Source organism: Durio zibethinus, chromosome 19, assembly GCF_047325235.1.
Source record: "Durio zibethinus cultivar Kanyao isolate XHJ-2024 chromosome 19, ASM4732523v1, whole genome shotgun sequence".
NCBI lineage: Eukaryota > Viridiplantae > Streptophyta > Magnoliopsida > Malvales > Malvaceae > Durio > Durio zibethinus.
In genome coordinates this window covers 21,510,640-21,582,728 of record NC_143180.1, presented here as the reverse complement: position 1 = coordinate 21,582,728, position 72,089 = coordinate 21,510,640, and the positions used below count along the sequence as shown (strand labels likewise).

The 72,089-nt window shown below is 30.8% G+C and overlaps 1 protein-coding gene and 4 pseudogenes across 1 annotated transcript; 4 read left to right on the top strand and 1 right to left on the bottom strand.

The window, feature by feature from the left end:
• Window positions 1-12,030: 12,030 nt before the first annotated feature.
• LOC111309382 (uncharacterized) lies at window positions 12,031-15,802 on the top strand. Its single transcript, XM_089748792.1, has 2 exons — window positions 12,031-14,896; window positions 15,399-15,802. The coding sequence occupies exons 1-2, from the start codon at window positions 12,031-12,033 to the stop codon at window positions 15,800-15,802; spliced, it is 3,270 nt and encodes a 1,089-aa protein (XP_089604918.1).
• Window positions 15,803-28,231: 12,429 nt separating this feature from the next.
• LOC111309634 (DNA-directed RNA polymerase V subunit 7 pseudogene) lies at window positions 28,232-28,751 on the bottom strand (annotated as a pseudogene).
• A 1,053-nt stretch (window positions 28,752-29,804) lies between these two features.
• On the top strand, window positions 29,805-30,994 carry LOC111309383 (actin-related protein 4 pseudogene; annotated as a pseudogene).
• A 9,531-nt stretch (window positions 30,995-40,525) lies between these two features.
• LOC111309384 (actin-related protein 4-like) lies at window positions 40,526-46,126 on the top strand (annotated as a pseudogene).
• Window positions 46,127-65,827: 19,701 nt separating this feature from the next.
• LOC111309386 (MDIS1-interacting receptor like kinase 2 pseudogene) lies at window positions 65,828-67,555 on the top strand (annotated as a pseudogene).
• Window positions 67,556-72,089: the final 4,534 nt, after the last annotated feature.

The window sequence follows — 72,089 nt, the reverse complement described above, 5'->3', positions numbered from 1 at the left end:
GACATTGGTATCTAATGACCTACAGATTTTACTTAAAAATGCAAAAGACCAACGTCTCTCACCACTAGAAAACCAAGTTGCAAAGGATGTGGTCTTTACTGCAAAGGTAGCATTTGCATGCTTGAATGACAATCACCAACTTCGCCCAACCACATAATAGGTTGCTCAAGCCCTTACCAGTCAATAGTTTCCATTTCCCAATCTTTTCACGATCATCAAATTGGGAGAACTGTTGGTCATGGAGTTTGTGGCTAATTAGGTGCTAACAATTTGGATAATAATTCTTGGTATGAGTATAATTTGCTTTCTCAATCTCCTTCTTTCGGTCCTTTGTATTCAAATATTTAAGCAATCTAACATATATGTAGTTAAATATTTGATTCACTAATGGTGACACTTAATTAATAAATAAAAATAAAATTATGTAAATCCTTAAAAATATATTACTTCTTATATATATACAAGGTTGATGGGTTAAATAAAAAAAAATCACTTAAATATAGTACAGCGAGAATTTAATCAAAAATTAACATAAAAAAAATAGATGCACTTATTATTAGCCAAATGATCATGTTCGAAAGTTTTGTTTTCTTGTAATTATATATTAAAATTGTGTAATAATCCTAAATAAAAGTATTGTGTAAATTAACACTAACATTGAACCTACAATATTTAAAATATTGAAAATTTAGCCTGAGCGTGTGAAATGTTGAAATTTCCTTAAGTTTTTATGTAAAATAAGGTTTAATTAAATAAAAAAATAATATTCTATGATTTCATATAGATAAACATAAGATGACCGAATCTATACAAGCATGAAAAACGTCAGAACTTGAAATGATGTTAAGCAAGAAGACATGATTTGGATAATTCAAAGGAATATATATTTTGTTAATTATTTAAGTATGAATTACATTGGCTAGCACGGATGGTCAGGTATTTATTCAGCCCCTTTCCAGTTAATTTCCACAAAGACTAATAAACTAACGTGTTTCATGACAATAATAAATTAGTAAATATGTTACACGCACGAGTCAACTCAAGACCCCAAGTCATGAATGTGGTGAAAACATGTCGGCATTGATTGGGTTGTGATCCAATCATGAATGACGTGAAACACTCCTTGAAAGACTTCTCAAGTCTTCCTCCAATTGACATTGGAGTCAATTTTAGATATTTCTACTTTTTCTTCTCTTTTCCTTACGTTTTTTTTCTTTATTGCGGAGAAAGGCAGCTAACTAGGTGGGGCAGGTAGGGTGTGAGTGCTACATATTTTACTCTTATTCTAGTTTTAAATGAGTGCTATGCTCACGACGAATAAATCATTTATAATTTTCATGAAATTTATATAATAATATTTAAAAATTAAATGTATTTTATTAGGATTTAATTCTTCAATAAGTATTTTAAATGAACAATTAGTCAGTGAAAAAAAAAAATAATATTTGATTTTTATTTTTTTGATAAATGAGAAAACTTAAAATATATAATCTTGTATTAACTAGTATATCTCATCGAATTTATTTTCCAAAGTAAGTAAATGAACTTTGAACATATAAGTGTCCTTAATAAAGATACAAAAACTCCCTTCAAACCTTCAAAATTGATGCAATTGCCATATATTTGCTAATAGAGATCAAGTTGCCATAAAAAGTTGTCACCGCTAACTTTGCAATCCAAATAATTTTATAGTGTGACGTGATTTCCACCGTTCAATGGAGTTTTGAGTTCCTAGTCCTCAATGGTCCCTTTATTTTTTTTTTTTTCTCTTTCAAGTTAATCGCTTCATTTTTTTTTTCTCTTTCTTTTTTTTTTTAAACTTAAAATTAGAAAATAATTTTGTAAATTTAATACAAAAATAAATTTTATTATATAATAAATTAATAAATAACTTTTAATTAATTACTAATGAAATCATTATTTGACATAAATAATATAATAATAATTTAATAATTTTTTAAATATTAAATAATTTAAACTTTTTATTACATATAATTTTAATCTAATATTTTTAATAATTATTTTTTCACTATAATTCATTTCATCATCATCATCGTCATCAGTTTTGTATTCAAATACATTCTGCTATTGATTTTAATTTTTTTTTTTACAATAATCCATTTTATATCTACCACTATTTTTTAATTTTATTAAAATTAATTTTAACGTTCAACCAAATAGATCTTACAAGACCGCGTAAATCATGAATAACGTGAAAGACTTCCTAAAAGATTTATGAAGTCTTCCGCCAATTAACGTTGGCGTCAATTGAGATGTTTCTAATCTTTTTTTTGCCCTTTCATTTCTTTATTGTGGTGGAAAAAAAGAAATACAGTTGATTGGGACCCACGTCTTGTCTTATACGCATCATGACCATTCACCACCTATAATTCATCGGGACATTTCTAGCAACAATGTTCTCTTAGATTTGGACTATGAAACTCATGTATCAGATTTTGGCACAACCAAGCTTTTAAAATCCGACACTTTCAATTGGATCTCACTTGCTGACATTTTTGGTACATAAATCCAGATATTTATTGATCTTTTTAAAAATGCTTTAAATACGTAATCTTTGAATTAAAAGTGTTAGTTTTGCGTGCAAATTGATGCGTTAAAACAAAGTTAAAGTAATATCATGTTTGTAACTTTTCAAAATCTAAGTATCAAATTAAGAATTTTATTATAATTTAAGTATCAAATGTGTAATTAATTTTTAAAATTTAACACTTAATTTTTTAATATTCAATATATAAAAATGATGAACTAAATGTAAAAGTTTATTTAAATATTTGAATTTCAATTTTCAAGCAACCATCTAAATATTCGCAATTTCTTTTCAACATGTATTTTATAATCTTCTCAATAATCTTACATAATAGTGTATTGATTAGATATATTTGTTGCTTAATAAAACATATTGATTAGATATATTTCTTTAAGTAAAGTTCGCTTATAAAATGAAAGTATATGAGAAATATGATATATATAGTTTTGGGATTCTAACAATGGAAGTTCTTATGGGAAAACTTACTAGTGATCTTCTATCATATTTATCATCATTGGTGTTGGCATCAACATCGGCATTGGTACCTAATGACAAACAAATTTTACTTAAAGATGCGATAGAACAAACGTCTCCCACCACCAGAAAACCAAGTTACAAAGGATGTAATCTTTATTAGAAAGGTAACATTTGCATGCTTGAATGACAATCTCCAACTTCAACCAACCATGCAACAGGTTGCTCAAGCCCTTACTAGTTAATAGTTTCTATTTCCCAATCTTTTCATGATCATCAAATTGGGAGATCTGTTGGTCTTGGAGTTTGTGGCTAATTAGGTGCTAACAATTTGGATAATAATTCTTGGTACGAGTATAATTTGCTTTCTCATTCTCCTTTTTTCTCTCCTTTGTATTCAAATGTTTGAGCAATCTAATATATATGTAGTTAAATATTTGATTCACTAATGGTAACAATTCATTAATAAATAAAATTAAAATTAGTTAAATCTTTAAAAATAAATTACTTTTTATATATACAAGGTTGATGGGTTAAATAAAACCAAATCACTTAAATATAGTAGATGGAGAATTTAATCAGAAATTAACATAAAAAGAAAGAGAGATTAGGGAATTTTATTTGAGTTTTAGTTTCAGTCTTGTTGGATAGTAACATTGTTATTTGGAAACTTTTGGTTAAAAGGCTTCTTTACCATTTATATCAAACATTTTTTGTTTATTTTCTTTTCTTTTTTCTGAATTGGAGGTAGGTCAGTGATTTTAATGTGACTTTTTGGCAGAAAAATAGATGCACTTATTGTTAGCTAAATGATCATGTTCAAAAGTTTTGTTTTCTTGAAATTATATATTAAAATTGTGTAATAATCCTAAATAAAGGGATTGTGTAAATTAACACTAACATTGAACCTACTATATTTAAAATATTGAAAATTTAGCTTGAGCGCGTGAAATATCGAAATTTCTTTAAGTTTTCATGTAAAATAAGATTTAATTAAATAAAAAATAATATTTTATGATTTAATAAAAATAATATTCTATGATTTCATTTAGATAAATATAAGATGACAGAACCTATACAAGCATGAAAAACATCAGAACTTGAAATGATGTTAAGCAAGAAGACATGATTTGGATAATTCAAAGGAATATATATTTTGTTAATTATTTAAGTATAAATTACATTGGCTAGCACGGATGGTCAGGTATTTATTCAGCCCCTTTCCAGTTAATTTCCACAAAGACTAATAAACTAACGTGTTCACGGCAATAATAAATTAGTAAATGTGTTACACGCACGAGTCAACTCAAGACCGCAAGTCATGAATGTGGTGAAAACATATCGGCATTGATTGAGTGCATAGTAGGATATGATCAAATCATTGCAAACCCACGTAAATTGTGAAAAAAGTGAAACACTCCTTGAAAGACTTCTCAAGTCTTCCTCCAATTGACATTGGCGTCAATTTTAGATGTTTCTACTTTTTCTTCTCTTTTCCTTTCTTACGTTAGTTTTCTTTATTACGGAGAAAGGCAGTTAACTAGGTGGGGCAGGTAAATGAGTGCTATGCTCACGATGAATAAATCAATTATAATTTTCATGACATTTATATAATAATATTTAAAAATTAAATGTATTTTATTAGGATTTAATTCTTCAATAAGTATTTTAAATGAACAATTAGTCAATGAAAAATAAAAAAATTAATATTTCCTTTTTATATGTCATCGAATTTATTTGCCAAAGTAAGTAAATAAACTTTGAACTTTGCAATCCAAATAATTTCATAGTGTGACGTGATTTCCACCGTTCAATGGAGTTTTGAGTTCTAGTCCTCAATTGTCCCTTTGTTTGTTTTTTTTTTTTTTTTCTCTTTCAAGTTAATCGCTTAATTTTTTTTTCTCTTTCTTTTTTTTTTTTACTTAAAATTAGAAAATAATTTTGTAAATTTAATACAAAAATAAATTTTATTATATAATAAATTAATAAATAAATTTTAATTATTTACTAATGAAATCATTATTTGACATAAAATAATTTAATAATTTTTTAAATATTAAATAATTTAAACTTTTTATTGCATATAGTTTTAATCTAATGTTTTTGATAATAATTTTTTACTATAATTCATATCATCATCATTATTTTTGTATTCAAACACATTCTATTATTGATTTTAATTTTTTTATTACAATAATCTATTTTATATATATCAATATTTTAATTTTATTAAAATTAATTTTAACGTTCAACCAAATAGATCCAAAGTGATTGCAAGACCGCGTAAATCATGAATAACGTGTAAGACTTCCTAAAAGACTTTTTAAGTCTTCCTCCAATTGATGTTGGCGTCAATTGAGATGTTTCTAATCTTTCTTTTTTTTTTGTCTTTTCATTTCTTTATTGTGGTGGAAACAAAGAAACACAGTTGACTGGGGGCAGTTAGTGTACTTGAAAAAAATTTAATAATTACGGTTTTTTACTATTAGATTACGAATTTTTAAAAAAAGTTATAGTTTTTTTATATTAGACTGTGATTTTTTTCAAAAATCAAGGTTTTTAGGTGTATTAAACTACAAATTTATCTATATAGACTATGATTTTTAAAAAAATCGAAGTCCTTTTATATATTATATTATAATTTTTTGAAAATTGTAATCTTTTTAATATTAAACTAAATTTTTCATACTAAACTATTATATATAAACTATATTTTTATCTATCTGTCACATTTTTATTTATTTAGTTTCTAGTTTTATGTATGAATTAAATTTATTGAATTATTTAAAAATAAGAATAAAATTAATTAAATAATAAAAATAATAAAAAATAATTATTTTAAAAATAAAATAATTATTTTAAATAATTAAAATTTGTTTAATATATTTTAATTTTAAAAATTAAAAAAAATTTTAAAAAATATATAAAAGTTATCATTAATTACTATATTTCATTAAAAAATTTCAAATGAAGTTAAAATATACACTCAATAGAAATAAAAACTTAAATAAACTAAATTACTATGAGCGTGGATGTCCATCTTTATTACATGAATTGATTTTTATTTATATCTCTTTTATGCAGAATATTGTACATATATATTAATTTGCATCACCAATTATAATTCCTGAATCCGTTATGCATGGCAGTGGGCTTAATTCAGTTTCAAGTTTTATTTGCACTAATCCTTCTTAAAATTTTATTTTCCTTTCTTTATGGAAGGGAAATTAGCGGGGTCACATACTTTGGCAAAACAAATTTATTTGGATTCATGCATATTGTATATTTGGTTATCAAAGTGCATTTAAAAGGGTATGCAAAGCAAGAAAAAATATTTATCAAAATATTTTATTAAGTTGATTGATGTATTATTTCTTCTCCAAAAATAAAATTTGAATCTATTTTCTTAAAAAAGGAAAAACAAAGAAATTTAACTATGAACATATTTAGGTGTCAAAAAAGGTTTGTGGTTAAAATATTTTTGGGTATCGATTTAGTATGTAATTTATTTGATATTGAAGCCCTATTTTGATATTACTAATAATCTTACATTCTTGATACTCGAAAATATTGTATAACCAAATGTAATAATTAAATAATCAAAAATAAAAATATGATTAATAATTTTCTTTCTTCTTAATCAAACGTCTTTATAAAAAATATGATTATAATGCAAATTTTCTGAAAGTTGGAAAGTTTGCATTTCTTAAGGGAATGATATATATTAATTCATATAGTGAATGATAAAACATTATGTTATACCTTGTGGGTGGAGTTTTTAATAAATAACCATTTATATTAAAATTAGCATCTAAGTTCCCTATGTATATGTGTGTGTATGTATTCCTTTGTTTTAGTTTAAAATTAGCATTTTAAACTTTATTTTATAAAAAATTCAAACTTTGCAATTTTAAATTATGGGAAGATATCAACTTGCACAAAAAAATTTTAAAACTTTTTTTAATTATTAATTTTAACAGATCTAAAGGATAAGATTAAATCATTTTAACATTTTAATTTTACATTGGTATAAGTTAATTCCTGTCCTTAATTCTTACTTACTGTTCAAAGACATTGACATTATAATACTTCTCTATTAATTAAATTGATTACAATTACTTAAATGTACACAAATAATGATCCTTCATATGAAAATGAAATAAATTTTTAATTTAAGAAATAAAAATAATTAACTAATTGCCGTGTATAGCAATTTCCCAAACCCTATTAGAGATATACTCCTAATTGGAGTTCAATTTGCAATGTAAATACAAAGTGAGGGAGGTGACGCAAAAACAAATTAATTAGATTTTAATCAATATATATATATATATATATATGTATAAACCAATTTTTTTACTGCTAAATCCAAAGCCTTCATCAAAACCCTTATAAGTCTCCAACTTACCTATTTTTTTCATTTGCCAACAAATTTCACATTTTCAAAATAAAACAACAAATACCTAGAAAATTTTAGTATAAATACCTATTTAAAAATATATTAATTTTATTTAAAAATTTTTTAAAATTTGTACATTAATATATTTATTAAATTAAAATTTATTCTACAGAATGATAGTAGAATTAGAGTGTCGATAAGTATTCCACTAAAATATATTTATTAAATTAAAAAATTAATTTTAAAATTAAATAAATTTGTGCCAACTCCCTTATCTCATTTTTAATTTTTAAAAATTTCATTATCAATTTATAAAATTATACCATCGTTTTTTAATTTTAAAATTTTCATTATCAATATATAAATTTATAGCTGATGCATGAAATGATAATCCTTAATTTATTACTTTCTTGCATTTTTGTCTACTATAGGAAGAAAAAATATTAGCCTTTTTTTTTCACATGCATGGTTTATGCGGTATTGCACTGTAGGTGACATATAAATAAAGTTTATTAAGTAAAATTTGTAAAGTTTTTTATTAAAAATAATTTAATAATAAAGTTAATAAAAAATCAAAATCAATAGATTGATAAAGTTCAAAGAGAAAATTAATAATATATATAATAATTATTGAAAATGATATTTATAATTCAAATTTGATTAATATTTATTTAATAATAGAAATTATGTTAAAATTTCTAGTAACAATACCTATTTAAAAAATCTATCAATTTTATTTTAAATTTTTCAAATTTTGCTCAATAATATATAATAAAATCTTTTAATTTATGCCATTTTGATTCCATCAAAGATACAATTCAATTAAAAATTGACAACTCACTTTTGGCTCATATTTCTTTTAAAGATCGGGCTATGTGCAATTCCTTGGGGTCTTGAAACCTTGAATTAAATGTATTGTGGTTAAGTAGTTTTGTTTAAACTATTGTAATGTTTAAAGTAATTGATGTTGTTTTTTGAAGTAGACTCGATCTACTGCTTTTTTGGATGAATAAAGACTTCCGACGTCTTCCTGCAATTGACATTGGCGCCGATTGAAATGTTTCAATGTTTTTGCTTTTTCTTTTCTTTTCCTTTCTTACGTTTTTTTACATATTTTTAATGTTTTCACTTTTCTCCCCTTATATTTTTAATCCTTTGGCTTTATCAACATCACTTTTCTTTTGTACTAAAAAATCTATGATGAAGAGAGATTTTTTATTCAAAGTCAGAACAGATTACACGTACATCAAAGATAACTTATATTAAATTTACATTGAATAGTGTTAGAATTAGTTACCTAGAATTTTGGTAGCTTTAAACTCAATAAATATATAATGGTAAGGTTGCACTTTGTTTTGACTTTCTATTAACAACAACTACTTATGTGTATTTCTACATTTGTTGAAATTGATAATAATCCTATATGCCATAAAATCAATTATAAATCATATTATTGTTATAATTTATAAAATTGTAACCAATATTATTATAAAATTATAATTCATACAATTTATACTATATATTTTTGTATCTAGTTGGTATTTTTGTTTTTATTGATACCACATAACGTAATAATTTATTTTACTATAAAAAAACTCTTTATTTAAGGTTGATTATTTTTAAATCAGATGCCTTCTAAAAAAATTATTTATTTTATGCTTTTATTTAAATATTCAATTTTAAATTGATTTTAATCTCGTTGATATAGTATCCAATCTAATAGTTGTTTTTAATCTCACCAAAATTAATCTTATCATCCATTCAAGTGAATCCTAAATGATTTTTAGTACACTAGAGATGTCAATCCTATCCAAATTTAATAAAAATTTAAGTTTTTATTTGAATGAAAATAAAAAAATATTAAATTTTAGAGATGAAAAGGAAGATGTGTATGATTTTAAAACTTTACTTGCAAAATTTCATTTAATGAATTTTAGTCTTTCCTATTTAGTGTTGATTGACTCTTGTGTATCCTCTCACCTATAATTTAATTAGCGCCATGAACATGTTAGAAATGAAAGGTCAAAATGAGAGGCCAAAAGAATTAGATAAGACTCCATATTGAATAAAAGATAGGTTTGAACCAAATTAAATGAATAAAAATTTATATAATTATATATTTAAGAATTGTTATTTATAAATTAATTTGACTGTTGGTTTATGGTCTATAAGGTTGGTACCGTCATTTAATAATTAAATATTTATATATATGTAGATGATAGAGCTTTTTAAACATTTATTAATTTTTATAAATATATTATTATAAAATACATGTCAATTTTTTAATTTTGTTTATAAAATTTATAAAATTTATGTTAGATAATTTTTAATTCATTAATTTGTCTATGTACTTAATTTTTTTAATTATGACCTAATGATATGTATTAATCTCAGAAACTCATTTATCGAGTTTAAAATTTTCAATGATGTATCATATAATTTTCATTCAAAAAAATTATCATGAAAATTTTATAACCCATACTTTTTATTAAAATAAGCATGAATTAAATTAGAATATTCATTTATTACAAAAAAAATAGAGAAATACCAATAATCAATATTTATGAGAGAATTTAAAATTTAATTCACTTAATTAAAATATTAGTATTTAAAATTTTTTTATGTTGTAATTCTTTTATAAAAAAAATCCAATGAAATTAATTTAAACATAAAAGACACGTCAGTATTGAAGTTGCATTTTTGCAATGAATGTTTCATAAAAAGTGAAATGGTATAAAATGGAAAGCTAGAGTTGACAACACCACTCAAGCTTTGCTCTGTTCTTTGTGGGTTGGAGACAGCCATTGCAATTGGGTTGGAATTACCTGCGATAAGGCTACAAGCATCACCAATCTAAGCCTTCTAGATTATGGGTCCGCACACAAAATAATGAAATAAAAATTTTATTAAATATAAAAAAATTATTAAATAAAAAAGAAAAAAATAATAAAAAGAGATGAATGCCATGTAGCACCCTAAAGAAAGGCCATACATTATCAAAATTTATTGTTTAGATACTTATTTAAGTTAATCATTTAAAAGTTATTTAAAACTTAAAAATGTATATTATTGGTTAATTTATAATTTTTTGAAAATTTTTTGATGCTTTTAAAAGACAATTTTATAAAATTGATCAATAATTGTTTATATATTCATCTAAATAGTTTAAATTAATCATTTAAAATTGTAGCGATTTGACAATATTTATCACACAAACATAACAAGTAGCGAAAATTAAACATAGAAAACTGAATCCAAAATCGAATCTATTTGTTGTGAACATCATAATTGGTGTGCATATATTTCCAAACATGAGTTTAGTTCATCCCAAGTTATGAATTATCAAAAATCTAAGAACTTACGACACGTTTGGTTTGTAAAATGAAATAAAGGAAGAATGAAATTTGTATTTTGTGAGAATAAAATGTAAAAGGAATAGAATATAATATATATTATGAAATTTGATAATTATAATAGAACAAAGGAGGAATTAGTATTAATATATTTGATTAGTTCAAAAAATATGATAGAATAAGTTCAAAGAATATGATTAGTTCATAGAGTATGTTTTTATGTAAATCATTGTAGAATTTTAACTCTTCTAGATAATATTGAATCTATAAAATGACTCAAATTTTGAACTCTTTAAATTTTAAAATTTAAACTTGAAATAATCTAATTTAATCACCAATTTTTATTGACTTGCCAATTTATCAGTCAAATTTGATATTTTTTTATATAGATATTTCTTATTGTCAAATAAATATTAATCAAAATTGAATGATAAATAATATTTTTTTATTTTTTTTACATTTTTATAAATGATATCCTTTGACCTATAATTCATTGTGCACCATGAACATGTTAAAAATGAGAAGCCAAAAGATTTGGATAAGATTCAATATTGAATAAAAGATCAACCTGAACCAAATTAAATGAATAAAAATTTATACATTTAAAATTATTATCTTATATATTGATTTCACTATTAATTTATAATTTGCATAGCTATCGCATCTTCATTTAATAATTTAATTATTATTTAATACAATTTGATGATAAAAATTTTAAATTTAACAAATAAAATTAAATGATTTGTATGCATATATTTGTATAATAATTAATCAATTCATTAATTTTTATAGATATTTTCTTAAAAAACGTATGTCAATTTTTTTAATTTTATTTATAAAATTAAAAATTTTTATATAAAATATTTAATTCTTTAATTTCTTTACATAATTTTTTATTTATGATCTAATTGTTTATAGTAATCTTATAAACTCATTTATAGAATTTAAAATTTGATTGATGTATAAGATATAATTTTCATTTAAAATAATTATCATGATTTTTTTTTAACATTTGATTAATAATAAGTGCAAATTAAAGCTAAAATTGTCCTTTAAACGTAGAAGACCAATAGTCATCATCTAACAAAATTAATTTAAACGTAAAAGACCCGTTGGTCATAAAATTATATTTTCCCACTTGATGTTGATGTTTCGTAGTGACAAAAATGCTCTTGTATTTTGCATAAATACCTGACCATGCTAGCCAATGTAATTTAGAACAATTAACAAAAGATTCTTTTTGAGCTATCCAAATCATGTCATCTTTCTTAATACCATTCAAAGTCATGTTCTTCCTCATACTTGTCCTGCTTCACTCTTCCTCTGTTTTTGCTTCTTCATCCTCCATTGCTGCACTTACAAGAGGAAAAGAAGCGGAAGCTCTTCTAAAATGGAAAGCTAGCCTTGACAACAACACCCGAACTTTGCTCTCTTCTTTGTGGGTTGGAGACAGCCATTGCAGTTGGGTTGGAATTACCTGCGACAAGGCTGAAAGCATCACCAATCTAAGCCTTCCAGATTATGGGTTGAAAGGTACACTTCATAGTCTTAAGTTCCTTTTCTTCCCTAACCTGATGAGGCTTAACCTTTGCAACAACTCACTGTATGGGCCCATTCCCTCACACATTGGGAACCTTTCCAAGCTCACCTTCCTTGACTTGTCATACAATAACCTTTCGGGGAATATTCCATCCGAAATTTGCTTATTGAAAGGTCTTGAGTTGATTTCCTTAGCAAGTAATGAGATCAGTGGTTCTATCCCCGCTTCCATAGGAAACTTGACCTACTTATCTGTTCTCCACCTCTATAGAAATATGTTTTTTGGATCGATACCTCAAGAAATAGGGATGCTTAAATCTCTCACTGACTTTGAGTTGAGTCATAATAATTTCTCTGGTTCAATCCCTGCTTTCATAAGAAACTTGACCAATTTATCCATTCTCTACCTTCACCATAATATGTTTTCTGGGTCCATACCTCAAGAGATAGGGATGCTTAAATCTCTCACTTACTTTGAGTTGGGTCGAAATAATTTCTCTGGTTCAATCCCTGCTTCAATAGGAAACTTGACTAGCTTATCCACTCTTCACCTCTATAAAAATATGTTTTGTGGGTCGATACCTCAAGAGATAGGGATGCTTAAATCTCTCACTTACTTTGAGTTGAGTCAAAATAATTTCTTTGGTTCAATCCCTCCTTCAATAGGAAACTTGACTAGCTTATCCATTCTTCACCTCTATCAAAATATGTTTTCTGGGTCGATACCTCAAGAGATAGGGATGCTTAAATCTCTTACAGAATTTGTATTGAGTCAAAATAATTTCTCTGGTTCAATACCGGCTTCCATAGGAAACATGTTGAAGCTTACGAAAATATTTCTTAGCTATAATAATTTATCAGGGCCAATTCCTTCAACGCTCGGCAATCTTACTCCTTTGGAAGCATTACAATTAGCACATAACCATCTCAGTGGTCCATTACCCAAAAATTTATGCAGGGGTGGACAACTCGCATATCTTTCGGTTATCAATAACAATTTGACGGGTCATATCCAACCAACTTTGAAAAATTGCAAAAGTTTATACAGAGTTAGGCTTGAAGGAAACAAATTTACAGGAAATATATCAGAAGCTTTTGCTGTGTATCCGAATTTGAATTATATTTCATTAAGCAACAACAGATTTTATGGTGAGCTTTCTCCGAAGTGGGGGCAATGTCATAATCTAACAAGCCTACAAATCTCCAATAACAACATTTCTGGAAAGATCCCACTAGAGTTGCAACATGCAACTCAGTTACAGGAACTCGAACTCTCTTCAAATCATCTTGTTGGTGAGATTCCCAAGGAATTAGGAGCATTGACATTGATGTTTCGTCTTCTGCTAAGTGGTAACCAACTTTCAGGCAAAATTCCACCAGAGATTGGAGTTCTTTCAAATCTACAACATCTTAACTTGGCATCAAACAATTTCAGTGGACCGATTCCTAATCAACTTGGAGACTGCTTAAAGTTATTGGACCTGAATTTGAGCAAGAATAAACTTGGAGAAAGCATTCCATTTTCAGTAAGCTATTTAAATGGTCTTGAAAATCTAGATTTAAGTCAGAATTTACTTACTGGGGAGATACCACAACAGCTTGCAAAATTACATTCCTTAGAAATGTTGGACCTTTCGCACAATATGCTGAATGGTTCCATCCCAAATTCTTTTAATGATTTGAAAAGCTTGACTGTTGTGAATATATCTTACAATCAATTAGAAGGCCTTATTCCTAATATTAAGGCATTTCATGAGGCTTCATTTGAGGCGTTAAGAAACAATAAAGGCCTATGTGGTAATGCCACAGGACTAATGCCTTGTGCTGTCGCTGCTTCTAGCAACGGTCATAGAAAAAGCTCCAAAGTCATCATTTTCATTGTGATTCCATTCTTTGGTCTTCTTTTTCTCTGTATCATGGTTGGAAGTATCCTTATTCTTTGCCAAAAGAACAGAACCAGAAAATCTGAGTCAATAGAGCCACAACTTGGAGAATTTTTCACATTGTGGGGATGTAATGGAAGAATACTCTACGAGAACATTATTGAAGCCACTGAAGATTTCAGCTCCAACAATTACATTGGTTCAGGAGGCTATGGAACTGTTTATAAAGCTGCGCTACCCATTGGTGAGGTGGTTGCTGTGAAGAAACTTCACCAATCTGAAGATAGCATGACTTCGAACAACTTGAAAGCCTTTGAAAGCGAGATTCATGCTTTATCAGAAATAAGGCATCGTAACATTGTGAAGCTGTATGGCTTTTGTTCACATCCAAAGAACTCATTTTTGGTTTATGAGTTTGTAGAAAGGGGAAGTTTGAGAAAGGTGTTAAGCAACAAGGATGAGGCAATGGAGTTGGATTGGGAGAAGAGGATAAATGTTGTAAAAGGAGTGGCCAATGCCTTGTCTTATATGCATCATGACCATTCACCACCAATAATTCATCGAGACATTTCCAGCAACAATGTTCTTCTGGATTTGGACTATGAGGCTCATGTTTCAGATTTCGGCACAGCTAGGCTTTTAAAGCCCGACTCTTCCAATTGGACTTCACTTGTTGGTACTTTCGGGTACATAGCTCCAGGTATTTATTAATATCTCTTTTTTTAAGATGCTTTAAATATGTCATCATTCAATTAAAAGTGTTAGTTTTGTGTGCAAATTGATGTGTTAAAACAAAGTGCAAGTAGTATTAAGATTGTAACTTTTCAAATTTAAGTATCAAAAAATTTTACTCTAATTCAAGTATCAAATGTGTAATTAATCTTTGAAGTTTAACACTTAAGATTGTAACTTTTCAAATTTAAGTATCAAAGAATTTTACTCTAATTCAAGTATCAAATGTGTAATTTATCTTTGAAGTTTAACACTTAATTTTTCAATATTTAATATATCAAACTGATGAACTAAATATAAAATCTTATTTAAACCTTTGAATTTCAATTTTCATGTAATCTTCTAAACATTCGCAATTTCTTTTCAACATTATTTTATAATCTTCTCAATATTCTTATATAATAGTGTATTTGATTAGATATATTTATTGCTTAATAGAGCACATTGATTAGAAATATTTCTTTAAGCAGAGTTGGCTTATACAATGAAAGTAGATGAGAGATGTGATGTTTACAGTTTTGGGGTACTAACAATGGAAATACTTATGGGGAGGTATCCTGGTGATTTGATTTCATGTTTGCCATCATCGTCATCAGCACCGGCATCAACTTCGACATCGATACCAAATGACAACCAACTGATTTTATTTAAAGATGTGATAGACCAACGCCTCTCACCACCGGTGAGGCAAGTTGCAAAGGATGTTGTCTCTACTACAAAGCTAGCATTTACATGCTTGAATGACAGACCCCAACTTCGGCCAACCATGCAACAAGTTGCTCAAGCTCTTACCCGTCAATCACTTCCTTTGCCCAATCCTTTCTCAATCATAAAATTAGGAGAATTATGGGATCATGAAGTCTGCAGTGGCTAATATTAAGGTGCTAACAATTTGAATAATAATTCTAAGTGCGTGTGTTTGCTTTCAATCTATTGCTTTCTCTCTTCTTTGTATTGAAATGTTTAAGCACTCTAGTAATAAAGCTTTTATAGTGAATCGGTTCTGATATAAATTAACTGTGTTTAAGCCTGTGATATAGAACAACTGTGTTTAAGCACTCAATTTGTATGTTTAAGATTTCCTATTTTTGAAATGCAACTAATGGCCAGACTTAGAATTTTGACTTTCAATATCAGGTGTAATAGTCTACTGTAGTATCGATTTGCTATAGTACTTTTGCTTTGGAATGTTACAGCAATTATAATATCACTTTTTTATTTGTTTGAACAAACAAAGAATACAATTGGTGTGCACACCAAATTACAATAAACACAACTTCACAAGATAACCTTTTGATTTTATTATTTACTGGCCATTTATTCTTATACACACTCATACACATTATTTCTCACAATTTCATCCTTCCAAACTTTCATCATTCACTATCTTTTAAATCATTCAAAATTTAATTATAATTGTATTGAGTATACTTAAAACGGAATTGAGTGACGATTTTGAAGAATATACCTTTAACTTGTACTTTTTTTTACTAAAATGCTAAAAATGTTGTTCTCAAATTTCTCAGATAAACTTTTATCTATTTTTTTATCCAATTGAAAACATAAAACATTATTCTTATTTAATTAAGTCTTGTTTTGCATGAAAACCACTAAAATTCATTATTTTTACCATATCAACAGTAATAATTATCTTTGTTAAATCAAATTTTGCATTGCAAAACATAAAAATTTAAGTTGAACTGTTGTTTACATAATATGTAATGAATGGCTCATATAATAGGTCATGTTAGCATCTAAAGAGCTTTTTTATTTTCATTATATGCTATGTAGATGTTGGCATCATAAAAAGAAATACGGCATATATGTTGATTTGGCAAGAAATAATATTATTTTTTGTAATTTTCATCGAAGAAAAAGAGCTTAATGAAACAAAATTATACTCAAATTGAATTAGACAAAAATAAATTTTTTAAGGACTTAATTAGATATAATTGAAGGATGGAGACTTATATGAAAATTTCATGTGGCTGACAAGTCATTGATGACATTGAATTTCAACCCTGTTGTTAGTCTTCTATTCAAATTTTGAAAAAAATAAAATTTGGTGATATGATAAGATAGTCTTTTACTCATGAAGAAAAGGGGAAGACTTGAGGATTTGAGTTCCAAGAAACAATGTACCGTTTGTTTGGAGGAGTTCTTGGTTGGAGACGAAGTTGCCTCGATGCCTTGCAGGCATATTTTCCATGATGATTGCATTGTTAATGTCATAACATATAGATCCAAAAATCTATAGCTAGACTTAACAAATGGAGTCACCACCAATCTTTTTTAACTAGGTGTGATTGGCTACCTAAGGAATCTATCATTTTAAGAAACTCCTAAGCTTGACTAAGGGTCCCTAAAAGAATAGGTTTGGCTCCACAAACCAGAATAGGGTTTGGGAGTTCGGTTACATATAAAGAAGGTTATAGCACCCCTCATGCCCATCCGAAGGATGGTGCCATATTATTTTAAATTTATCCTAGGGTCTTAATTATAATGGCTTCAAATTTATATGTTGAAGTATTGAAAACAATTCATAAGATTCTTCCATTAATCTGATAGAATTCTTAAAAATATTTTCTCACTTCAAGAGTATTCAAGAATCCCATTTATTTTCTTAAAAAGGCACTGTCGTTGGAAAAAAAAGTCTAATCATTTTTATTATTTTTTTTATTAAAAATATATCTAATTATTCCACCATTTGGGCCTATTTAGAAACTTTTTTTATTTATCTTTCTTTTTTGGATTTCTAAATTTCCCACCATTTGGGTCAATTCAGAAATATTTTCTGTTTCAGAATTTCTAAATTTTTCACCATTTGGGCCTTAGAAATTCTTTTTTTTTTTTGGAAAGAAAATAATATGAAAATTATTTTTCTTGAAATTTCATTTAAATTCTTCCACTATTTGAGACAAATTTAAAGAAATTTCTCACCTAGAGATTCTTAGGAATTTACCATTTGAAATTTCTAAGAATCTCATACTTGAATAATTGTCAAATTTTTTCAACCAAATTTTTTTTGTTTTTTTTGTTTGAAAATAAATATTAATTGTTGTTATTGAAACTTTATCTAAATTATTCCATCATTTAGGACAACTTTATAGAAAAATTCTCTCATAGGAATTTTATAGAAATTTATCATTTGAAATTTCTAAAAATTTCATCATTAGATAATTAATATTTATTCTCAAAAAATTATTTTATTATTTTATATTTTTGTTATTTTGTTATTTTTATTTTTCTAAAATTTAATCATGTAAAAATATTTTTAAAAAATTAAATAAAATAGAAATAAAAAAATATCTAAAACAAGAAACGACACGGCTTTAGTAGTTGCGGCACGACTCGGCTTCAAGGAGGAACAGTGGCTAGAAAAGGCATGGCTTGTGGCTTGGCTCGGCTCAAGCAAAGGACAGTGAAGCAGGTCACCAACAGGTCAACGTTATGGGTTGGGTCACCTGATTGCAAAACGCGCTGAACCCGGCTTAATAAAACACCCAAAATGACATCATTTTGAGATGGTATAAAAGCCCAAGTTCCAACCTTTTTCCTTCATATTTCTACTTCCCCCCTCTCTCTCTTCCCCTTTCTTTTCTCTCATTCTCTCTCTAGAAACCCCTAAGAATATCAATTGAATTCATCAAATTTTGAAAAATCTTACTAAAATCTGGGTTATTCATCGAAAGTTCACTGAAAAGTTCACCGGTTTCTAGAAAGCAGCTGTCAAAAATTGGGAAACTTGCCAGAATCTAGGAATGTGGTTGAAAAATCATCAGAAAATTCAATCGACACTAAAAAATTCACCAAAAAACTGGAAATTTTCTAGAAAAATTCCAGAAAAAGAAAACCTATTTTTTCTAAAAAATTTTCCCTAACAATCTTCAACATTTTCTAACTACTTTTCTGTCTTTCTACATATGTCTTGTTTCTATGTCTTTTTGGATTCTAATCAGTGGGTATTTATAAGCTTAATCAAAAGAATTTCTAATTAATCCTGACTCCTTATTTGATAAGGTTTTAGTATTATCAGAAAATAAAAAATCAATCTTTAGACAGACTGAATCCAACTCAACCCTACCAACCCCCAATTCATGGCAAAATTATTTTTTATTATTATTTTTAAACCTTTTTTTTATTTTAATCGTTATCTAACAAAAATTGATAAATAAAATAGATAAATAATAAAAAAAATATAAAATTATGAAAAGTAAAATAATAAAATGAATAACATAAATGAATGATAAATAAACTATTAAACTCTCAGGCTTGATCATTGACCCCATTGGACTAGGCCTAATTGATTTGGGCCTGGACTAAAATGGGTGTCTACAGCTGCCCTTCTTTACACATTTCCTGTGCAATAGAAATTGTGCAAAGATGTAGACAATCTACATATGATCAACCCCACACATTCTCTCACTTTTTTTCCCAAACACTCATTTTTTGTTTCTTTGTTTTTTTAGACTCTCAAATTGGCTAAATGACATAAGACTCCCTTAAGCAAAGGCTCACAACTTTTGGAAAAATAAATAAAGCTCCTTTAATCAGAGGCTCAATGACTTTGAAAAATAAATATTGCTCCTCTAAACAGAGGCTCAACGAATTTGAAAAATAAAAGGCTCCTTTAAATAGAGACTTAACGACTTTGAAAAGTAAAAGGCTCCTCTAAATAGAGGCTCAACAACTTTGGAAAAATAAATAATGTTCATCTACACATAGGCACAACAACTTTGGAAAAATAAAAACTCCTCTAAACAGAGGCTCAACAACTTTGAAAAATAAAGGCTCCTCTAAATAGAGGCACAACAACTTTGAAAAATAAAGGCTTTTCTAAATAGAGGCTCAACAACTTTGAAAAATAAATAATGCTCCTCTAAACAGAGGCATAATGACTTTGAAAAATAAAAGCTCCTCCAAATAGAGGCATAACAACTTTGAAAAAAATAAAAGCTCCTTAACCATCATGTCCAGAGGAGTCATAAATCAAGTCTGATGAAATTTGTAATGGAAACTCAAAAATTCACAATTTGAGTTCAAAATTCAAAGGTTTAGATTTGCAAAAACCTTTTAGCTTTGTAAGAATTAACTGAAATTTGATACTTAAAATTTCAATTTCATAAGAATTTAATTCACAAAATTTCATATATACAAGAATTCAAATTTGCAAGATTTCAAGATCCACATTTGTGAGATCTTCATCCAAAGTTTTAATTCAAGGATTTGCATGTAAATTTCAAGGCACACATCTAACATTTAAAGATTTCCATTCGAATTTTAGAGATTCACATCTAAAAGTTCAAAGTTTCTCGTTCAGTAAATCTTAGAGTTTCACATTTCAAAGATTCTAATTTGAAATTCAAAAATTCTCATTAGAGAACTCAAAAATTCTCTTCAAAAGATTCATAATTTCTTTTTCAGGTGACTCAAAATTTTGCAAGTAATGAATGTCATGATCAATGATGCAAATGCTTTCTTAATTATACAAATGCGACAATCTAGATTCTCACAATGCCATATTCTCAATCATGATTCAAATATTTACTGCATAATGCAAATGCATAGCCAAACCAAAGTTTCAAATATTCTCCAAACAACAATGCAAATATAATGCATGTAATACAGATATCCATGTCATAAAATTCTAATTAATTATGGTAATATGGTTCTCAAAACTCTATCATCTCACATTTTTCTTTTTCAACTTCTCAACACCGACCATTTAGAACAAGTTCTATCAATTGATACTTGACCACAATTCACAAGCTTTTCAACACTAGCAATTTCAAAACAAATTTTATCTATTGATCGATCTATTTTCACCATAATTCACAAGCTTTTCAACACTAGCCATTTTAGAATAAATTCTATCCTCTAATCCACATTATGTTCATCACTTGATCACCATTCATAAGCTTTTTCCATATCATTTTTATCATATGACCACATCTCACAACTTATGTCAACCAATCCATCACCATACATGTGTCAGCGCTTCATCATTTTTTACCCCCTATCATTTTGGATTTCGTTTCAAAGGAATGCAAGAATCTTTTATGCACATTATCATTCACTCATTATCATTTCCAATCATAACAAATATAATGCAATCAAGCATTTTCTCAATTTATTTTGAGGATGCGATAATAAGAGAGCACGAGGTGAATTAAGAGAAAGGTAATCAATAAAGAGTGAGTCTAGTACAAAAACAAATGGACAAAGGAATGAATTCAAAGCGTGTCCTTAGGAATGGTATTGAAAAAATGGAGTAAAAATATCCAAATGATGAATACTCAAACAATTTTTAACATTAATTTAGAATTTTTTTTTCAAAAACTCATTCCATTGACTTTTGAGATCATTTTAAGCTCATTAAACTTTGCCCTAGCTTCAAGAGATCTTCATATGTCTTTGATCTTCCATCCATGTGAACTATCTATCGAACTCTCAGCTCACAGATTTTTCTACCCAAATTACCCTTTTGAGTTTTCAATTTGAGTCTTTATTTTCTCTCTTTTTCATTTTTCATTTTTTTTCTTTTTTTCATCTTCATATATCTTTGATCTTCCATCTATATGAACTATCTATCTAACTCTCAAGTCAAAAATTTCTCTATCCAAATTGCCCTTTTAGGTTTTCAATTTGAGTATTTCTTTTCTTTTTTTTCATTTTTTTTCATTTTTTTCATTTTTTTCTTTTCATTTTTTTTCCTTTCCCCTGTCTTATTTTTTCCATCCAATAGTGATATCTTCCACACATCAATCTCTAAAACAATGTAGCATGATTCCGCTATTTCATCATGAGCATGCCTTAGCCCAACATATGATCATTTAATTCAAGCATTCACATTTGATCCAAATGGACTTTTAAAGGTTGTAATTAGGCCATGGTGAGGGTTCATGAAAGAAATGGATAAAAAAGGCTCAAACATATGTTTGAAGGGTTCAAAACTAATGAATCATTTCTCATCATTTGATACAACTTGTCATATTACCCTATTTCACATTATTTCACTACTTTTTCCTTTTTCATTTACCTTATTCCTGACAAAAAGATTCTCATTACTTTGCCCTAAATCATGTGTGGCATTTATTTTTTATTTTTTTTTCTTTTTTCTATCTTTGCGACCTTTTGTGATCTTTTGTCTTTTTTTTAAAAAAAATTACCCCCCAGTGTGAAATATGATCTCTAGTTGGGGTTTTTTAGAAAACAAAAATCATAGTAGGCTCAAGTGAAGATTTTTATTGACATCCTGCCTCCTTGATTCATTACAGCTTTCCAAGTCTTTTCAAATCACACTTGTTCTTGATCTTTACTTAAAGCATTAACATTGTGATTGGGCAATGGATTGCCACTAACATTAGGTGTTGTTCCCCCTCTTTGATCAAAGTTTATCATTCCATCCTTGATCAATGGTTGCACCTTATACTTCAGAGTAATGTAATTTTAAGTGAAATAACCAGCAATTCCATAATGGTAGTCATAATGAGCTGTAGAATCATATCACTTAGGATAAGTTAGCTTGAGTGGCTCCAGATGACTAAGGGCAATCAAGTGGTTATTGTAGAGCTCTCAGTATAATTTTGTATAAGCCATAGAGATTGGGTCAAATACAGGTTTTTCTCGAGTAGTTCGTTGCTTTCGTGAACCACTTGTTAGGTTAGCATGATGAATTTAGGGTCTTATAGGAGGTTGAATGTTAAGGTTGTGTGTGGGAGCTTAGAGGTTGAAAACAGGCTAGCATGTTAATGGATAAGATGGCAATGAGGCTGGCTAATATGGGTAGGATGAGGTATTACTCACAGTAGGATAATATAGAGAGTAACCTTGTGGATAGGATTGATATCTCCTGAACTATCTGTCAAAGCTCACAGCTTAAATTTTAATCTCTTTCTTCTTTGGTGCCTTCCTGGTTTCCCTTCCTTTCAACTTGGATTTTTAATGGCATTCTTAATGATTTCTCCTGAAATCACCATGTCGACAATATTCTTTATTGCATTCTCTATCATTTTTTCATAATAGGGAGATTTCAAAATATTGGCGAACAACACTGTGGTTTTTTTCTCAGTCAGAGAATGTTGTACCTGAGTAGCTATGTCCTTTCACCTCAGTTGTATTCTTTAAATGACTCATTTGCCTTTTTTTTCATATTTTACAAAGATAAGTGATCAGGGGCTAAGTTTATGATATGCTGGTATGACTGATGAAGTCATGGGCCATATCACTCTAAGAGCGAATACAGGTCCTATCCAACTGGACATACCAACTAGTAGCAGAGCTTGTAAGGCTATCTTGAAATACATGCATTAAGAGTTTTTTCATTGTGAGCATGAGTAGTCATCTTTCGATAGTATATAGTAATGTGGGTCTTTGGACACTTTGTACCATCATATTTTTCAAACTTTGAAACCTTGAACTTCAGAGGAATAATCACATCAAGAACTAAACAAAGCCAAGCAGCATCCACTGAACCACAAAAACCAATTCTTTTTATGGCTTGCAACCTTTCCTCTAATAAGTTCATCTTCTGTTCAGCTTTTGAAGCTTCTAAAATCTCATTCTCCTTTAGCCTTAGCTTCTCTTTCTTTTATAGATCATCCAAATTAAGGACTGGTATTAGTTTCATGACCTTCTTAGTAAAGATAGGATTTACATAACTCTGATACTATCCTAAATTTAAAGTTGAAGGTATTTCAAAGTTTGTATACCCTACTGGATATGTGAACTGTTGTGGTGGTAAATCTTATGTGGATCAAGCTTACTGTGGCCCAAAACCAGAAAGGTACAAAGGGTCATCCACCTCTTGTGATGGATGGTCCTACTGACTAGTATTTCCTTCTATTTTTTTTTATTTAACTTGTTCAAGGTATCCAGAATCTTACTCAACTTGCCTTCTAGCTTCTCCTGAGCTTTTTTTATCTTCTCAAGATGATTAAAATTTTCTTGTTCCATTTGTTTGGCTCGAGCTCTTCTATTATATTGGTGAGTTGGTTATGTGGGATTCTTGGTTAGTGGAGCTATCCTTGAACCTTGAGTACGATAATTATGTCATTAGAAATGTTATGCTCTATGTTTGGTATGTTAATGCATGAATGAAATGTACATTTTCATTCATGAAATGTACATTTTCATTCATGAAATGTACATTTTCATTCATGAAATGTACATTTTCATTCATGAAATGTACATTTTCATTCATGAAATGTACATTTTCATTCATGAAATGTACATTTTCATTCATGAAATATACATTTTCATGAATTAATATGAGAATGATGCAGATGCACAATGCTACATATGACTATGACATAATAATGCAAATGCACAAAGTCAAACAAAATGGTTAGATAAGAAAAATATCACACAAATTGTTCCTTCTTGTGTCCTATCTTTGAGTTACATCTATTGACAAGCAGAAAGGGCTCTATCCTTAAAGCAGGGCTCTATCCTTAAAACTGGCCTCTTAAGTGAAAACTATATACAGGGTTAAGTGATTTTGACCACTAAAGGTTTCCAAATTGTTCCTTACATCATTGTCCATCACAGACTAGTAAGACAGTCCAATCTTCACCCAACATAGGCTACCAACAGAAATGATTCAATTTGAGTGAGAGTATTTCACTAGCCATTACAGAGATTATCATCTCACAAGAGCGTAGGTACTTTACTCCCTCCTAAGAGGGATAGAGCCCAGGTATAGAGCTCTTGTAATGCAAATGCATGTGATAGTGTGTGTGAAGGAACATATAGGTTTCATGCCCTATAAATCAAATAAAACACAAAAAAGGAAAAATGTTAGTAAACAAATAATTACAATTTAAAACCATTAAATCAAAAGATAGGATAAAATTAAAATGTTATGGCCTAACTCTCTATGGCATCCCCAATAAAGTCACCAAACTGTCATAACATATAGATCCAAAAATCTATAGCTAGACTTAACAAATGGAGTTGCTACCAATCTTTTTTAACTAGGTGTGATTAGCCACCTAAGAAATCTATCCTCTTAAGGAACTCCTAAGCTTGACTAATGGTACCAAAAGAATAAGTTCGGGTTTATAAACCAGAATAGGGTTTGAGAGTTCAGTTGAATATGGGGAAGGTTATAGCACCCTCACTTGCCCATCCGAAGGATGGTACCATATTATTTTAAATTTATCCTAGGGTCTTAATTCTAATGGTTTCAAATTTTTATGTTGAAATATTGAAAACAATTTATAAGATTCTTCCATTAATCTGATAGAATTCTTAAAAATATTTTCTCACCTCAAGAGTATTCAAGAATCCCATTTGTTTTCTTGAATAGGTCCCGTTGCTGGAAAAGAAAGTCTAATCATTTTTATTGTTTTTGTATTAAAAATATATCTAATTATTCCACCATTTGGTCAAATTAGAAATATTTTCTTTTTCGAATTTCTAAATTTTCCACCATTTAGGCCTATTTAGAAATTTTTTTATTTATCTTTTTCTTTTGGATTTCTAAATTTCCCTTTGAGTCAATTTAGAAATATTTTCTCTTTCAAAATTTCAAAATTTTTCATCATTTAGGCCTATTTAGAAATTCTTTTTTTTCTTTTTCTTTTTTTGAAAGAAAATAATATAACAATTATTTTTTTTTTAAATTTCATTTAAATTCTTCCACCATTTGGGACAAATTTAAAGAAAATTTTCACCTAGAGATTCTTAGGAATTTACCTTTCGAAATTTCTAAGAATCTCATCCTTGGATAATTGTCAAATTTTTTCAACCAATTTTTTTTTTTTGCTTTTTTTTTTGAAAATAAATATTAATTATTGTTATTGAAACTTTATCTAAATTATTCCACCATTTAGGACAAATTTAGAGAAAATTTCCCTCCTAGGAATTTTATAAAAATTTATCATTTAAAATTTCTAAAAATTCCATCATTGGATAATTAATATTTATTGTCAAAAAATTATTTTATTATTTTATATTTTTGTTATTTTTGTTATTTTATTTTTTTAAAATTTAATCATGTAAAAATACTTAAAAATAAATAAAATAGAAATAAAAAAAAACCCAAAATAGGAAGCAGCTCAACTCCATTGACTACGGTGTTGCTCGGCTTCAGGGAGGAATGGTGGCTGGAAAAGACGCAGCTTGTGGCTTGGTTCGGCTTGAGCCAAGGATAGTGAAGCAGGTCACTAGCGGGTCAACGTTACGGGCCAGGTCACTCGATTGCAAAATGCATGGATCTTGGCTAAATAAAATGCCCAAAATCGCATCGTTTTGAGATGGTATAAAACTCCAAGTTCCAGCCTTTTTCCTTCAGATTTCTACTTCCCCCTCTCTTTCTTCCCTTTTCTTTTCTCTCCCTCTCTCTAGAACCCCCTAAGAACACCAGTTGAATTTCATCAGATTATGAAAAATCTTGCTGAAATCTGGGTTATTCACCAGAAGTTCATCGCAAAGTTCATCGATTTTTGGAAAGCAGTTGCCGAAAACTAGGAAGCTTGCCAAAATCTAGGAATGTGGTTTGAAAATCATCAAAAAATTCAACTGGCACCAGAAAATTCACTGAAAAATTCAATCGGCGCCTGAAAATTTACTGAAAAACTAGAAAATTTTTAGAAAAATTCCAAAAAAAAACCTATTTTTTCTAAAAAATTTCCCCTAACAATCTTTAACACTTTCTAATTGCTTTTCTGTCTTTCTGCATATGTGTGTTTTTGTGTGTCTTTCTGGATTCTGATCAGTTGGTATTTATAAGCTTAATCAAAAGAATTTATGATTAATCCTGACTCCTTATTCGATAAGGTTTCAATATTATTAGAAAATAAGAAATCAATCTTTAGATAGATTGAATCCAACTCCAACCCTACCAACTCTCAATTCACGAAAAATTTTTTTATTATTATTATTTTTAGACCTTTTTTCATTTTAATCATTATCTAACAAAATTTGATAAATAAAATAGATAAACAATAAAAAAAGATAAAATTCAGAAAATAAAATAATAAAATAAATAACATAAATGAATGGTAAATAAACCATTAAACTCTTGGGCTCGATCATTGAGCCCATTGGACCAGGCCCAATTGATTTGAGCCTAGACCAAAATGGGTGTCTACAATTAGGAGGATTTTTAGAAATTTTGCAAACTTCTTTACATTGTTTAAATGAGGAGATAATACAATAAACAATCTTAATTTGATAGAATTGTAAAAAATCTTATGGCAATCGATGGATGAATACATTTTACTCAAATTTCTTGGAGTATTGCAAATTATCTCTACATTAATTAATCACACATCAAAATGGACATTTTTTGAAATATTGAATTTAGTTGTACAAATAATTTTTTGAAAACATTTATAGATATGGTGGCGGTAAGTTTTTGTGTCATTTTACTTCATATTGAATTATTAGAGTAAAATAAATTTTGGATGGTTGTGGGTACAAATCATTCGGATGATACTCAAATTATTTGAAATTAAGACTGCCGGATTGGAATGATTTTGAGTTTAAATTTTTATATTTTAAAACCAAATCAATTTATTTTAAATAATAATTTCGAATCAATTGTTTGAGCTATTTGAGTTCGAATAATTTCAAATTCATATTAATTCAAGTTTAAATAATTTAAAGTTTGAGTTGAACAAATTTATATTGTTAATTTTTTTCTAATCAAATTAGATTGGATCAAGTCCATATCTAGATAGATTTAAGGTTATATATTATTATAACTATTGTTATTATAAGATGAAAATATTAATGTTCTTTAGAATTATTAAAATTTTATTTATTGATTACTATCCAAATAGAATTAACTAAATATAGAAAGAAGTTGATTGAGAAACAAAGTATGATCTTAGAAGCAAAAGAACTAAAGCATGAGAAATAAAATGGATTCTGTAAACAGTTAACTAAAGCATAGCAATTACTTCCATTAATTCTTCTCTATTCCAAAAGTAGAAATGTGAAACCAATTTGATTTTGATTCTAAATAAATAAACATATTTACCTTCACTACTTTATGTTCACTGCTCCATCCATTGAAACAAAAGCCCTTCTAAAATGGAAAGCGAGACTTGACTAGGGGTGAGCAATTGTTCAGTTGATTGATTCAATTCAATTTAAAAAACCCAAAAACCGACTTAACCAAACCAAGATATACAAAGCTAACATCATAAGTAAGCTCTAGAATTCAACAACTTTGTCCAATCGAATTTACAACAACTAGAATAGTTCAACATCCAACACTCTTACTGTCAACTACTTCCTACGAAAGCAGTAACAAGTACATCCGAATCATACAAAGATGAAACAAAAGTTATATTCAGGAAACTGGTCCTAAGTAGTCACCTACCAAACTTACGAATGCTTGAAATTCCCTTTCTGCTTCCATCCACTTTGTTCCGATCACAATAAATCGGATGACATCATCCTTATCAATCTTCGAGTGCTTGTCATTCATGAAGATAGCATTCTCTCCTGGCACATAATGGTAGTCGGGCATTTTTATGTGAGATAGATAAATGTTTTGGATTGGTCCACACTTCAATAAAACTCCATGTTTTAGTACCTTGTGTACAACTCCTTCCAAAATCTCTCCTCTGAACATCCTGAAGGTGATTCCACCGAAGACAACAGGGAAAAGCACTTCCCCTGTGTTCTAACTCTGCCCTCCCCAATGCAGTTGTTACAGCCATGAAATATCCAAGATCCTTGGTGGCCTTCTTCCGAGCAAATTCGTCGAAAAGGCGGACCACTATAGCCTTTTGGAGCATCAAGCCTTTGGCATCCAAGCTGTCAGCAGGAATTATGATATTCCATGGCAACTGCACCTTGAGAAACATTTTGCAGCTGCAATCAAAAGGGAAATGTAGAAAAAAAGAAGGTAATTTGCAATGAAACCAATGTCCTTAAAGTAAGAAGAAACAGTATATCAATCTTGAAGAACTCAAAATCAACTTAGTCCTATCCCAATATCAAGTATGCTAAAGCCAAATTTCATCAATCCAAATAGAAAAGATTGAAAAAGATTAGGTTTTAACTAAATGAAAATTTACCAGATTGTAATGAAATATAACCCTACAATGCCCTTTTCGCACGATCATTAATGCTCAATTCCACGATTATGGATAGCAGCAAATCCAGAATCAAACAACAACAACAACAAACTAAATTTTTAATCTCATAACTCTGAGTCAACTGCATGAAAGGTAAACAATAAAAAAGGAATATTATGGCATTTCCTTCAAGAACAGTAAAGAAAACTCAATAAGTTGAAATAACCAGTCATTTCAAAAATGATAAAAGAAAGAAAATCCCCTTCAAAAACTTTTCTAGGATCTTATTCAGTACAAACCAGTCAAACAAAATTACATTGAAAATCGTATCTTTTAAACTACCAATGAATACTAGTTTAAACCAACCAAAATTAAAAGAACAAAAGTTTCATTCACTAATCATGCTACGCAAGTATATTGTAGACACTTCAATCTGTCCAGAGGTCTACATTTGATTTTTGCAAATAAAAAATAAAAAATGAAAAACTGAAAAAAAAAACAAAAAAATGGGCAATTGAGTTTGATTGGGATTATGTGTTTGAATTTGAGCTGAAATTGAAGGTTCAAAGGAATTGGAATTTCTGTTCGGATTAGGGTTCTCTGATCCTATAAATATCCACACAAAGCAAAAATCAAAAAGGAGGGGGAAAGGAAAAAAAAGAAAACTTTCTTCCCCGCTTCCCACTTCGTCGTGCCTCTCTGCCCCAAGCCGCCGACAACCACCTCTCCTCTTGCCTAGCGACCACATCTGGCATTGGTGCTGCCGCACTTCTCACTTTCTTTTTCTCCGTGCGTCTCTATTCCCTCCGATGTCGCTTTGTTTCACTATGAGTTGCAGCCATGTACGGAGGGGATAAGAATCGGCTATAGTGAAAGACCTAGGGTCTCACACTTGCAAAGCTGGTTATGCCGGTGAAGATGCTTCCAAAGCCGTGTTTCCTTCTGTTGTGGGGTCCATTGATCAGATGGATGCTGCCAATGTTGACAACGAAAACAACGATTTTGAGACTAACAACAATAATGTTGATTCCAACAAACCCAAAGGACAAGCAGATTGTATGTAGGCTCTCAAGCCTTGGGTTTTCGACACGATCATATGAAAGTGTTGTCTCCCCTAAAGGATGGGGTTGTTGTTGATTGGGATATTTTTGACAGCATATGGGATCATGCTTTCAAGGAGTATTACTCATTGATCCTAAAGAACATCCAATGCTACTTGCGGAGCCATCTTTCAACACTCAACAGCAGAGGGATAGGACAGCGGAACTCATGTTCGAAAAGTATGACGTTCCTGCTTTATTTTTGGCCAAGAATACGGTTCTTACATCTTTTGCATCAGGACGTGCTACCTCTGTCGTTGTTGATAGTGGTGGAGGATCAACTACAGTTGTCCCAGTACATGATGGTTATGTTTTTTAAAAAGCAGTGTCTTCTTCTCCTATTGGTGGAGAATTTCTTACCGATTGGTTGATAAAAAGCTTGAAAAGCAAAGGTATTGTTATAAAACTGAGGTAGTCCTTTAAGAGAAAGGAAATACAACCAGGGGTGTTCCAGACTCTAGATATTGATTTTCCTCATACAACAGAATCCTACAAGCTCGACTCCCAGAGAGTTATAGCAAGTGATATCAAGGAATGTGTGTGTCAACCTCCTACTACTCCATATGATGAAAGTGCATATTCAAATGTCCCAATGACGCCGTACGAGCTTCTTGATGGCCAGACAATTGAAATGGTGCTGATAGATTCAAAATCCTTGATGTTCTGTTTAACTCGCCTTTGGCTCAGACAATTCCTGGAACGAACAATTTTGCTGATATTTCTCCGTCTGCTCGTGGTTTGCCACAAGTGGTCATAGAAAGCATTAATAGATGCGATGTGGACATTTGGAAAGAATTGTTTGGCAGTATACTGCTTGCTGGTAGCACATCATCAGTGCAACAGTTGAAAGAACGTCTTGAGAAGGACTTGCTGGAGATTCCAACGATTTTTTTGTCTTTGTCTCAAGTCAAGCCACGCCGAGCCCCTTGAGCCGAGCTTTTTTTTGTATTTTTTTATTGTTATTTAATATTTTATTTATGTGTTTATTTTTTTGATATTTTTGCATGATTAAATTTAAGAAAAAAAATATATTTTGAGAATAAATATTAATTATCCAATGATGAAATTTATAGAAATTTCAAATGGTAAATTTCTATAAAATTCTTATGTGAGAAGTTCTATCTAAATTTATCCCAAATTGTGAAATAATTTACATAAAGTTTAAATAACAATAATTAATATTTATTTTCAAACCAAAAAAATAAAAATAAAAATTTGGGTTGAAAATATTTGATAATTATCTAAAGATGAGATTCTTAGAAATTTCAAATGGTAAAATTTTAAAAAACTTTAGGTGAGAAATTTTCTTTAAATTTATCTCAAATTGTGGAATAATTTAAATGAAATTTCAATAAAAATAATTGTCATATTATTTTTTAAAAAAAAAAGAAATAAAAAGAGTTTCTAAATAGGCCCAAATGGTGAAAAATTTAGAAATCCTAAAAAAGAAAACATTTCTAAATTGACCAAAATGGTAAAAAATTTAGAAATAATAATAATAATAATAATAATAATAATAATAATAATAATAATAATAATAATAATAATAAAGAGGATTTCTAAATAGGCCCAAATGGTGAAACAATTAGATATATTGTTGACAATAAAAAAAATAATAATTAAAAAAATCTTTCTGATGACAGAGCCTCTTTAAGAAATCAAATAGGATTCTTGAATACTCTTGATGTGAGAAAATATTTTTAAGAATTCTACTAGATTGATGGAAGAATCTTATAAATTATTTCCAATATTTCAACATAAAAATTTGAAACCATTAGAACCGAGACACTAGGATGAATTTAAAATAATATGGTACCATCTTTCGGATGGGCATGTGGGGGTACTATAATCTTCCCTACATGCAACCAAACTCCCGAACACTGTTTTGGTTTGTAGACCCAAACCTATTCTTCTAGGGACCTTTAGTCGAGCTTAGGAGCTCCTTAAAAGGATAGATTCCTTAGGTGTTCAATCACACCTAGATAAAAAAGATTGGTGGCAATTCATTCCATCTGTTAAATCTAGCTATAGATTTACGAAACTATATGTTATGACAGTTTGGCAACTTTGCTGGGGATGCTATAGAGAGTTAAGCCATAAGCTTTTAAATTTATCCTATCCTTCAATCTAATGGTTTTACATTGTAATTATTTGTCTACTAACATTTTTCCTTTTTTGTATTGTATTTTATTTTTGGGGCGTTAACCTATATGTTCCTTCACACACACTATCACATGCATTTGCATTACATGAGCTCTATACCCGAGCTCCATCCTTCTTAGGAGGGAGTAAAGTACTTACGCTCTCATGAGATGATAATCTCCGTAATGGCTAGTGAAATATTCCTACTCAAATTGAATCCTTTCTATTTGTAGCCTGTGATGGGTGAGGATTGGAATATCTTATAGTCTGTGATGGACGATGAAGTAAGGAATAATTTGAGAACTTTTAGTTGTCAAAATCTTCTGACCCTGCATATAGTTTACCCTTAGGAGGCCAACCTTAGGATAGAGCCCTTCCTATCTATTAATAGATGTAACCTAAAATTAGGACACAAGAAGGAACAACTTGTATATTGCTTATCTAACCATTTCATTTGTTTGATTTTGTACATTACATCATTTCTATATCATTTCATTCTAAGCATCATTAGCATTATCATATCATTTCATTCTTTGCATCATTTTCATGCTCATGTTTTAACATTATCATTGGCATCATTCTCATATAGGAAATATTTGCTACATATCAATTATTGATAAATCAGATCTCACACTTACATCCATGAAAAGCCAAATATAACCAAAGTCTACATTAGCCCATTATGAGTTTGCTTATCAATTGAAAATCAAGTTAGAAGAAGGTTAAAGAAAACAAAAAAATTGCTTGCCTGAGGGTTTTATCTCATCATTGCCCGAAAGGGTTTATATTGATCTTCAACAAAATGATCTAGTCGACCTAAACAGTGTTTGGGGATTCATGAGTAGAATAAGGTAAGAGGCATTTGAGAACAGATATGGAGACATAGCTTTACTGCTCTAAGTGGATGTGGATAATAATATGATTAGAGCCATCCTTTAGTTTTGGGATCCTTCTTATAGATGTTTCATCTTCAATTAAGTAGACATGGTGCCCACAATTGAAAAATATACGGTCCTTCTTCGCTTCGATTTGTCAAACCCAAATAAGATTTACTGATCAAATAAGGTGGGCTATCATAAAAAGCTAGTGCAAATGCTTGGACTTAGCTTGCCTCAAGTTGATGCATGTGTCAAGACAAAAGGTGAAAGTAAGGTTATCCCATTGAGTTTTTTGCGATATTTCATCTAGAGGCATATAGATGATGACTAGGGGTTAGAGGCTATGGCTATAGCTTTATACGGATTGGTAATCTTCCTAAAAGTCATCAGGTATGTTGATGTCATAGTGATAGACTTTGTTGATCAGTTAGCATACCAAGTTAATGCAGCACCAACTATTTTGGCAGAAACTAGTTGTTCTTTGAATTTTTGTCATCGAAATGGCATAGGTCGATTTAATGTGTGCATACAAGTACTTTACGTATGGATGAAGAGTCACATTGAATATGAAGAAAGTTAGTTTCACAAACCATACTTGTGTTCTAGTATCCCAATCTAGGAGTTTTGTTGCAACACATGGCCTCAAGTAAAGTCAAAAGAAGAATGGGTTTCTTGCTTTTAAGGCCTTGATAGTCAAGGGATAATCTGGAGAGCTCTTTGGATATGTCATGATATAGTGTTATACAGTTGTGGGGATCAACCATGGGTGTTTCTATTAGGCCTAAGGGGTGCTATTACTTATGCCCTAACTTTGGTGAGAAGATAATCCGGATGTGAATAATTTATTCCAAAAAACCTATGGACTTAACTAGTGGGAGTTCTCATTCACTGATAAAGGGGCATATGGAATAATTGAAAAGATCAAAAAGGTATAGAAGCAAACTATTAGGGTTAAACAATGGAGGCTTACTTATGACATCACCTCAGAATATAGTGTATGGCATGTAATGAGGGGTAAAGACATAGTGTTTCCTTAAGAACAATCAGTTGGCCATTCCCCAAAGCCTATTCTTTAAGATCCTTTACTTAAAGTGGAAACGGTTAAGAGAAAGCTCCAAACCGAGAAAGACGAGTTAGAATAAGAAAATAAGCAATTAAAGTTAGAAATGAAAGAGAGTTTACAACTTCAAGAGCCAAAAATCCAGAGCCTTACAGAGCAAAAGATCAATGGAGAGCTTTATTCAATGATCTAGACATGACACATTCATTGGTTATACCTAAGCTTACCTGACTTTTAAAGGAAGATGAGTTACCAAAAGCAAAGGTGGAGAAAGAACAAAAGGCTACTACTAGGGCACACAGACATAGTCAGATGCTACAAGAAATAGTGGATTGATACATAGCATAAGTAAAAGCCTTGTCTAATGAATACAAAAGACAAGTTAAACAGGGTGAGCTATGGAAAGACATGTGCACAGAAAAACAAATGCATCTAAGGCATTTGTTCAATCAGCTATGCATTGCTACAGATAAAGCATTAGAAATGGCAAAAAAGTGGAAGATTTAAAAGCTGTGGTGCAACCAGTGGGAGCTTATGGGTGACAATTGCTTGATTTCCTAGATGAGGCACAAAATCATTACCAGCAAGCTAGGAAATTTATAAAGAGACATTAGAAGTAAATGGTGATGTTTAGGACTTTAGAATGTTGCTTTGGCTTTATTAGGATGTAATCTTGAAATTTTATTAAATAAAGTTTCAAATAGAGATTTCTTTTATCAATAATGGTGATGTGGCAAATATTAGTACATTTAATGCATACATTTGCATATCAAACATAGAACACATAATTTCTAATAAGAATAATTATGGTACTCAAGGTTCAAGGATAGCTTCACCCAATAAAAATCCTGTTCATTGATATAATAAAAAGACCAGAGCTAGACAAATGGAATAAAATAATTCCAACCGTCTCAAAAGCATGGAAAAAGCTCAAAAAAAGCTAGAAAAGAAGGTGAATAGGATTTTGGAAGCTTTAAACAAGTTAAACAAAGGGAAAGGAATAGAAGAAAGTACTAGCCAACAAGACCATCCATCACAAAAGGTCGATGACTCACTATACCCTTCTAGTTTTGGGCCATATCAAGCCCAACCTGCACAAGGTCCATTACCATAGTAGTTCACCTATCCTGTAGGGTACACATACCCTAGAATACCATCAGCTTCAAACCCATGATAGTATCAAAGTTATGTAAATCTTGTCTTCACTAAGAAGGCATTAGAACTAGTACTAGTCCCTAATTTGGATGATTTGTAAGAGAAAAAAAAATTAAGGCCCAAGGAGAAAGAGACTTTAGAATCTTAAAAAGCTGAACAGAACATAAACTTATCAAAAGAAAGGTTATGGATTGTAAAGGGCATTAGTTTTTATAGTTCAGTAGATACTGCTGGGCTTTGTTTAGTCCTGGATGTTGTTATTCCTTTAAAGTTTAAAGTGTTAGAGTTTGAGAAATTTGATAGTACAAAGTGTCCAAAGACCCACATTACCATGTATTATCGAAAGATGACAGCTCATGCTCATAATAAAAAGTTATTAATGCATGTATTCCAAAATAGCCTTATGGGCTCTGCTACTAGGTGGTATGTCCAGTTGGATAGGGGTTACATTTATTTTTGGAGTGATATGGCCCATGACTTCATCAATTAGTATTGGCATATTATAAACTTGGCCCCTGATTGTTTATCTTTATAGAACATGAAAAAAAAGGCAAATGAATCATTCAAGGAATATGCCCAGAGGTGAAGGGATGTAGTTTCTCAAGTGCAACCTCCTCTGACTGAAAAAGAGACCATTGTGTTATTTGTCAGAACTTTAAAATCTCCCTATTATGAAAAGATGATAAGGAATGAAACAAAAAATTTTGCCAACATGGTGATCTCAAGCAAAATCATTGAAAATGCCATTAAAAATAGCAAGTTGAAAGGAGGGGAAACCAATAAGGCATCAGAAAAGAAAGAGACCAAAGCTCAAGTTATGAGCTTTGACAGACAGTTTAAAGGATATCAACCTTATCCACAAAGTTACTCTCCATACTATCATACTGTAAATAATACCTCATCCTACCCATACTAGCCCATACCATAACCATCTTACTCATCCATATACCAATCTATTTTTCACCTCTAAGCTCCCACATATAGTTTTAACATTCAATCGCCTGTAAGACCCTAAATTCATCTTTATGGCCTAACAAGTAGTTAAAGAAAGCAACGAATTACTCAAGAAAAACTCGTATTTAACCCCATCTCCATAACTTATACAAAGTTATACCGAGAGCCCTACGATAACCACTTGATTGCCCTTAGTCGTGTGGAGCCACTCAAGCCACCCTATCCCAAATGGTATGATCCTATAGCCCACTGTGACTACCACTATGGAATTGCTAGCCATTCTACTAAAAATTGCACTGCTTTAAAGCATAAAGTGCAATGGTTAATCAAGGATAAAATGATAAGTTTTTATCAAAGAGGAGTAACAACACCTAATGGTAGTGGTAATCTATTACCTAATTACAATGTCAATGCTTTGAGTGAGAATCAAGAACATGTTGATCTGAAAAAGCCTGGAGAGCTACAATGAATCAGGGAGCTAGATCTTAAGAAAGATCCTTCACTTGATCATATGGGTGAATAAATTTTGGAAAGAAAAAAAGATGTTAAGGCTGATTGAAAGTTGCTTGTTATTTTATGACTTCTTTTAGAGTAATGTTAGGATTTATTTTAAGCAATAGGATTTCATTTGTTATCATTTTAATAAAAGACAAGTTGATGCATTTCATTACATTTTTTTTTCATTTAACCATTGTTTCATCTTTGTTACCTTTCATAACTTTTCATTCCCATTCTTAAATTCCAAATGATGAATGTTTAGACAATGATAATGATAATCCTAGGATTTAATTTTGAGAACTCATTCACATTGATTTGAGGAGATTATTTGAGCAAAAAGAAACTAGCTACTAGTAGATGTGGAATAGATATATTTTAAATATGTGCAGTCTTATATAAATATCCATGAGCTTGTTTTGTTAAATAAATGATCTTTAAGGAAAGCATTCACATTTGAGATGCAAAATGGCCATCTTTCTTTTAACATTTGAAAAACCATTCATTGCTATCCCTTTAAGCATATTATGATTTATTTTTCTAAAGAACTCTGACCAATGATCACCCTTCACACTGGGGGGCAATATTTTAAAAAAGAAAAGAGACAAAAGATTACAAAAGGTATCAAAGATAGAAAAAAAGAGAAAAAAAAAGCAAAAAAAAAAAAGAAAAAATGAATGCCACAAAGTAAAGAGAATTCTTTTTTGAGGAATAAGATGGATGAAAATGGAAAAGTAGTGAAATGATGGGGTAAAATGCCAAAAACCATCAAATGACGAGAAATGATCCTTTGGTTTTGAACCCTTCAAACACATATTTTGAGCCTATTTTATCCATTTATTTTATGATCCCTCACCATGGCCTATGTTATAACCCTTAAAAGTCCATTTAGATCAAGTGTGAATGCTCGAATTGAATGATCATATGTTGGGCTAAGGCATGCTTGTATGGAACAAAGGAATCATGCTATATTGTTCTAGAAATTGATGGGTGGGAGATATCACTAATGGATGAAAAATAAGAAGAGAAAAAAATGGACAATGAGAAGGAAAAAATAAAATGGTGAAAAAATGAAAAAATGAAAAAAGAGAAAAATGGAAAAGAGAGAAAAAGAAGACTCAAATTGAAAACCCGAAATGGCAATTTGGGTAAAAAAAATCTCTGAGTTGGGAGTTGGATAAATAGCTCACATGGATGGAAGTCAAAGAAATCTGAAGATCCCTCAAAGTTGGGGCAAAGTTCAATGAGCTCAAAATGATTTTAATAGTCATTAAAATGAGTTTTTGAAAAAGAATCCAGGACTAATGTTCAGAATTGTTTGAATATTCATTGTTTGGATATACCATTCATACCAATGACATGCATCCAACTTATTTCTTTCCCTATTTGTTTTTTTACCAAATTCATTCCTCATTGATTACCTTTCTCTCAATTCCCCTTATGCTTTCTTACTATTGTATCCTCAAAATAAATTGAGAAAATGTATGGTTACATTATGTGTCATGATTTGAAATGATGATGAATGAATGATGGTGTGCATAAAAGAGTCTTGCATCTTTTGAAAAGAAATCCAAGATAAGGAAGAGATGGTAGAAACCTAAAAAAGGATGATTTGAAAGGCATATGGTGTGACCAAATGATGAATAGAGGGATGAATTGGTCGATATAACCTGTCAATGGTGATCAAGTGATGAACATAATATAGATCAGAGGATAAAATTTATTCTAAAATGGCTAGTGTTGAGAAGCCTGTGAATTATGGTGAAAATAGTGTCGATTAATGGATGAAATTTATACTGAAATTACTAGTACTGAAGAGCCTAGGAGTTGTGATTAAATGATATGGGGCAATAGATGAAACTTGTTCTGGAAATGTTAGTGCTAAGAAGCCTATGGATGGTGATCAAGTGATGAAAATAATGATGATCAGTTGATGAAACTTGTTCCAAAGTGTTTAAAAGCTAAACAAGGAGAAAATGTGAGATAGTGGAGTCTTAAAGACCATCTTACCACATTTTGATTAGAATTTCATGACTTTGATATCCGCATTACATGCATTACATTAGCATTATTTTTGGAAAATGTTTAAAACTTTGGTTTGGATATGCATTTGCATTATGTTGTAAACATTTGAATCATGGTTAAGAATATGGCATTGTGAGAATCTAGATTGTTGCTTTTGCATAATTGATCATGACATTCATTGCATACACAATTTTAATTATGAATATTTTGATAAGAATTTTTGAGTTCTCAAATGGGAGTCTTTGAATTTCAAATGAGAATCCTTGAGGTGTGAAAACCAAAATTTGTCAAATGTGAATCTTCAAACTCAAATGATAATCTTTGAATTTCAAATGAGAATCCTTGAGGTGTGAAAAACAAAACAAAATTTATCAAATGTGAATCTTCGAACTCAAATGAGAATCTTTGAATTTCAAATGAGAATCTTTGAATTTCAAATGAGAATCTTTGAGGTGTGAAACTCAAAATTTGTTGAATGTAAATCTTCGAACTCAAATGAGAACCTTTTGAGTTTCAAATGAGAATCTTTGAGGTGTGAAACCCTAAAGTTTGTTGAATGTGAATCTTCGAACTAGAATGAAAAGTTTTGAACTTTTGGATGTGAATCTTCAAAATTCAAACAAAAAAAGCTTAAACTTTTATATATGAATCCCAAATTTGTTAAATGTGAACCTTTGAACTTGAATGAAAAGCTTTGAACTTTTGGATGTGAATCTCTCAAATTTGAATAAGAATCTTTAAATGTTGGATGCAATTCTTGCAATTTACAAATACGAATCTTGAGATCTTGTGAATCAAGTTCTTGTGAAATTGAAATTTTGAGAATCAAATTTTAGTGAATTCTTACAAAGCTGAAAGGTTCTTGCAAATCTGAACCTCTGACTTTCAAACTCAAATTGTGAATCTTTGAGTTTTCATTACAAATTTCATCAAATCTGATCTATGACTCTGCTAGACATGATTGTCAAAGAGCCTTTTACTCTCAAAGTCATTGAGCCTCTGTTAGAGGAGCAATTTATTTTTCAAAGTTATGGTGCCTTTATTTAGAGGAGCAATTTACTTTTCAAAAGTTATGGTCCTTATGTTTAGAGGAGCAATTTATTTTTTGAAGTTGTGGTGCCTCTATTTAAAGGAGCAATTTATTTTTCAAAAGTTCTGGTGCCTCTGCTTATAGGAGCATTTATTTTTCTCAAAGTCGTTGAGCCTCTGTTTAGAGGAGCTTTGTTTACTTTTTCAAAAAACAAAAAAAATGTGTCGAGTTGATTGGGTTGTCTACATCTTTGCACAATTCTTGTTTCACAGAAAATGCACAAAGAGAGGTAGCTATAGACACCCCAATCTATCGAGGGATCTATATTTGATTTTTGCTAATAAAAAATAAAAAATAAAAAATGAAAAACTAAAAAAAAAACCAAAAAAATGGGTAGGTGAGTTTGATTGGGATTATGTGTTTGAATTTGAGTTGAAATTGAATGTTGAAAGGAATTGGAATTTTTGTTCGGATTAGGGTTCTCTGATCCTATAAATATCCACACAAAGCAAAAATCAAAAAGTAAGGGGGGAGGAAAAAAAAGAAAACTTTCTTCCCTGCTTCCCACTTCGTCGGGCCTCTTTGCCCCAAGCTGCCGACAACCACCTCTGCTCTTGCCTAACGACCACATCTGGTGTTAGTGCTACCACACTTCTCTCTTTTTTCTCTTCGCATGTCTTTATTCCCTTCGATCGTGCTTTCTTTCACTATATGTTGCAGCCATGTATGGAGGGGATAAAGTATCGACTATAGTGATAAACCTAGGGTCTTACACTTGCAAAGTTGGTTATGCCGACGAAGATGCTTCCAAAGATGTGTTTCCTTTTATTATGGGGTCCATTGATCAGATGGATGCTACCGATGTTGACAACAAAAACAATGATTTTGAGACTAACAACAATAATGTTGATCCCAACAAACCTAAGGGAAAACACAGATTGTATGTAGGCTCTCAAGCCTTGGGTTTTCGACACGATCATATGAAAGTGCTGTCTCCCCTAAAGGATGGGGTTGTTGTTGATTGGGATATTTTTGACAGCATATGGGATCATGCTTTCAAGGAGTGTTTACTCATTGATCCTAAGGAACATTCAATGCTATTTACAGAGCCATCTTTCAACACTCAACAGCCGAGGGAGAGGACAACGGAACACATGTTTGAAAAGTATAAAGTTCCTACTTTATTTTTGGCCAAGAATACGATTCTTACATGCATCAGGACGTGCTACCTCTGTCATTGTTGATAGTGGTGGAGGATCAACTACAGTTGCCCCAATACATGACGATTATGTTCTTCAAAAAGTAGTGTCTTTTTCTCCTATTAGAGGAGAATTTCTTACCGATTGCTTGATGAAAAGCTTGGAAAGCAAAGGTATTGTTATAAAATTGAGGTAGTCCTTTAAGAGAAAGGAAATACAACCAGGGGTGTTCCAGACTCTAGATATTGATTTTCCTCATACAATAGAATCCTACAAGCTCTACACCTAGAGAGTTATAGCAAGTGATATCAAGGAATATGTGTGTCGACCTCCTGATACTTCATATGATGAAAGTGCATATTTAAATGTCCCAATCACCCCGTATGAGCTTCTTGATGGCCAGACAATTGAAATTAGTGCTGATAGATTCAAAATCCTTGATGTTCTGTTTAACTTGCCTTTGGCTTAGGCAATTCCTAAAATGGACAATTTTGCTGATATTTCTCTATCTGTTCATGGTTTGCCACAAGTGGTATAGAAAGCATTAATAGATGCGATGTGGACATTCAAAAAGAATTGTTTGGAAGTATATTGCTTGCTGGTAGCACATTATTAGTGCAACAATTGAAAGAATGTCTTGAGAAAGACTTGTTGGAGATTCCAACGATTTTTTTTTTGTCTCTATCTCAAGTTGAGCCACGCCGAGCCCCTTTTTTCGGTATTTTTTTATTGTTGTTTAGTATGTTATTTATGTGTTTGTTTTTTTGGTATTTTTTGCATGATCAAATTTGAGAAAAAATAAAACAATAAAATATTTTAAGAATAAATATTAATTATCCAATGATGGAATTTATAGAAATTTCAAATGATGAATTTTTATAAAATTCCTAGGTAAGAAACTCTATCTAAATTTGTCCCAAATGATGGAATAATTTAAATAAAGTTTCAATAACAATAATTAATATTTATTTTCAAACCTAAAAAATAAAAAATAAAAATTTGGGTTGAAAATATTTGATAATTATCTAAAGATGAGATTCTTAGAACTTTCAAATGGTAAATTTCTAAGAAATCTCTAAGTGAGAATTTTTTTTTTAAATTTGTCCCAAATGGTGGAATAATTTAAATGAAATTTCAATAAAAATAATTGTCATATTATTTTCTTTCCGAAAAAAAAAGAAATAAAATAGTTTCTAAATAGGCCCAAATGGTAAAAAATTTAGAAATCCTAAAAAAGAAAATATTTCTAAATTGACCCAAATGGTGAAAAATTTAGAAATAATAATAATAATAATAATAATAAGGATTTCTAAATAGACCAAAATGGTGGAAAATTTAGAAATTCAAAGGAGAAAATTTTTTAATTTGGCCCAAATTATGGAATAATTAGATATATTTTTAACAATAAAAAAAATAATAATTAAAAAAATCTTTCCGACGATGGAGCTTCTTTAAGAAATCAAATAGGATTCTTGAATACTTTCAAAGTGAAGAAATAGTTTTAAAAATTCTACTAGATTGATAGAAGAATCTTATAAATTATTTCCAATATTTCAACATAAAAATTTGAAATTATTAGGACCCTATGATGAATTTAAAATAATATGGTACCATCCTTTGGATGGGCATGTAAGGGTGCTATAACCTTCACTATATGTAACCGAACTATCGAACCTTATTCTGGTTTATAGACCTAAACCTATTCTTTTAAAGACCCTTAGTTAAGCTTATGAGTTCCTTAAAAGGATAGATTCTTTAGGTGACCAATCACATCTAGATAAAAAAGATTGGTAGCGACTCACTTTATCTATTAAATCTAGCTATAGATTTATGAATCTATATGTTATGACATTTATAACCAAAAAAATTTCTTGACCAAAAAGATTCAGAACAAAACCAAAATTCCATTTCAAGACAATCTTAATTTCCCAAAAATTTGATCAAAGCAAATGTTCGAAAACAATGAAGAAAACCCATCATTAATAATCAAATTTCCCTTCGAAAAATAATGACCAAACATGCCATAAAACCAAAATTCCATGTCAAGACAATCTTAATTTCCCAGAAATTTGATCAAAGCAAATGTTCAAAAACAATGAAGAAAACCCATCATTAATAATCAAATTTCCCTTATAAAAATAATGACCACACATGCCATAAAACCAAAATTCCATGTCAAGAAAATCTTAATTTCCCAGAAATTTGATCAAAGCAAATGTTCAAAAACAATGAAGAAAACCCATCATTAATAATCAAGTTTCCCTTCTAAAAATAATGACCAAACATGCCATAAAGACCCATACAAGCAAAACCCATTACGAATCAAAGCTTTGTAAATGTAAAAATCAGTACTATATTTTCAACCAAAAAAAAAAAAAAAACCATGAAAACTACAAACTAAAGCATCAGAATCATTGACAAAACGACAAATAATAGTTATTTTTAATATATTTAATGTATATATAAATAAATGATAAAACTAATGTTTAACATATTTATAATTTTACCTAACTTAATTGAGTTTATTTAGACAAACTCAAATGACACAATTAAATTATGAATCATATTGGAATACAAAAACAAAATTCAATCAAATTCGAATCACATCTTGAAACTCCAATTTTCGAGTCTAACCAAATTAAATCTAACAATTCATCAACTCGATCCAACTGAAATTACATTCTACAATATTAATAGTCATATCGCTATGCTTTTTCATTTTCTTTCTTCTGTCCAACGGATTATCATATGTGAATATATTCTCTAAATATAATAAAAAAAATGAATATTACAAAAACATTAAAAATATTCTTTAATACTAACTGAAAAAAAAATTACATCTTTTAATAATCATAAATGACACCGTGTAACGCTGGTTTTTTTTTTTCTTAATATATAATACATAATGGACAGTATTCTATTTTTATGGATAAGTTCAACTTGCTAATTAGTATCATTAGAACACTTGTTTTTTCCAGTAAAAATATATGAATCACATTTGGTAGAGCCATCATTTGCCCCGTAAACCATTGGAATCCATGTATGGTCGTTATCCTTCCCATCTGCTTTTTCAAGTTTTGTTTTTTATATTTGGCACTTGCTAATTAAAATTCAAAGTAATTTTTTTTTTTTTTTGGGTACAAGCACGAGGGAAGAAAGGGAAAGAGTGTGGGGTTGTAAGCCTGGTTCACCCCTTCGTCCATCATAAGAGTGACACAATAACCACTAATTTATATTTTAAAAATCAATATGAATTTTAAATTTATAATTTCATTTTAATTATCAAATAACTTGATTCCAAGATATTAAATAAAATATTATAAGAATCAAAACTCAATATAAAAATCTTATATGAAATAAATTCAATTTTAACTTTTCACTTTATATTATATCTCAAATTAACTTACAGATTAAAGAATATATTTATCAAATAATAAATAAAAATATATATATTTTAGCTATTTTTCAAATTTTCTTATAACATATTGTAGACACCCCATTTTGTCCGGGATTCTTTGTCAATTGAGACTAATCCAAGTTCAGTTGCAGGGATTTTTATTCATTTTTATTTTAGATTTTTTATTTCATATTTATCATTTTTTTATTATCTGATTATTGTTTAAAAAAAAAAAAGGGAAAGATTGAGATTAAGTTGGATGATGATCAAAAAGCATGATTGGTGGCTAATCTTTAGCATTGGAGGACTAAGTGGAATAGAACTGAAATTCTATAAAAAAAAAAAAAAACAGCATGGTTTTATAAAACGGAAAAAAGATGGAAGAGAAAGGGGGATAGGAGAGAAGAAGAATCCGAATAGGAGACGGGAAGAAAAAAAAGGGAGAAAAGATAGAAGAAGAATTTGATTAGGAGAGGGAGAGGAATCCGAATAGGAGAAGGAAAGGAGAGAACAAAAAAAAAAGGAAAGAGTCATAAAAAGACTCTGATATTCATCTATTCCCTTGGACTCTAGCAGCAACTGAACCCAACGTCACCCTTCTCCATCATTGCCATCACTAGCCTTAGTCCCGTGGGATGCTATTGCTAAATTGAAAACCAGACCTCATATTACACCACCATTTCTACTCAAGCCAAACTCCCACCATTGCTGCCAGAGCCACTATCTCCATTCATAACCATTTCCAGCAGTATCTAAAACTACTTTTCACCGAACCACAATTCCAGATTCGGCAATAGAACCCAAGCAGTCAATAGCTAGCACTCAGCAACGGCGCGACGCCCACAGCTCTCAGCAGGCCAAGGCCGTATCAGTTGCGCAACACAGAAAACAGAAGGAAAAGGAATACTGGTGGAAAGAAAAAAATAGAGAAGGAGAATCGAATATGTGAGGGAGAAGCTAGCTAGACAGCCCGTGTGTGACCATGTAAAGACGAAATCATTGAAGCAGGATCTTAAGAGGGAAAAGGAATTCTGGAGATGTCAGTCTCGGGTTCAGCGGCTTCAAGCTGGTGATAAAAAGACAAGTTCTTTCCCATGCTTTGTGTGTTCAGAGGCGAAGGCATAATCAAGTCAGGGATTGGTTTTTATGACAGTGGTATGTGGAAAGAGGATCGTGAGGGTATTCGGGGTGTCATACATGACTCTTTTTTCCACCATTTTCACTTCCTGCAGTCCATAAAATATTACAGAAGCAGTGAGTGGTATGTTTCGGGTATTACACCCACAATGAATGATGATCCCGTCCAGGATCATGGTCTATCGCAAAATCAAAATCCTGAGGGCATCCCGTTAGATCGAGGTGCTGGAGGCACCCTCTCGAGCCAAAACAAAGTTACCCAACGAAGGAGATCACGAATGCTTGCTGGTCAAACATTAGCGGCTAACCCCTATGGTCCTGAGTGCAGGATGTTAAGAAAGCAAGGCTGTACAGCAAGGCTGGATCGCCTGTCAATGGCCAGCCTTGGCACCAAGTTCGGGTACGTCATCTCGGAAATAATGGAGACTTTGGGGTCTGCCCAATATTTCTGATTTTCTCCCAGCCCTGGCAACCAAGCCGGTGAGAAAAGAGAGCAGATGGTGCACTTGATAGAAGCCTCGGCAAAAGCTATTTTCTGGGACAGCATCGCATTCTTCAGAGCAACTCCAGCAGATGGCTTTCCATTCTGACAATAGTTCTCAAGGTCAAGTTTCCACAGTGCCCTTTGGTCATACACTGTCAGCGCCGGTGACAAACCATAGCGAATGTTGAGCTTTTGGAGATAAAAAATAATAAAAATGAAGAGCAATAAGGGGCCACTGACGTACTCAGAACCTAGAATGATCGTACAATGTAAAGGAACCAAAACAGTGAAGAAAGTTCACAGATTCCTTTCTGGATCTACGCTGTTGGAGGATGGTTGGTGAGAAACCGACCATAAATAGGAGATGAGTAGGTCGAAGGGAGGTTCATGGTGAATTTTCAGCATCAACGGTGGGCGACTGTAGCGGCATGCAGAGGCGACAGTGTTGGAGCTTCGTTGATTTCTGGAAGAACCGATTGGTGTATATTTGTGGGAATGAAGGTTGTTGATGGGAATTTTACAGACCAGAAACGACAGCCTACTCAGTAGCAGCAGAATTTTCATGCGACTGGAGCTGCACCAAACATGGGATTGCCTCGATTTGAGCAGTCATATGCTCAAGGCACAGGTCCTGCCTGGAATGGTCAATTGGTTCTACAACAGCAGCCTTCTTCACCTGTCTATGGTGCTCAGAGAAGTGGCTTGCTACCACCACCACTCTGGGAAGTACAGGCGCCAGACTCTAGCCCAGTTGCGGGTGCTCAATATCCTCAATCAATGGTTACTCAAGTTAGTGTAACACATGGCCAACCTCAAGGACCTCAACATATGAGAAGTGATCAGATGGTGGGTATGTACATTCAGCCAATCACAACCAGTCATTTGTCAGCAATTAATAACAAGGCTGTTCAGGGAAACCGGTTTGCTGGTTTTCATCCTCAATCAGTTCTGGGAGCACAGTATATGGACATACTTTCACAGCAAATGGCTTCTATGTATCCGCAACAAATGTATGGCAACCAAATGGGAGTATATGGTTATGTTCAGCAACACTTCAAGCCATCATTTCCTTCGTGGAAAATAGGGGAGATCGTGTCAAATTGGTGAAGGCTATGGATAATCTAGTGGAGCCACGTCGAATTCCTCAAGGTAAGATAATCTTTTTTTGGTATTTTATTTATTTACTTTTTTCTGTGTGTTAGTTATTTTGAGGAGTATTATTTTTATTTTTTTTTATTTTTTGCAAAAAAATAAAATTTCAAAAAAAAAAGATTTTTGAGGAAAAGTTGAAAGTATCAATTTTTCTTGGGAATCAAAATTTTCGAAAAATATTTTTAGGGAAAAGTTGAAAGTATCAATTTTCCTTAGAAATAAATTTTCAAAAATGAATTTTTAAGGAAAAGTTGAAAGTATTAATTTTCCTTGGAAATCAATGTTTCAAAAAAAAATATTTTTGAGGAAAAGTTGAAAGTATCAATTTTTCTTAAAAATAAATTTTCAAAAAAAATATTTTTGAGGAAAAGTTGAAAGTATCAATTTTCCTTAAAAATAAATTTTCAAAAAATATTTTCGGGGAAAAGTTGAAAGTATCAATTTTCCCTACGCAAGAGCAATCATTCTTTCCTTCCTTTCTATTTTGATTTTGATTTTGATTCTTCTTTAACTAATCCGACAACGGAGCCTCTGCAAGTGAAACAGTAGTTTTTCTTGCATACTCTTGAGGTGAGGGAATTTTCTCAATTTTCTGCTAAAAGTATTAGAGTCAATTGAGAAAAATTTTCAATAATTAATTACTTGGTAAAATTTTAAGGCTTTCAGATAACATAAATTTAAGCTGGTACCATCTTTTGATGGGCGTTGTGAGGGTGCTATAACCTTCCTCACACGTAACCGAACTCCCAAACCCTGTTCTGGTTTGTAGACCTGAACCTATTCTTTTAGGGAACCTTAAACTTAGGTGTTCCCTGAAAGGACAGATTCTTTAGGTGGTCAATCGCACCTAGACAAAAAAGATTGATGGCGACTCCCTAAAAGTCAATGTCTAGCGATAGATCCACGGATCTAAACGTTATGACACATATTTATATATTTTTAATTTTTTCACGTTTCTCCGCTTAAATTTTTTATCCATTGGTTAAATCAACATAGATATTTTTTATACTAAAAAATCTATAATGAAAAAAGATTTTTCATATAAAGTTAGAATAAATCACATAAATGTCAAATATAACTTATATTGGATTTATGTTGAATAGCATTAGGATTAGTTATGTAGAATTTTGCTAGCTCAACACTCAATAAATCTTTAATAGTAAGGTTGCACTTTGTTTTGGCTTTTCCATTAGTAACAACTACTTATGTATCTTTCCGCATTTATTGAAATTGATAATAATTTTACATGTCATAAAATCAATTATAAATCATATCATTGTTATAATTTATAAAATTCTAACCAATATTATTATAAAATTATGTCATACAATTAATACTCTATATTTTTTATCTAGTTGCTATTGTTGTTTTTATTGATACCACACAATATAATAATTTATTTTATTATAAAAAAATTCTTTATTTAACGTCAATTATTTTTAAATTGGATGCCTTACAAAAACTTCTTTATTTTATGCCTTTACACTTTTTATTTTAGATGCTTAATTTAATTTATGTAACACGATTTTTTTAATTCATCAATTTAAAATTTTAATATAAATTTTTATTTAATATTTTCAATAAAAAAATCACAAATTTTACTTACAAAGGTTCATCTAAAACCTCATTTAAAATGAATTGGTGTCATTATTTAATGTCTTTAAGCACTTTTTGATACAATTGCACTGTGCATTACCGTTTGGATCACGAAGGCATGATCTGATTACATTTACAAGGCTTCAATGGAATATTTAAACTCAATTGATGGAAAAAAAGGTGTGGTGGTGATTGACATTTTTGCTTTCTTTTTTCATTTTTTAATTAATAAATTATGAAATAATTTTTTAATTTAATGTAATGCAAAATTTTATCATATAATGAGCTTATAAATAAATAAAATTATTATTATATTATGAATTAAAAATGATTATTTTATAAATTTTATTATTATAAAAAAATTAATAACTAAATATAATATTATAAACTAAAAATAAAATTTAGTATTATATTATATTATATTATTATTTTAACTAAAAATAGATAACTAAATCATTAATAAAAGATTAAAGAAAAAAATCATTTGATATATTATTATTTTTATTAGTTTTTAACTATTTATCAATAAAATTATTATTTAATATAAAAATAATTTAATGAATTTTCAATTATTTATTAATTTTATAAATATTAAATATTTTAAAATTTTTATTGCATACAAATTTTAATTTAATATCCTTAATAATTATTTCTTTTCTAATTATAATTCAACTTTTACCATTTATTTGCATCGAACTAAATGTATTCACAATTGATTTTAATCTAGCAGATATAGTATGCAATTTCATTACTATTTTTAATCTCACCTAAATCAATTTTATTATCCATTTAAATTGATGCTAGATCATTCTCATTGCACTAAAAAAATCTAATTTTTTATTCCAATTTGATAAAAATCTAATTTTTTATTCCAATTTGATGCTAAATCATTCTCATTGCACCTAAATCTAATTTTATTCCAATTTGATAAAAAAAATCTAATTTTTTATTTGAATAAAAATACAATAGATATTAAAATTTTAAAAATTGAGACTGAAACGTGTATAATTTTAAAACTTCACTTATAAAGTTTTATTTAATTCATTTAAGTCTTTTCAATTGCACCACAATGTTCACAATTCTTGCGTATCTTTCTACTTATAATTTAATTGGTACCATGAACATATAAGAAATAGATGATGAAAAGATTTCTATAAGACTCCATATTTGATAAAAGATTTGCTTGAGCCAAATTAAATGAATAAAAATTTACACATATTTTAGAATTATTATTTTATAAGTTGACTTGACTGTTGATTTATGAACATTTATAGCATTGGTATCTTCATTTAATAATTGAATTATTATTTTATATAGATATATGTAGAGACCATAGAGTTTTAAAATTTTATTAATTTTAAAAAATATATTATTATAAAATACATGTTAATTTTTTATTTTTTATAAAATTAAAAAAATTTACAATAGATAATTTTTAATTTGTTAATTTCTCTATATATGTACTTATTTTTTTAATTATGACCTAATGATATGTGGTAATCTTATAAATTCATTTATCAAGTTTACAATTTGATTGATGTATCATATAATTTTCATTTAAATTAATTATCATGAGATTTTTTTTAACCTCTACTTTTGATTAAAATAAGTGCTAGTTAACTAAACTAAAATTATCTTTTATTTACTTTATAAAATAAGAATAAAAATATCAATAACCAATATCTATGAGAAAATTTAAAATTTGATTCAATTAATTTATTCTATCACAATAAATTTGATATTTATTTATAATTTTTTTCATTAGATGTAGATGTTTCATAGTGACTGAAACACTCTAGTATTTTGCACAAATACCTGGCCATGCCAGGCTAGCCAATGTAATTTACAACAATTAACAAACAATGCTAATGATTAGGACTTAACCTGAGAATGTATGCCACGGTGGACTACTTGCTTACCTTTTGATTATCAACAACAATTTAATGGGTCATATTCCTCCAAGTTTGAAAAACTGCAAAAGTTTATACAGAGTTAGGCTTGAAGGAAACCACTTCACAGGAAATATATCAGAAGCTTTTGGTGTGTATCCGAATTTGTATTATATGGCATTAAGAAACAACAGATTTTATGGTGAACTTTCTCCAAAGTGGGGGCAATGCCATAATCTAACAAGGCCACAAATTTCCAATAACAACATTTTTGGAAAGACACCACCTGAGTTGAAATGTACAACTCAGTTAGAGGAACTCGATCTCCCTTCAAATATTCTTGTAGGTGAGATTTCCAAGGGATTGGGTGCAGTGACATTGATGTTCCGTCGTTTGCTAAGTGGTAACCAGCTTTCAAGCAAAATTCCACCCGAGATTGGAGTTCTTTCAAATCTACGGCATCTTAACTTGGCATCAAACAATTTAAGTGGGACGATTCCTTATCAACTTGGAGAGCGCTCAAAGTTATTGAATTTGAATTTGACAAAAACAAACTTGGAGAAAGCATTCCATTTTCAATAGCTTCATATATGGTCTTCAAATTCTAGATTTGAGTCATAATTTAATTATTGGAGCGATACCACAACAGCTTCGAAAATTACAAATCTTAGAAATATGGGATCTTTATCACAATATGCTTAACGGTTCTATCCCAATTTCTTTCAATGATTTGTAAAGCTTGATGGTTGTAAATATCTTTTACAATCAATTGGAAGGCCCGATTCTTAACATTAAGGCATTTCATGAGGCTTCAGTTGATACCTTATGTCATAACATCTAGATCCGGGGATCTATCGTTAGACATTAATTTAAGGAGTCACCACCAATCTTTTTTATCTAGGTGTGATTGGCCACCTAAGAAATCTATCTTTTTAAAGAACACCTAAACTTAAGGGTTCCCAAAAGAATAGGTTCAGGTCTACTAACCAGAATAGGGTTCAGGAGTTCGGTTACGTGTGAGGAAGGTTATAGCACTCTCACAACGCCCATCAAAAGATGGTGCCAGCTTAATTTTGTGTTATCTAATAAGCCTTAAAAATTTATCAAGTAATTAATTATTGGAAATTATTCTCAATTGACTCTAATACTTTTAGCAGAAAATTGAAAAAATTTTCTCACCTCAGGAGTATGCAAAGAAACTATTGTTTCACTTACAAAGGCTCCATTGTCGAATTATTTAATATTAAAAAAAATTCAAAAAGGAAAAAAAATAATAATAATGATTCAGCTTTAGATATAAATCCTTCTCTCCTTAAAATCTCATTGTTTTTGTATAAGGAAAATTGATGCTTTCAACTTTTCCTCAAAACCTTTTTTAGAAAATTATTTTTAAAGAAAATTGATATTTTCAACTTTTCCTCGAAAATATTTTTTTGAAGACTTATTTAGAAGGAAAATTGATACTTTCAACTTTTCCTCAAAAATATTTTTTTTGAAGACTTATTTAAAGAAAATCAAAAAATAAAATAAGATAAAAATCAAAATAAAATAAAAATAAAATAAAATAAAATAAGAAATACTAAATAATTATAATCTAATCAATAAATAATAATAATAATAATAATAATAAATATATATATATAAAAAAAAACCTTTTGAACAGCTTTGCTCGAAAAATGGCTCGGCTCAAGATAGAAAGGGCGGCTCGAAGACGCGGCTTGGGGACGTCGGCTCGGTTCGGCTCCAGGGGTCGGCTAGCTCTCAAGTCACACGCAGATCAAATGCGGGTTGGCGTTCAGGTCGGGTTGCCCAATTTCAAAACGCATGGATCCTCTGAGAATAGTAACGCCAAAACGACTTTTTTTTAGCAAGTATAAAAGCCTTTAACCTCTATTTTTCAACAAATTGCTTCTTTCCCTCTCTCTTTTCTCCTCTTTTTCTCTTTTTCTCTCTCTAAACAATCCCAAATTTTGGTTGAATTTCTATCAGAATCTGGAAAAAGTCATCCGAATCTTCAAATCTAGTCGAAAAATTCAAAGTTCGCCGAAAAATTTCACCAGATTCTAGAAAATTTCCAGAAAAAAATGCCAAAAAATTTGAAAAAAAATTTCCACCAATTCCTAAAGCTATTCTAACGCACCAGAACCCTTTTTTAGCTTCTGTTTCCTCTCTGTGTGTGTTTTCTATTCATTTTCTGTGGATCTATTTATAGGGATTGATCAGAAGAGTTTTTGATCAATCCCAATTCCTTCTTGGATTGGGATTCAATCCTTGAATCCAATCTGGACTCTGATTGAATCCCAAATTTATGGTAGAATTCTAAATTTTTATCCTAATCCCAACCGAATAAGAAAAAAAAGAAAAAAAAAAGAAAAAAATAATATATTAATAGATAACTAAAAGAAAATAATTAGATAAATAATAATAATAATAATAGATAAATTATAATAAAAAACATATATATTAATAGATAAATAATAAAAAAAATATGTTAATAGATAAAAATAAATATATTAGTAGATAAATAATAAATATATTTAAAAAATAAATAAAATAAAAAAATACTAATAAAAATAAAAGCCAAAATGGGCCTATTTTACTCATTTGGATTAGGCCCAATTGATTCGAGCCTGGATAAAATTGGGTGTCTACAGCTACCTTTCTTTGCACATTTTCTGTGAAACAAAAATTGCGCAAAGACATAGACACCCATTAAGACTCCACTCGACCTCTTTTCTTTTCTTTTGTCATTTTTTTGTGTTAAAATTTTGATCAAAGCTTCTCTAAGCAGAGGCTCAACGACTTTAAAAAGCATAAACAAAGCTCCTCTAATCAGAGGCTCAACGACTTTGGAAAATAAATAAAGTTCATCTAAACAGAGGTTCAACGACTTTGAAAAATAAACAAAGCTCCTCTAATCAGAGGTCAATGACTTTGAAAATAAATGGCTCCTCTAATAAGAGGCTTAACGAATTTGAAAGTAAATGGCTTCTCTAAATAGAGGCACCACAACTTTTGAAAGTAAATTGCTCCTCTAAATAGAGGTATCATAACCTTGGAAAGTAAATGGCTCTTTGACAATCATGTCCAAAGGAGTTAAAAATCGTGTTTGAAAGTATTTCAGGAGATTATGCCCAAAGGTTTTACAAATCAATCCTAATATCGAGAGATATCCTATTTCAAGGATTAGAAACTTACCTGACAAGCTTTTTCTCAAATTTGAAAATGTCTTCACATCTGTCTTTTCTATGTGGGATTTTGGAATACCCCTGCTTATTGAATTTATGCACTATATTTTCTTGAATGTAGTATATGCTATGCAATGCGTGTGAAATTCAATGCATGCAATGCAAATGTTGGCTAATTGATTCCTATTTAATTGTGGTACTCAAGTTTCTCAAGCTCTTTTCTTGGGCCTCAAACCCTTGATTCTTCAAAGACCAAGTTACGTTATTCTTCTAAGATCGAGCCAGTGTAACTCTAAATCATCTCTTCCATTTAATTCTCACATTTTTTCTGTAAGAAATCTCTTTCCAAATCCAATGTCCTTATCAGGAGTTGAACATCTCAAATCTGCCTTTATCACTCTTAACCTTTCCAATGTAATGTAAAAATCTTTCATGCCATTATTCATTTATCAATCATTATTTGAAACTCAAAAAGTAAGAATGCACTTACACATTTCTTCCATTGTAGGGTATTAAGAAGAAAAGAATAAGAATGGTTGAGAAACAGTCACTAGAATAGGCATATAAATAGTGAAATAGAATGTCTTTTATTAGCAAAATGTTGGCAAACTTTGGCCAAGAAAGAATTACAAGGATAAGTATGGGGAGACGAAGCCCAAAAATGAACAATCGAACAATCATGATAACACATCTCAAGGTTTTTCTGAAAACCCAACCATCTGACGCATTTAACAACTTAGAGCTCCTTCGAATTTGCTAGTCTTCATGCTAACGAATTTTTAAATTTAATGCTGTATTCTCCTTATCTAAGCTGTCTTTTCAAGTTTTCAACTTAGATAAACCCTCTATGACTCAAACTATCCTTTTAAGGTTTTCGCCTTGAGTCCTCCTTTTTCATTCACTTTTTCTTTTCTTTTTTTCTTTTTTCTTTTCATTTTTTTCATTTTTTTTTCATTTTTTTTCATTTTTTTATTTCATTTTTTCTCTTTTTCTTTTTCAAGCATAGTATTTCTTCACAGCATCAGAATTTATAGGATGGGTAAATCATTTTCATCCATCTTAGTCAGTATCAGTGCTCTACTTGAGAAAGCTCGTTTCACCACATATGGCTCTTCCCAATTCGGAGTCTATTTTTCTCTATTATCGTGCTAGGTTGGGAGGATTCTCTTCAAGACCAACTCTCCTTTTCGAAAGCAATGGGGTTGAATCTTTTTGTCATGAGCCCTCATATTCTTCTTTGATATAGCTGACTATGGCACAATGTAGTCAATCTCTTTTCTTCTATGAAATTTAACTATTCATAATATTCTCTAAATCCATTCAGCTTCTTCTAATCCAACTTCTTTTAGAACCCTTAAGGATAAGATCTCCACTTCTACTGGTAGTATAGCTTTCATCCCATAAATAAAAAAAAATAGGGTTGGCCCAGTAGAGGTGCGCACTGACGTTCGATATGTATGCAGGGCAAATGGTAACTTCTCATGTCAATCTTTATAAGTCTCGATCATCTTCTCAATAATTTTTTTTTATATTCTTGTTGGCTGCCTCAACTGCCCTATTCATTTTCGGACAGTATGGAGTCGAGTTATGATGCTTGATCTTGTATTGAGCACATATTTCTTGCATCATCTTACTATTTAAATTCTTGGCATTATCTGAAATAATTCTCTCTGAAAGTTCATATTTACAGATGATCTCTCTTTTTATGAACTTGCAAATCACAAATCGTGTTACATTTGCATATGATGCTATCTCCACCTATTTTGTGAAGTAATTTATCATCACAAAAATAAATCTATGCCCATTAGAAGCCTTTAGGGTAATAAGACCAATGACATCCATGCCCCACATTGAGAATGGCCAAAGTGGTGCCATAACATGTAAAGCAGATGGCGGACCATGGATCTTATCAGCATATATTTGGCATTTATGACATTTACGAGCATAGTTAATGCAATCACTCTCTATTGTCAACCAGTAGTATCCTGCTCTCATGATCTGTCTCACCATCATATGTCCACTGGCATGTGCCCCACATATTTCATCATGCAACTCTTCAATGATTTTTCTTGCTTTAGCCTTACTTACGCATCTCAGTAATACTTGATCACGACTTCTTTTGTACAGAACATCCCCATCCAGAAAAAAGCTCATAGCTAATCATCGGATGACCCTTTTATCATTCTCTGTTGCTTGAATTGGGTATTGTTGATCTTTAATATACTGTAAAATATCATAATACCAGGGTTTGCCATCTTTTTATTCTTCTACATTGGAGCAATGAGCTGGCATATCCTTAACATCTAGCCTAATGGGCTGAATGTCAGTATTGTCACTAATTCGAATCATTACAGCCAGAGTAGCCAAGGCATCGACAATCAGATTCTCTTCTCGAGATAAATTATCAAACTGGATATCTTCAAATTACTTTATCAACTTTAAAATATACTTATGATATGGAATGAGTTTTGAATCTCTCGTCTCTCATTCTTCTTTCAACTGATATATAACTAGAGCTGAGTCCCTAAACACTTTTAATGCTTTCATTCTTCTATCTATAGCAGCTTGTAAGCTCATGACACATGCCTTATATTCAGCGATGTTATTTATGCAATTGAAATTTAACCTCACTGTTATAGGACAGTATTGTTCTTCTGGAGAGATCAAAATCGCCCTAATTCCATGTCCCAAAGCGTTGGCAGCTCCGTCAAAATACATTTACCAACACTTTTCTTCATGCCTCTCCTTCTCCAGTTGGGAAATAGTCATTAGATCTTCATCAAAGAATTTTAATCTCATTGGTTCATATTCTTTAGTAGCACGGTCTGCAATGAACTCTGCTATAGCATTCCCTTTAATTGCCTTTTGGCTTACATATATAATATCATCTTCCAAGAGCATTGCTTACCATCTAGCAATTTTTCTAGACAAAGAAAGTTTCTCAAAGATGTATTTAATTAGATCTAATTTTGCTACGAGCCATATGGTATGATAGAGCATATACTATCTGAGTCTTTTGGCAATCCATGCTAATGCACAACACATTTTCTCCAATAAGGAATACTTGGATTCATATTCTATGAACTTTTTACTCAGATAGTAAATAGCTCTCTCTTTTTGGCTAGACTCATCTTGTTGTCCCAACACATATCCCATTGAATTTTCACACATTGTCAAATATAGAATTAAAGGTTTCCTTGGAACAGGTAGCACCAACACTGGAGGGTTTGACAAGTATTGCTTAATTTTATCAAAAGCCACTTGATATTCCTCATTCTATTTTTCAGGATTATTCTTACAGAGAAGCTTAAATATAGGCTCACATTTGTAGGTAAGCTGAGAGATGAATCGAGAAATGTAATTCAATCTTCCTAAAAATTCTTGAACTTTCTTTGGTGTACTCGGAGGTGACAAATTTTGAATGGCCCATATCTTGTCTAGATCGACTTCAATTCTTTTTTCACTAACCACAAAGCTTAGTAACTTCCTTGACTTTACCCTAAAGGTGCACTTGGCTGTGTTTAACTTGAGCTGAAACCTTTTCAATCTCTCAAATAACTTTTTGAGGTTAGTGACATGATCTTCATTCTCATAAGATTTTACAATCATATCATCTACATACACTTTAATCTCTTTGTGCATCATATCATGGAAGAATGTTACCATGGCCCTTTGATATGTTGCCCCAGCATTTTTTAACCCAAAAGACATGACTTTGTAATAAAAGGTTCCCCACATAGTCATGAAAGTAGTTTTTTTCATATCATCTGTAGCCATTTTTATCTAATTATACCCTAAGAACCCATCCATAAAAGAGAAAATTGAATGTTTAGCCATGTTATCTACTAGTGTGTCGATATAAGGTAAAGAAAAGTTATCTTTTAGACTAGAACTATTCAAATCATGATAGTCTACACACATTCATACCTTTTCATCTTTTTTAAAAATTGGTACTATATTGGCTACCCACTCTGGATACTTACCCACTTGTAGAAAACTTGCATCAAACTGTTTCTTCACATATTCTTTGATCTTTAGTAGCATTTCAGGCTTCATTCACCTCAGTTTCTACTGGATTGGCTTACATTCTGGCTTTAGGGGCAATCTATACTCGAGTATCTATGTGCTCAGTCCTGGCATATCCTGGTAAGACCAAGTAAACACATCTATGAATTCCTGAAATAGATTTGTCAAATGTTGCATATCTCTTGATGAAAGTGAAGTGTCAATTTTGACATCTTTCTTATTCTCTTCATCTCCCAGATTCACTAAGTCAACTGTCTCCTGATGAGGCTTAATTGGCTTATTTTCTTATTCAATCAATCTCATTAGGTCCGGAGGCATAACATATTCCTCAGAATTCTCTTCATTGTCAAGTTCATCAGTGTTAATTGAATTCTCAAAACTAACCTCTTGATTGTTATCATAATTATCTTCATATTCATTTAAGGACCTGAAATTCAATGAAATGGGATATGTTGGCAAGATGTGTTTAGAAAAATGGCAATAATGAAGACATAAGAAAAAATGAATGAAAATGCATCATTCCTAATCTTTATTAAAATAATAAAAGATAAATGGTCCAAACAAGAAAGATCACTCCAATGCCTTAGGCAATAACTATTAGGATGTACAATTACATTGAATTAGTTTCAAAGGTCAAAGGCATTTCAATGGTAACCTAATTGTTCAGCTCATAATTTGGTGGACAAAGATGAACCCACCCTTCTTGATTAAGCCCCACTTCATTTTCAATAGCATGAATGGTTAACTGAGCAAAAGTTTTTTTCATACTTTTTTTTGTATCTGGGTACATGAATTCTTTAGGTCTGAAAATCTCGTACAGGTGTGGGATAACCATTAGTCTTGCTGTTTTACCTACTAACCTTCTTTTGATCTCCCATTCTGCTACTTCATAGCCTAAGCCTAGTTTTTCACTATTGTCTACCACTGTCGAAGGTTTCCTTATTCCTTGTAAGTTCTTGCCCAGCCCTAATCCTGGATACCAGCCCTTATTGATGACTTGGCTCATCACTATCCTTGAAAAAAGCTAATTTTTAAGTCCTTCACCTATAGAATTAACTAATTCAAAAGATCAATAGGAGCATTCTATTGTTTCTTTGACAGCCTCTACATACGGAGCATTTAACGATTAGGTCACTAGCATGTCTTCCTGTCCAACTACCACTACCAATTGACCTTTCATATTAAACTTGATCTTTTGGTGCAAGGTAGAGGGCACAACACCTACCATGTGAATCTATGGCCTTTCCAGTAGACAGCTGTAGGATGAAGAGATATCCATCACTTAAAACTTCACATTAAAAGTGCACGACCCAATTTACAAAGGCATCTTGATATGTTTCAGGACTTTTCTTCTGATCTCATCAAAAGCTCTCACGATCATTTGATTGTCTTTCATATGAGAGTAGTTAATGGGTAACCTTGTCAAAGTTGACATAGGCATGACGTTGATAGCGGAACCATTATCAATAAGGATCTTGGCTATGATATGGCTCTTGCACTTGACTATGATATGCAAAGCCTTGGCATTTCCTCTTCCCTTCGAGGGAATCTCATCATTGCTGAATGAAATATAATTTGGCATGACTAGATTTTCAGCTAGGTGGTTCACATATTCAACTGATACATTATGTGTCACATATGCTTGGTTCAATACTTTCAGCAGGGCATTTCAATATGGTTCTAAACTAAATAGTAGTGATAATAATGAGATTCGTGCTAGCATCTTGTTCAACTGTTCAACAACTGAATATTCATTATGTTTTACCAACTTCAAGAATTCACAAGCCTCTTTTTCTGACACCGATTTTGGGTAATTTTCCTCAAGTTCTACTTTAAGGTTATTTCATCTTTCTCCTATCTTAGCTTTCTCTCTTCTAACCTTCTTCAATATTTTTGGAGTGTAGCATCTTTTACTTTGGGTAATGCCTCCTACACCAGTTATAGTAAAGGCATCAGCTTTAGAGACATCCCCTTCTTACCCCTGAACTACTGTCTCGCAGTCATATTTCTAAAGTATAGCCTTATCATCCTTATATGGGAATAGAGTCGAAACTTTAAAAGTTACCGACTTGGGAATGAGTTTATCTAGGACTGACTTTAGCTTATTCCCATAATGAATCATCACCGACTTTAAAAACAGCTTTACAGGCTTATCAGTCACAGATACTTCAACACTTTTTAAGTCTTCCCTCTTTTCGTAAACCTTCATTCGATATGAATCCAAGAGCTTTTACACCTCTTGGTGAAACTGCTCATAAGTTTTGACAAAATGATCCATTGCCCCACTATGATATTTACAACTAGTGCCTACTATATATATTCCATGATAGCTATGCAGACTCACTGGTTATATCATGTCAGCTTTTCATAAAACATCAAACAACTGACTGAGAGGTGTCTTAATATCTGCCACTTCTTTCTTCAAATGGCACTTCTGTTCTTCACTCAAAGCATTCACATTATGATTAGGCAAAGAATTGTCACTAACATTTGGTATAATCACACCTCTTGTATCAAAGCTAATCATTCTATCCTTGATCAACCGTTGCACTTTATGTTTCAAGGCAATGTAATTTTCAATAGAGTGACCAGCAATCCCATAGTGATAGTCACAATAGGTTATGGGATCATACCATTTAGGGTAGGGTGGCTTGAAGGTCTCTAATTTACTATGAGCAATTAGATGACTGTTGTAAAGCTTACAATATAATTTTGTATAGGTCATTAGGATTGGGTCAAATACAGGTTTTTCGTGAGTAATTCGTTGCTCGCAAGAACCTTCAATTGGGCTAGCTGAGAGGGTCTGAGGCCTTGAGGTAGGTTGAGTTAAGACTGTATATGGCATTCTGAGGCCTAAAGGAAGGTTGATATGTTTAGGGGTAGGATGGCTGTGAGATGGGTTGGTATGGATAAGGAGAGGTGTTATTCACAGCAGGATAATATGGGGGGTATCCTTGTGATGGGTAGGGTTAATAACCCCTGAATTGTTGCCTATCAAAGTTCACAGCTTGAGCTTCAGTTTTGTTCTTTTTTGAGGCCTTTTTAGTGGATGCTTCACTTCTTTTTAGCTTACCATTCTTGATGGCACTCTCAATAATTTCTCTTGAAATTACCATATCAAGAAAATTTTTGATTGCATTCTCTATCATCTTCTCATAATAAGGAGATTTCAAAGTGTTGACAAACAGCATTGTAGTCTCTTTTTTAGTCAAAAGAGGTTGTACCTGAGAAACTCCATCCCTCTATCTTTGGACGTATTCTTTAAAAGACTCATTTGCCTTTTTTTCTAGGTTTTGTAAAGACAAACAATCAGGAGCCAGATCGATAATATGTCAATATTGACTGATGAAGTCATGAGCCATATCGCTCTAAGAATGAATGCGAGTTCTATCTAGCTGGATATACTACCTGGCAGTAGAGCCTGTAAGGCTATCTTGGAAAACATGCATTAATAGTTTTTCATTATGGGCATGGGCTGCCATTTTTCGGCAATACATGGTGATATGAGGTTTTGGGCACTTCGTACCATCATATTTCTTAAATTTTGGTGCTTTAAACTTTGGTGGAATGAATACATCTGGGACTAAGCACAGCCCAATAGCATCAACAAAACCATAAAATCCAATCCCTTTTACGGCCCGTAATCTTTGTTTAAGCATACTAATCTTTGGATCTTCCTGAGACTCCACTACCTTTGCTTTTTCTTTTTTTTTCTTTCAAGTTATCTAGATCAGGAATCGATTCTACTGCCTTTTCAGTAAAGATAAGATTTACATAGCTTTGGTAATGCCTTAGATTAGAAGCTGATGGCATTCTAGGATATGTAGGATATTCGAAGTGTTGTGGTAGAACCTATTGTGTATACTGCGCTTGAGGTGGACCAAAACCTGGAAGATACAAAGGGTCAATCACTTCTTGTGATGGAGGGCCTTGTTGGCTTGTATTTTTTTCTATTCTTTTTCCCTTGTTCAGCTTATTGAGAGCATCTAGAATCTTACTCAACTCATTCTTAATCTTTTTCTATGCTTACTCTAGCTTTTCAAATCTGTGAGAATTTTTTACTCCATTTGTCTGGCTTTGGCTCTTGTGTTATATCGATGGATAGGGTTCTCGCTAGATGGAGCTATCCTTGAACCTTGAATACCATATTTTAGAATTAGCAAATTTATATGACTATCTCATGGTTACTTTGTTAAGTGTAATGAGTGAGAATATAATGAATGAAAATGCATGTATACAAAGAACATTTACCTTAAGACGGTATTTAACTAAAAGATTTCATTTATTCCAAAGAACTTTTATTTACATTAAGTTTATCATCCTAGAGTTATAACCATAAAATTGTTTGATCTGCTCATATTGGGCCTTGTTTTCTTCGATAAAGTTCAATAGATGCTGCCAATGTTCTCTTATTGGGGCCACCACGTGTTTTAATGCCTCTGCCTCTTTTACCATCTTTCTTGCCTTGCATACCCCTTTACAAATTTGGGTCGCTAGGTGCTTAATGTATTTCTGTCTTCCTAAGTTCTCTCTTTTACCATACCAGACTTGGTATGATAACTCTCTATGCTCTCTAACTAATGCAGCAATATGGTTTTCTTGTTCATTCAATTTTTGTTTTAACCTACTTATGTAGCTATTCAACATGTTATTCTCTGTCTGTGCTTGGGTACTTTTTTCTTCCAATTCAGCATATTCTTGTTTCAATCTTGTATTCTCTTCAGTCAGCTCAATAATTGTTATCTCTTTGGCTTTTTCTCTCTCACATAACCTCTTATGTTCTTGGTATAGCTCTATTAGGTCTTCAACAGCTGTATCTTGTTCTTTAGCAATCTTGCAAACTCTAGCTTCTTGTCTTTTAGCTCTATCTTTCCACTGATCTTTTTTTTCTCGAAGCTTCTGAATTTCTTGCTTTAACTTATCATTTTCAGACTCAAACTCTATTGTCTCAAGCTCTAATTCTGATAGTGTCTCTTCAAGCTTTCCTCCTATTGGCGGTTGGAAGCTTTCATAAGTGAATACCATTTCCTGTCTTCGTTTTGCTCTCCAAGGCAAATACCCTAAAGTGACTTTATCAGTAACAGTCCAGGACTCACTCTTCAAGGGTTTTTCCATGCTTTAATCATTTCATTCATCCTCTAAAATGCTTTTGGCTTGCTGTAAGAGAAATCTAACTGATGAAGCCCATGCATCATAAAAATGAACTGTTCTATCCCAAACTGCCTTCTCACTAGGAGTAGTGTATAATTTGTCGCTCCCCATGAACCCAAAAGTGGGACCACTATATTATCCCTACACTAATACAATATAGGTTCACGATTTATCCACAGGACCAACCGTCTTACTTCGGCACTGGTCAATTTTTGTAGGAAAACTATCCATTTCTTTTCAGACTTTTATTTTGACCACCCACTTTCACAGAATTCCTTGGTCGGAGCTCGATTGTGGACATGAAGTTTCGAGAAAGAACCTTTTCTCCATTCGAAGTGACTTTTCATCTATAAGTATAATAACTGTATACAGTCTATAAAACACCCTCCATTATGATGATAGTAACTCAAAGATCTGATAGTCTCTGCTAATATTACCGTTAAAGGGTTACAAGTGTTGATCACACTCTCAAAGAAGTCAACCAACGCTATTTAAATGTAACCCAAAACCTTTGGAAAGATCACTATTCTGTATATAGCTAAGGCAAATACATCTAACCCCTGTTCTTCGTTGGCATGTTGCAATAGAAACTCATGAAAGAACTTCCATGGTAGGCAAACCTATTCTTGTTTCTTCTTTGTATGAGAATCCACAACTTCTTTGTCTATCCCCATGAGTTGAGCTAAACCTTTATGAAATCCTAACTTGTGTTTTTGACATATATCTTATCAAAAGCCTTGAGGTGCAAACCCAACAAAGTCAAATATTCTTCGATGGTTGGTTTCATATCAACTTCATTGAAGATGAAACACTTGTATGTAGGATCCCAAAATTACGCTGCAGCTCTGATTAGTTGATCGTCGATAACTACTGCGAGAAAGTTGTGTTATATGCCTGTGTCTCTGGCAAAACTGCTCTTGTCTTGACGGACTCATCTTCTTCCATATATCAACCAAATCCTCTAGATTATTTTGTTTGAGGAGGATAGATGTTTCTTGAGATAAGATAGAATCATATCCGATTGGTAAACAATCCTCCATCTTCAGTTGAATCTTTTTTGACTGGACTCTTACTTCGTTGGGTGACTCGCAAGGAGCTAATATAGATAAAGAACAAACTAGTCATTTTGTAAAGTCCATGAAAAATTTTTGTTGAAGACCATCTTTTAAGAAAATGTTTTTTATGCAACTTTATGATATGAGCATGAACCAATGTAAAAGAATGAGAGAAAGGGTTAGTATGCCCAGAAAAAAAGAATAAATAAATAACTAAGTAAATTAAAACATCACACAGAATAAGAGGAATGAACCCTATGCTTTTGGTTAATTCTAAAAGGGAAGGATGATGGCTCTATCTATAGGTTAGGCACTCTTAAGGTTCACTATATGTGGTTTGAGGTTAAAGTCTAAAGGTTCCCAAATTGCTCCTTACATCATTGTCTATCACGGACTAGTAAGGCACCTTAATCCTCACCCATTACGGGCTACAAGTAAAAAAGGTTCAATTTGAGTGGGAGTATTTCGCTAGCCACTACGGAGGCATTAAACCTCATGAAAGCAATAGGTACTTTACTCCCTCCTAGAGGGACGAAGCTCGGGTATAGAGCTCATGTTATGCATATGCATATGAATGACATAATTAATAAAGTAAATAAACATGAATGAATAAAAATATATATACAAAAAAGGTTCAATTTTATTAGGCTTTTGGATAACACAAATTTATTTGCTGGCCTGACTCTCAGCTATCCCCAGTGGAGTCGCCAAGCTGTCATAACATCTAGATCCGGGGATCTATCGTTAGACATTAACTTAAGGAGTCGCCACCAATCTTTTTTATCTAGGTGCGATTGGCCACCTAAGGAATCTATCCTTTTAAAGAACACCTAAGCTTAAGGGTCCTTAAAAGAATAGGTTTAAGTCTACTAACTAGAACAAGGTTCGGGAGTTCGGTTACGTATGAGAAAAGTTATAGCACCCTCACAACGCCCATCAAAAGATGGTACCAACTTAATTTTGTATTATCCAATAAGCCTTAAAAATTTATCAAGTAATTAATTATTGGAAATTATTCTCAATTGACTCTAATACTTTTAGCAGAAAATTAAAAAAATTTCCTCACCTCAGGAGTATGCAAAGAAACTACTGTTTCAGTTGCAGAGGCTCCATCATCGGATTATTTAACATTAAAAAAAATTCAAAAAGAAAAAAAATAAAATGAAAAAAATAATAATAATGATTCAGCTTTAGATATAAATCCTTCTCTCCTTAAAATCTCATTGTTTTTGTATAAGAAAAATTGATACTTTCAACTTTTCCTCAAAAACCTTTTTTAGAAAATTATTTTCAAAGAAAATTGATATTTTCAACTTTTCCTCGAAAATATTTTTTTGAAGACTTATTTTCAAGGAAAATTGATTTTTCAACTTTTCCTCAAAAATATTTTTTTAGAGAACTTATTTCCAAGGAAAATTGATACTTTCAACGGAAAATTGATACTTTCAACTTTTCCTCAAAAATACTTTTTAGAAAACTTATTTTCAAGAAAAATTGATACTTTCAACTGTTCCTCAAAAATATTTTTTCTGAAGACTTATTTTCAAGAAAAATTGATACTTTCAACTTTTCCTCAAAAATATTTTTTTTGAAGACTTATTTAAAGAAAATCAAAAAATAAAATAAGATAAAAGTAAAAATAAAGATAAAAATAAAATAAAATAAAATAAGAAATACTAAATAATTATAATCTAATCAATAAATAATAATAATAATAATAAATAAATAAATATATAAAAAAACCTTTTGAATGACTCGACTCGGCTCCAAGGGTCGGCTAGCATTTGGGTCACACGTGGGTCAAACACAGGTTGGCACTCAGGTCGGGTCACCCGATTTCAAAACACGTGGATCTTTTGGGAATAGTAACACCAAAACGACGTCATTTTCAACAAGTATAAAAGGCTCTAACCTCTGTTTTTCAGCAGATCGCTTCTTTCCCTCTCTCTCTTCTCCTCTTTTTCTCTCTTTCTCTCTCTAAACAATCCTAGATTCCGATTGAATTTCTATCGAAATATGGAATAAGTCACCAGAATCTTCAAATCTGGTCAGAAAACTCGTCGAAAAATTCAAAGTTCGCCAAAAAATTTTGTCGGATTATGGAAAATTTCCAAAACGTTTCCAAAAAAAAAAAATGCCAAAAAATTTGAAAAAAATTTCCCACCAATTCCTAAAGCTATTCTAACGCACCAAAATCCTTTTTTTAGCTTTTGTTTCCTTTCTGTGTGTGTTTTCTGTTCATTTTCTGTGGATCTATTTATAGGGATTGATTAGAAGAGTTTCTGATCAATCCCAATTCCCTTTTGAATTTGGATTCAATCCTTGAATCCAATCTGAACTTTGATTGAATCCCAAATTCACGGTAGAATTCTAAATTTTTATCCTAATCCCAACCGAATAAGAAGAAAAAGAAAAAAAAAGAAAAAAATATATTAATAGATAACTAAAAGAAAATAATTAGATAAATAATAATAATAATAATAGATAAATTATAATAAAAAACATATATATATTAATAGATAAATAATAAAAGAAAATGTTAATAGATAAAAATAAATATATTAGTAGATAAATAATAAATATATTTAAAAAATAAAAAAAATAATAAATAATAATAATAATAATAATAATAATAATAATAAAAAGAAAAAATGTGCCTATTTTACCCATTTGGACTAGACCCAATTGATCCAGGCCTAGACCAAATTGGGTGTCTACACCTTAAGAAACAATAAGGGCTTATGTGGTAATGCCATAGGATTAGTGCCTTATGTTCCTATTCTAGCAACAGAAAGGGTCATAGAAAAAGAACCAGGTTCATCATTTTAATTGTGATGTCACTCTTTGGTATTTTGCTTTTGCTATTTATCATGGCTGGAAGTTTCCTTATTCTTTGCCAAAAGAATCGCACCAGAAATCTGAGTCAGGGGAGGCACAACTTGGAGATATTTTCACAGTATGGGGATATAATGGAAGAATACTCTATGAGAACATTATTGAAGTCACTGAAGATTTCAACTCCAATTATTGTATTGGTTCAGGAGGAGATGGAAATGTTTATAAAGCTGTGCTACCCATTGGTCAGGTGGTTGCTGTGAACAAACTTCACCAATCTGAAGATAGCATGATTTCCAACAACTTGAAAGTCTTTGAAAGCGAGATTCATGCTTTATCAGAAATAAGGCATCGTAACATTGTAAAGTTGTATGGCTTTTTCTCATATCCAAAGAATTCATTTTTGGTTTATGAGTTTGTAGAAAGAGGAAGTTTGAAAATGGTGTTAAGCAACAAGGACGAGGCAATGGAATTGGATTGGAAGAAGAGGCTAAATGTTGTAAAAGGAGCAGCCAATGCCTTATCTTATATGCATCACGAGCATTCATCATCTATAATTCATCGAGACATTTCCAGCAATAATGTTTTCTTAGATTTGGACTATGAGGCTGATGTCTCAGATGTTGGCACAGCAAAGCTTTAAATCCTGACTCCTCAAATTGGACCACATTTGCGGGCCCTTTTAGATACATTGCTCCAGGTATCATTTCTTTACTACTATATGTTAATTTTGAAATATTGACAAGTGGTTTAATTCTTAATTTGAAGTAAGTTTACATAATATAATATATTTCAACATATAAAAGTCTTAATAATAAAAATTTAATACTCATTTATTTGTAGTAATAATATTTTCGTTTTATCAAAGATTAATATTTTTGAATCCGGATAACTTAGTTGATTAATGTGACTATTTTTAAGTGGTGGCAACAGTATCTACTATCCCTTATCTTATCTTTAGGTTGTGGCTTCTTTTGTAAAAATAATAATATTTCTATTCAAAACTCTTTGAGTTTCATGTAAATCGTTAATTTTGGTTGAAATTGAAAAAGAATGCACGCTATAGTAGTTTTTTTTTCTCTCTGTCTCTTTCTTTTTCTAACCATAAAACTTAGGATATTGGATACTAACAGTATGTGAATATTATAATATTCTAACCTTATACTTCTTAATTATTTCTAGCATGTTTTTTGTGCCTAAATAAATTATAATTATTAGATTGAGGTTTTTCACGCAGAGTTAGCCTATACAATGAAAATAGAAGAGAGATGTGATGTTTACAAGTTTAAGGTGCTAAGAATGGAAATACTTATGATTAGGCATCCTGGTGATTTGATTTCATTTTTGTCATCATCATTGACATCAACACCAACATCAATGCCAAATGACAACCAACAAATTTTACTTAAAGATGTGATAAACCAGCATCTCTCACCACCAGTAAAGCAAGTTGCAAAGGATATTGTCTCTACTACAAAGATAACATTTGCATGCTTAAATGGCAATCCTCAACTTCGACCAACTATGCAGTAGGTTGCGCATGCCCTTGGTCGTCAATCGCTTCCATTGACTGGGAGAACTGTGGGATCATGGGTTTGCAGTGGCTAATATTAAGGTGCTAGTAATTTGAATAATAATTTTAGGCACATGTATTTGTATTTGCTTTCAATCTATTTCTTTTTCTCTGCTTTGTATTGAGAATGTTTAAGTACTCAAATAATAAAGCTTTTGTAGTGAATTAGCAGTGATATAGAACAGTTGTGCTTAAGCACTCAATTTGTATTTCAGGATTTCCTATTTCTAAAATATAACTAATGACTATACGTAAAATTTTGACTTTTAGTATCAATTGTAATATTCTACTATAGTACGGATTTGCTACAATACTTTCGAAAGCGAATGCTACAACAATTCTAATATCACTTATTTATTTATTTGAACAAACAAAAAATACAAGTGGTGAGTATACCAAATTACAATAAATACAATTTCACACAATAATCTTTTGATTTTATTATTTACTCATAATTTATTCTTATACACACTCGTATATATTATTTCTCACAATTTCATCTTTCTAACTTGTCTTCATTCCTTGCCTTTTAAATCATTCAAAATTTAATTGTAATTGTATTAAGTACTTCACACCAAAAAAAAATTGTATTAAGTACACTTGAAATGGATTTGAGTGATGATTTAAGTATATACCTTTAACTTGCCCATTTTTTTTTACTAATATGCTAAAAAATTGTTGAACTTTTCTCAAATTTGAAATAAACTTTTATCTTTATTTTTTTTATCCAATTGAAAGCATAAAACGTTATTCTTATTTAATTAAATCTTATTTTGCATAAAAATCAGTAAAATTGTTATTTTTACCACATCAATAGTAATAATTATCTTTATTAAATCAATGTTTGCATTTCAAAATATAAAAATTTAAGGTAAAAATTATTTTTGTTAAATCAATATCCAATTGCAAAATATAAAAATTTAAGTTGAATTGTCGTTTTTGTGGTATATATATGTAACAAATGGCTAATATAGTAGGCCTCATTAGCATTTAAAGAGCTTTTTTATTTTCAAATATGTATGCTATGTGTCATAACGGTTTTGGGATCGTTAGACGTAAATGAGTTTTAAAATCGAAGTAAATGAGGGGAGTCGCCACCAATCTTTGTTAGGGTGTGATTGGCCACCCAAAAGTTTATCCTTTTAATAAAACTATAAAAATGGGTTTAAAGTTTATCAAAAAGATAAATTTCGATCTACGAAAAATCAGGTTAAGTTTGAGAGTGGGTTACGTGTGGGGAATGATTAGCACCCCCACAAAGCCTATAAATTGGTACCATTTAATTACGTGCTATTTCTTATGTTGGATAAAAATAGTTTTAATTTGAAATTTAACACTAATTCCCTTCATTTGAAAAAATAAAATTTTGCTAAAATTTTTATTTAGAAATATTGAGAAAATCTTTAAGTGAAAGAATTATCTTAAAATTCTCCAACATCTAGGCTAAATTTAAAATAACTCTTTTCGCTTAAAATTTAACACAATAATCCTTAAAATGAAATAATAATCTTTATAGAAAATAATTGTTAGTGACTCTTCAACATCTAGGCAGAGTACCAAGAATTATTTCTTTCGGAATGTTATTTTTATTTTGTTTTATAATATCACAAAATTCTTTTTTTAAGTATTATTCTTTTTTATTATAAAATATTTTATCATCAAACAATGAATTAAAAATTAAAGACAAAATAGTGTAAATAACTACTGATAATAACATGCTAACGTATGTATGCCAATGAATATTATGTAAAATGAAATGCCATTTAAAAGTTGGATTCTTAAGTATAATGAGACCACCTCGACTCTCCAACATCTAGGCAAGAAAAATAATAATAATTATTCTATTATTATTATTATTATCTTAAGCATTTTAATGTATATTTTTAATTATTATCCTATATTGTTTTCATTTTATTATTATTAAAAACAATTAGATATTTATCCTAATAAAATTAAACATTTATCATGCATAAATATATAAAAAAATACTTAAAATAACAAAAATAATAATATATAAAAAATTAGAAAATTAAAAAAAAATTTTGTTACCTGAACCGGACTGGTCAACGATCTGGTCAACGGCAGTTCGGTTGGACCGAAAAGGGGTTGGTTCGACGTGCGATTCAGTTGAGCATGTTGAGGAACAGTTCGGACCAATCTAGAAAGTGGTTCCGTCCGGCTCAATTGGATCGGTTAGTAGCTATGGAAAAGAACGGGTCAATGGGTCGGATTGTGCGGATCCCGGGTTAGATCCGGGTCAACGCGCGGATCCTCTATGCTTGAAATGGAGTCGTTTTGGTCATATGCTCAAAACGACGTCGTTTTGCCCTTATGCTTTCTATAAAAATCAGATTTTTTTTCTCAGCTTACTTTTCTGTTTCAGAGGAAAAAAAAGGGAAGAGAGGGCTCTGGGAAAGGTCCAGCATTCTCACCATCCGACCGTTGAAGCATCGCGTCGACCGCCTCCTGGTCCACCATCGGCGGTGGTTGTCGGTGGTCGAAAACTTCAAAAGTGACCAGAAGGTTCCGTTCAACCTCCTGAGCTCAGATCTGGTGCTCCTTTTGTCGAAAACGGCCTTGATTCGTGTAGATCGAGTTTTAAATTTTTCAATATTCTTTTCTTTCTCTTTTTTTTTATTTGAAAACTAACTGATACCCTTCTCTCTTGGTGCAGGTGACTCGGCACTGGGTTCCTCCTTGCGGGGAGGACTGTGTTTTGTTTTTTTTTTTGTATTTTCATAGATTTGGGTATTTCAGGGGGGGTTCGCATTTTTTTTTCTTTTTCGTGTCTGAGAGGTTTTTGATAGGGGTGGAATGTGCATATTTCTGGTGTTGTCGAGTGAGGGGTGTCCGAGCGTTTTAGAGGAGGGAGATCAAGTATTTTATAAGGTTAGAAACGGTAGTTGCATGTGCTGATAGAGTGAAGGGACTAGACGAAGGGCTGGTATGATGGCTGGGGTAGTGGCGGGCATTGGTGGCCAGCAGTACCGTGCACGGCACCCGTTGGCACTAGCCTTTTCCAGTTTGTTTCTTCTTCTGTTTGGATTTTTTTGTTTGTCTTCTTTCTTTTTTTAAAATTTTTTTTTTAATTTTTTGATTTAAAATTTTAATTTTTTTAGTTAATTAACTTTTTTAGATTATAAAAAGTGTAGATCCGGACAAAATCTGGTGTCTACACTATGTAGATGTTGGCTTCATAGAAAGAACTATGACATATTTGTTGATTCGCAAGACACATTTTTTTTTTTTTTTTGCAATTTTCATCTAAAAAAGAGCTTAATGGAACAAAACTATACTTTAAAGATTTAATTAGACAAAATAATTTTTTAAGGACTTAATTGGATATAATAGAAGGATGGAAGCTTATATGAAAAATTCAAGACTTATCATCACAAAATATTTTTCACTTTTAATATTTAATTATAGCCGGGGTTTATCGTAATTAAATTTAACCCAAAACTTTCAATAATAATATATAGCCAATAAAATACAAAACATATGTATTAACAAAAAAAACAAAACATTTTTTACCAAACTAAAATTTTGAGTTGAATTTAGTCCAACATGGTTTCAAATTTATCCTAAACACATTTTGACAATCATT

Bases quoted from the DNA above. Each gene is read 5' to 3' on its own strand.
- LOC111309382 (XM_089748792.1), top strand. From the start codon at position 12,031: ATGTCATCTTTCTTAATACCATTCAAAGTCATGTTCTTCCTCATACTT. The intron at 14,897-15,398 runs GTATTTATTAAT...TTCTTTAAGCAG, and splicing joins TTTCGGGTACATAGCTCCAG to AGTTGGCTTATACAATGAAA.